This window comes from Malus sylvestris, chromosome 5 (genome assembly GCF_916048215.2).
Source record: "Malus sylvestris chromosome 5, drMalSylv7.2, whole genome shotgun sequence".
NCBI classification, from domain to species: domain Eukaryota; kingdom Viridiplantae; phylum Streptophyta; class Magnoliopsida; order Rosales; family Rosaceae; genus Malus; species Malus sylvestris.
The window spans coordinates 4092178-4162852 of NC_062264.1; the positions used below are offsets into that span (position 1 = coordinate 4092178).

At 39.4% G+C, this 70675-nt stretch overlaps 6 protein-coding genes, 1 long non-coding RNA gene and 1 pseudogene across 13 annotated transcripts; 5 read left to right on the top strand and 3 right to left on the bottom strand.

Annotated features, from left to right (window-relative positions):
* The first annotated feature begins 8663 nt into the window (after positions 1–8663).
* LOC126624706 (fructose-1,6-bisphosphatase, cytosolic) lies at positions 8664–12145 on the top strand. 2 transcript variants are annotated; one of them, XM_050293802.1, is made up of 12 exons: positions 8664–9158; positions 9478–9525; positions 9610–9684; positions 9772–9833; positions 9950–10016; positions 10102–10252; positions 10351–10437; positions 10705–10775; positions 10848–10913; positions 11083–11169; positions 11321–11396; positions 11888–12145. In XM_050293802.1, the coding sequence occupies exons 1-12, from the start codon at positions 9061–9063 to the stop codon at positions 11996–11998; spliced, it is 999 nt and encodes a 332-aa protein (XP_050149759.1). In that variant the 5' UTR covers positions 8664–9060; the 3' UTR covers positions 11999–12145. The 2 variants fall into 2 exon arrangements, with proteins under 2 accessions (XP_050149759.1, XP_050149758.1); XM_050293801.1 differs by having other exon boundaries at positions 8672–9158; positions 10142–10252.
* A 247-nt stretch (positions 12146–12392) lies between these two features.
* Positions 12393–15131, bottom strand: LOC126624710 (sm-like protein LSM3B). The gene is made up of 3 exons (XM_050293809.1): positions 14964–15131; positions 13833–13928; positions 12393–12733 (listed from the first exon to the last, which is right to left on the bottom strand). The coding sequence occupies exons 1-3, from the start codon at positions 15078–15080 to the stop codon at positions 12653–12655; spliced, it is 294 nt and encodes a 97-aa protein (XP_050149766.1). The 5' UTR covers positions 15081–15131; the 3' UTR covers positions 12393–12652.
* A 1719-nt stretch (positions 15132–16850) lies between these two features.
* LOC126621782 (4-hydroxyphenylpyruvate dioxygenase-like) lies at positions 16851–17828 on the top strand (annotated as a pseudogene).
* A 3423-nt stretch (positions 17829–21251) lies between these two features.
* Positions 21252–36734, top strand: LOC126624705 (uncharacterized). Of its 3 annotated transcripts, XM_050293800.1 has the most exons (3): positions 21252–23277; positions 35443–35595; positions 36239–36734. In XM_050293800.1, exon 1 carries the CDS (start codon positions 21794–21796, stop codon positions 23138–23140), a length of 1347 nt encoding a protein of 448 aa, XP_050149757.1. In that variant the 5' UTR covers positions 21252–21793; the 3' UTR covers positions 23141–23277; positions 35443–35595; positions 36239–36734. The 3 variants fall into 3 exon arrangements, with proteins under 3 accessions (XP_050149757.1, XP_050149755.1, XP_050149756.1); XM_050293798.1 differs by lacking the exon at positions 35443–35595; XM_050293799.1 differs by lacking the exon at positions 36239–36734 and having other exon boundaries at positions 35443–35718.
* On the bottom strand, positions 24393–31384 carry LOC126624708 (uncharacterized). Of its 2 annotated transcripts, none has more exons than XM_050293805.1 (2): positions 30307–31384; positions 24393–24971 (listed from the first exon to the last, which is right to left on the bottom strand). In XM_050293805.1, the coding sequence occupies exon 1, from the start codon at positions 31176–31178 to the stop codon at positions 30504–30506; it is 675 nt and encodes a 224-aa protein (XP_050149762.1). In that variant the 5' UTR covers positions 31179–31384; the 3' UTR covers positions 24393–24971; positions 30307–30503. The 2 variants fall into 2 exon arrangements, with proteins under 2 accessions (XP_050149762.1, XP_050149763.1); XM_050293806.1 differs by having other exon boundaries at positions 24395–24544.
* Positions 26418–32397, bottom strand: LOC126624713 (uncharacterized). Of its 2 annotated transcripts, none has more exons than XR_007624199.1 (3): positions 31927–32397; positions 29482–29700; positions 26418–26810 (listed from the first exon to the last, which is right to left on the bottom strand). It is a non-coding gene; the product is annotated as an uncharacterized LOC126624713 (long non-coding RNA). The 2 variants fall into 2 exon arrangements; XR_007624200.1 differs by having other exon boundaries at positions 26762–26852; positions 29524–29700.
* A 1013-nt stretch (positions 36735–37747) lies between the features above and the next one.
* Positions 37748–41658, top strand: LOC126624707 (uncharacterized). The gene is made up of 3 exons (XM_050293804.1): positions 37748–38954; positions 39085–39148; positions 39234–41658. Exon 3 carries the CDS (start codon positions 40891–40893, stop codon positions 41563–41565), a length of 675 nt encoding a protein of 224 aa, XP_050149761.1. The 5' UTR covers positions 37748–38954; positions 39085–39148; positions 39234–40890; the 3' UTR covers positions 41566–41658.
* A 16901-nt stretch (positions 41659–58559) lies between these two features.
* Positions 58560–61930, top strand: LOC126623063 (trihelix transcription factor DF1-like). 2 transcript variants are annotated; one of them, XM_050291845.1, is made up of 3 exons: positions 58560–59090; positions 59785–60743; positions 60780–61930. In XM_050291845.1, exons 1-3 carry the CDS (start codon positions 58798–58800, stop codon positions 61523–61525), a joined length of 1998 nt encoding a protein of 665 aa, XP_050147802.1. In that variant the 5' UTR covers positions 58560–58797; the 3' UTR covers positions 61526–61930. The 2 variants fall into 2 exon arrangements, with proteins under 2 accessions (XP_050147802.1, XP_050147801.1); XM_050291844.1 differs by having other exon boundaries at positions 59785–61930.
* Positions 61931–70675: the final 8745 nt, after the last annotated feature.

A 70675-nucleotide genomic window follows, 5' to 3' on the forward strand; every position in this document is an offset into this window, starting at 1 on the left:
TATTGTAAATAATTTCTTCCTTATTTGTAAATGATTTAGCTTGATAGTAGGAACTTTTTTAGGATGCTTTTGTAACTATAAGTTTGTGGCTTTGCCCCTTGAATAGTAAGAAAACAATTACATATCATTTTCTTACATGGTACTAGAGCATTGATCTGGGCATTAAACAAAACACAACAAAACCCTAGCCGACCTCCATAGCAGAAGACAAACCATCAGGCACGGCTTCGGGAACCAAGTGGGACAATCCCAATCACCAACTATACCTTCATCATTCAGACCAACTCGGTGCTATTCTTGTGCCGCAGCCCTTGGTCGAAGATAATTACAGCACATGGAAACAATCCATGACTATGGCCTTAATGGTCAAGAACAAAATCGGACTCGTAGACGGTTCGATCGAGGAGCCGAGTGGAAAGGATCCAAATGAATGGCAGCAATGGAATCGGTGCAATAATTTGGTCCAGACTTGGCTGCTAGGGTCGATGTCGAAAGACATCGCCAGCAGCGTGATTAATTGCACGAATGCTAGGCAGATGTGGCTGGACCTGCAGGAGAGATTCTCACATGTGAACGTGGTTCAACTGTTCAATATTGAGAACGAGATTCATGATTGTGTGCAGGGAAGTATGACCGTGGGATCTTACTTCACGAAGTTGAAAGGACTATGGGATGCACATGATGCTTTGTGCACCTTTCCGATCTACACCTGCGGATCAATCAAAGAAGTGGCTGCATATTTGGATACGCAGAAGACCATGAAGTTCCTCATGGGTCTCAATGAATCATATGCAAGTGTTCGCAGCAACACTTTGCTGCAAGATCCCCTACACACAGTGAACAAGGCGTACTCCCTAGTACTACGGCATGAGAAGCAATCGGAAGTGACAGCGGGTAAAGCTCAGGCACAACCAGATGCGGCCGTGTTTGCTGTGAAGAATTCGATTCGTGAATCCGAAGGAGAAAATGGTGAGTTGAAATGCACCAAGTGCAACAAAACGAACCATATTGCCAAGAATTGCCGTGCACATCTAAAATGCACATTTTGTGGCTGGAAGGGTCACACAATCGAATATTGTCGCAAGAAGAAGGCAGCAGCTGAGGCCGAGTTTGGTGCGGTGATTTCCAAAGGGAACCAAGCAGCAACGTGTATGACAGAAAGGAAGGAGATGCAATTTCCATTTACCGCGGAAGAGTGTAAACAAATATTGAGTGTGCTGCAAAACAGGTCCTCCTCTGCTAATCATGTTGGTAATTCTACAACCCATGAAGCGCTTTCAGGTAAAGCCTTTTCACTCAACTCTAATGGCAAACAGAGTACTTGGATTTTAGACAGTGGCTGCACGGACCATATGATTTATGATCCCAACCTGTTTTCTACCTCAAGGCCAGTCACTAATCACACAGTGGAATTGCCAAATGGGTTCGTGGCACAAGTCACCCATATTGGCACAGTTGCCTTGTCCCCCAATTTGATCCTTGAGAACGTTTTATGTGTCCCGTATTTCAAATTGAATTTGGTTTCAATTAGCAAGTTAGCCAATTCATCTTGCATCACTATTTTTCTGAACCAATTTTGTATCATACAGGACCTACGTTCGGGGATGATGATTGGGACGGGAATTGAACAGGAGGGCCTCTACTATCTCGATAGAACCAAGAAAGGAACATGCAATCAGGCACGACAGTCCACACCAGTCCTTGGTAGGGGTGGAATTTTTTCCTGAAAATCCCGAACCGTCCCGATCCCGTCCCGAAATTAGCCCGAAAAATTCCCGAACCAAATTTCCCGAAACGTTCGGTACCCGAAACCGATCCCGAACCGAAAGTTTCGGTTTGGGAATTGGCCACAGATTTGAAAGCTTTCGGGAATCCCGAACCGAACCGAATATTATATATATATATTTATTTATTTATTTTTAATTTTTAATTAGCATTTACTTGAACCGTTGGATTTGTTAAAATCAAATCCAACCGTCCATAGTTAGGTCCTTTGTTTGTTAGGTTATTTCAGACTCTCTCAGTCGCTCTCGCTCTCCTCACTGGCGCCGCTCACCTCACTCACTCTCACAGTCCCCCCGCTCCACTCCTCCGTCGAATCCACGCCGCTCCTCATCGTCCACCCCGCTTCTCTCGGATGACGATGAGAATCCACGCCGCTCCTCATCGTCATCCGCTAATCCTCATCGTCGAATCCACGCCGCTCCTCATCGTCATCCGTCCCGAAAAACCGAAAATATGGCAACCGCTCCATCTCCATCGTCATCCGCATCGTCAAAATCGTCAAAGGGATGGATAAACAGCATCTCAGCGATCGCCTCTCGTGTCTACTTCTTCCTCATCATTCTTCAGATCCCGCTTTTCAGGTACTCCAGTTCTCACTCCATTAATCCCTACACTCTCTGTATCCAAATCTGTGTACTTTTTTTTCTAATTTTGATATAATCCCTAGTTGTTCAACTTGTTTGGCTATCTGGGTTTGCTTATTTTTGCTAATTTCCATGTTTTTGTATCTGGGTATTTGGTAATTTTTCGGTTTGTCGAATCTCGGTTGGTTAAAGTTTGAAACCCTCTGTGGGTTTATCTGGAATTTGGATGCACATTTTGAAGCTATTGGGACCGTATTGTTGATTTGGACTTCGATTTTACTGAAGGATTAAGTATCTTATTTGTTTTAGATTGGTCGATTGAAATTTGTGATACACGGAGTTTGGCTTTTGGATCTGCAAAAAGGGATTTAGTTTAGCAGTTGAATTGATACACTTTCGGGAATCCCGAAGTTTCCCGAAAATCCCGAAACACTTTCGGGAATCCCGAATTTCGGGATTCCAATAGTTTTGGTTCGGTTTCGGGATATAAAATCCCATCCCGAAATGTTTTGGTTTGGGAATCGGGTTCGGGGTTTCGGTTCGGGATCCCGACCCGAACCAGCCCTAGTCCTTGGGCACCAATGTCTTGGCCATCCATCCACCAGAATTCTTCCATTATTCTCTTTTTCCAATTTTAAACATGCTTCTTGTGATACCGACAAGTGTGCAATTTGTCCTTTGGCTAAACAAATAAAACTTCATTTTCCTTCAAGTTCAATTACTACTCATTCTAGTTTTGATTTAATTCACATTGACATCTGGGGTGGTTATAAAGTTGCTTCCATTTCAGGTGCCAAATACTTTCTTACCATTGTTGATGATTACACTAGATGCACATGGATTTATCTTATGCAACACAAATCTGATGCTAGGACTCTTCTAGTTAATTTCATCAATATGATTGCCACTCAATTTGATTCCAAAATTAAGATCATACGTAGTGACAATGGCCCTGAATTCAAACTTGGAAGTTTTTATGCCGATAAAGGAATCATGCATCAAACTAGTTGTATCAACACACCACAACAAAATGGGGTTGCTGAACGAAAACATAGACACTTGTTAAATATGGCACGTGCCTTTCTTATTCAGGCCGGGCTTCCAAATCGTTTTTGGAGGGATGCCATTCTCACATCTGCATACCTTATAAATCGCACACCCACTCCTCTTCTTGATGGACAAACTCCGTATGAAAAGTTGTTTCACAAACCCCCCAGTTATTCACATTTACGTGTTTTTGGTTGCTTATGTTTTACTTCTACCCATGCACAACATCGTTCGAAATTTGATCCACGAGCATCCCGGTGTGTTTTTCTGGGATATCCTTATGGTCAGAAAGGATATCGCGTTTTTGATCTCAGTCAACAAAAGGTACTTGTTTCTCGTGATGTGAGTTTCTTTGAAAATGTGTTTCCTTTTCTACTTCCTCCATAATCCGCTGCGTCCTCACATACTCACCATTTACCCAATATTGACCCATTCTTACATTTTGACATGGACTCCCTCTCTGCAGCCCATCTACCTTCCCCTATTGCTGGGCCAACCCCACCCACGGGCCCACCTGACCCCACTTTACTCCACACACCCAATGCCGACCTCACCCTCTCCGAAACCCATCTGACCTCTCCCTCACGTGCAGCTGCTCCTTCCCCGATACCACCTCTTTCTCCACCGACACCCATCCCTTCCCCATCTCCATCGCCCACACCTACTACCCCCGCTCCATCCGGCCGCCTGCATACTTGCAGGACTTTCAACTCGAGACTAGCCTCCCATCACGGACCGTCCCTGCGTCATCCACGAATTTGGTCACCCGTTTAGGTACGGCTCATCCACTTTCTTCGTTCTTGACTTATGATCGACTCTCTCACCCTCACAAAACATATATAGCTCAACTTACTCTTCTTAAAGAACCTACGAGTTTTTCTCAGGCAGTCCAAATCCCAGAATGGCGTGCTGCCATGAAATCTAAGATTGATGCACTACAGGCTAATGGGACTTGGAGCTTGGTGCCGTTGCCACCTCATAAACGGCCGATCGGCTGTAAGTGGGTGTATAAAGTGAAATTGAAGGCTGATGGAACGGTCGAACGCTACAAGGCCCGCTTAGTGGCCAAGGGATACAGTCAAGTTGAAGGAGTTGATTACCGGGAAACCTTTGCCCCCGTTGCCAAAATGGTGATTGTTCGTGTCCTCCTTAGTGTGGCTTCTCTGCGTGGCTGGCATCTCCACCAGCTGGATGTGAACAACGCGTTTTTGAACGGCGACCTTGATGAGGAGGTGTTCATGTTCTTGCCTCCTGGTTTCGGACGAAAGGGGGAGACTCGGGTCTGTCAATTGCACAAGTCATTGTATGGCTTAAAACAGGCATCTAGGCAATGGTTTATCAAGCTGTCTACTGCCCTCAAAGCCGCGGGATTCCAACAGTCACGATCCGACTATTCTCTGTTCGTCCGAAATCGTCAAGGTAACTTTCTAGCATTGCTTGTATATGTTGATGACGTCATACTAGCAGGCAACAATTTAGAGGATATAGAGAACACGAAATTGTTCTTGGCCAATCAATTCAAGCTTAAAGATTTGGGGCAGCTGAAATATTTCCTCGACATCGAAGTTGCCAGGTCACGGCATGGAATCAATTTGTCGCAACGTAAGTATGCCTTGGAAATTTTGGATGATGCTGGATTTTTAGGTGTCAAACCTTCTCGGTTCCCTATGGAACAGAATTTATCACTCACACAGTTTGATGGAAAGTTATTAGATGATGTTTCGGCATACAGACGAATGGTTGGGAGGTTGATATATTTGACCATAACTAGGCCGGACCTGACTTATGCCGTACATGTACTGAGCCAGTTCATGGATAAGCCACGGCAACCACATCTGGAAGCAGCTCATAAAGTGCTTTAGTATATCAAGCAAACGCCGGGTCAAGGTATCCTGCTATCATCTACAGGGTCACTCCAATTGCGGGCATTCTGTGATGCCGATTGGGCACGTTGTAAGGACACAAGGAGATCAATCACGGGATATTGCATTTTGCTTGGGCAATCTCCAGTTTCTTGGAAGACTAAGAAACAAACCACGGTATCTCGTTCACGTGCGGAGGCCGAGTATCGTTCCATGGCTACCACTTGCTGCGAAGTCACATGGTTGAAGAACATTCTGAACGATTTGGGAGTTGATCACAGACAGCCTGTAACCTTGTTTTGTGACAATCAGGCAGCTATACACATAGCATCGAATCCGGTGTTTCATGAGAGAACCAAACACATAGAGATAGATTGCCATCTGGTGCGAGAGAAAATTCAAGAAGGGATGATTCGGGCAGCTCATATTCGAACTGCAAATCAGCCGGCCGATTTGTTCACTAAGCCATTAAGCTCGACACAGTTTGAAGTGCTACTTGGCAAGTTGGGTGTCATAAATATACACTCCAACTTGAGGGGGAGTGTTGAAGGAGATCGAGCTTAGAAAGGAATGTTGACTCTGTCAATATTGTAAATAATTTCTTCCTTATTTGTAAATGATTTAGCTTGATAGTAGGAACCTTTTTAGGATGCTTTTGTAACTATAAGTTTGTGGCTTTGCCCCTTGAATAGTAAGAAAACAATTACATATCATTTTCTTACACCATGGTCCTCAAATATTACGTAATATAACATATTAAAGTTTGGTGACAATCAAACGGTCGGATCGTCGATTACTATTCTAATCAAGTGGCGGACCTTAATAGAACTTCGCTGGATTCAACAGATTTTGCAAATTTCATGGGCAATCTTTAGAGCTCCATATTTCACTTGTTTTTCAACCAAATTCGACTCATAATATACCAAATCGAAGCTAGAGATGTATAGAACAAAATTATACTGCTTGGAGTCCAAATGGTCGCCGGAGATGGCCAAAAAATGGCCTGAAAGACGGCTGTCCGCGGGAAAACAGGGAAAATCGCCAGAATTTCTGGGCAACCTTTCAATGTCCATAACTTTGTCAATACTCAACGAAATCAAGTGATTCAAAAATAAAAATCATAGTTGTCGATGAGACTAAGAGATTGGTACCTTGGACGATGGCTATATCGTCATTATTTGACCGAAAAATGACTCGAAAGTAGCGGAGGTCGCTGGAAACTGGGCAAACTTTAAATCGTTATAACTTTCTCATTTCTTCACCAAATTAAACGATCCAAACATGAAAATTTATCTAATCGACAAGAAGAATCGATTTATACCTGTTTAGAGTTCAAAATATGGCTAGAAATTATCTGAATCACGCCTAGAAGTCTCGGCCCAAAATCTTGTTCTTCGAACTCATGTTTCGGGTTCGTTTTCAATGAAACAAAACTCAAAACTGGGTTTATGGCGGTGAAGACATGCAGATAATGATGGTTTTGATGTTCAACAATCCGAAAGATTTGGTGATGATGGTGGTTTGTTTCACGAGAGAAAGGAAGAGCCGAGAGAGAGTTAAGAGAGTAGAGAGAAGAGCTACGGAAGAAAGAAGAAAAAGAAAGAGAGAGTATTCCAGAAAAGTGGGGATGGTCCCACATGGCACTCATCCAACGGTCCGATTAAATAACACATATTCAATTAATTATCAATTTACCAAAATATCCTTGACGTTTAAAGGTTCATATAATCTTCGTTATAACTCCAAATTACATTATGTTTGCGCCCACGCGTTCGTAGCGACGAGTACTGCGAGAATACACCAAGAAAACAAACCTTACATGACATGACAAGACGGTCCACAAAAGTCAACATCTTTGCCTCGAAGGGCATTTCCGTAAATTCACATTTAAAAACTATAAAAATCATAATTTTTAGGGATGGGTCATTATAGGTTTTTTGTCAAAGGGTTATGTTTTGTCCTATAGCCTTTTGACCCCCTCGGTTGGAGATGATATAAAATATGGTCAGGCACTGTTCATTAAAAAAATAATTTCTTGCAGACCTATAGGGCTAAACATGGTCTTTTGCCCCACCCCCCCTTTCAGTTGGAGATGACCTAATGGTACATGATAAATAAATGGATCATGTTTGTAAAAATGGAAGACTAATATGTGGAGGTGAAGATCGCCATATTTTCTTATATTACTTTTGATAAATTACACAATGTTGTTATAATCTTGATATTTCAACAATATTTTTTTATTAAACATTAATATTTAACAACGTTAATCGAATGGTTAGCGCATCTAGTTTAGTTTACTTTTTTGCATAATTAATTTTTTTAAGTAACATAAAACGTAAACAATTTCGACGATGTTATAAAAATATCCGCCTAGCGCTGCCTAGGTCTCACATAAGCGTTAGGTGGCTGGCCATTGCCCCCATTAACCTTAGGTGTTTGAAAATTAATAAAGGGTGCCTAGACCTGCTTAGGCACCTGTCTCTGCCTATAACCAATTAGGCACTCACTTATGTAGTGACTTTCACTTAGACAGAAAACACATAACTTTCATTTTGCATTTAATTTTTTTTTACTAAAATATGAGAGATTTGTTGAATACTTGGATGAACACTTGTCATATGCTTGTTTCCTACGTTTTCAATAAATTTTAATACTTTATAATCTATATATCATTTTATTTTGTAATTTATGTATTCCGATATAATTATATATATATATATATATATATATTTTTTATTATAACAAGGGACTTATTTATACAATATATTGTAAATTTATTTAAAAATCAGCCTAGTCCGCCTAGGCGCTAGGCCCCAGTCCGCCTCTTGACTAAGGTCTAATGTCTTTTAGAATCTTAATTTAGATCATCGTGCTACTTTTTTTTTTTTTAACAAACGATATTATCTATATTAGAGATCGAAGAATGGATAAAGCCCCATACAAAACTAATTATAATTCTATAGTTTAAATTTACTTTTAACAAGAATTAAACTTAAAACTTCACACTTATTGCATAAAAAGAAAAGAAGAAAAAGAAGGAAGACGTCCGATTTATTGCATAAAAGAATTAGTACCTCCATGCAAAAAGGCAACTTGTTGAGAAAAGTGTGAACAGTTGCTTGAAATGAAGGCAACTTCGTCCCTTTCTTCCATGATGGAGAAAGAAGAGACAAAAACCTGGTAACCGCCGAATCAGAAAGAAAACGACGACAGGCGTTATCTTTAGTGATAACCACATACCTCACTCTCCCATCCCAAGCCCTCCACGTGTCTGCCGAAACTTCCATTAGCGCCGGATTAGCCTCCCTTCCCCAATCCATTAGCCCTCGAATCCAGCACCACCACCACCTTCTAATCCAATCCAAACCAAACCTTTTTTTACTCCTTACATTTTTCCTTCCTTTTTTCTCCTTGTAGTTTTCAGGAGGAGGGATAGGAAAAGCCATGCTATTCACTAGAATCGATTTAAAGCTTCTCAGTTATAAATCAAGTAAAAAAAATACAACTAAACCGTAATATTAAATGATTATTATTATTATTATTATTATATATTTTTAAGATCCTTACATTCCATAATTTCATTAAAAAAACGGAGGGAGAGAGAGTGAGAATAACCAAACTCTATATAATTAGTGGTCAGCTGTTTGGGGGTTTGTTATTGGAGGTTCTAAGTGACAGTGCGTTTGGTGGAGGAATAGTAACGACAGCAGAGAAAAAAATGGATCACGCAGCCGATGCTCACCGGACGGACTTGATGACCCTAACGAGGTTCGTGCTGAATGAGCAGTCCAAGCGCCCTGAGTCTCGCGGTGACTTCACTATCTTGCTCAATCATATTGTTCTTGGCTGCAAGTTTGTCTGCTCTGCAGTCAACAAGGTCTCTCTCTTTGTTATAGTATCATTTTCCTCAAAGATTATATTGAACGCCAAATTTGTTCTTGGAATGAAAGTTTTCGAATCATTGTCATGACGTAGTCAATTTGATTAGAGCAGTGTGGTCGAGTTCTCCACCCAAGTTCGAATCTTGCTGTTGTAGTTTGGATTAAATTGGAATATCGCTCGAATACAATAGAAAATATTTTCCATTCTTAACTTGGTACTGTAGCTTTTGTATGCATGGCTTTTCTCTGTTTTTGGGGAACTGACTGGGACTGTGGAAATGGGGATTTTAATCTGGAATTTTTTGACTTGGGCAGGCTGGTCTGGCCAAACTTATCGGGCTTGCTGGAGAGACCAATGTTCAGGTAAGTATTTGATATCTGTTTATATTGAATATACTCTATTGGGGTCATTCTATAACGTGAAATTGTTTGATTTTTCGGTTATAGGGTGAAGAGCAAAAGAAACTGGATGTTCTTTCAAATGAAGTTTTTGTTAAGGCTCTGGTTAGCAGTGGCAGAACCGTAAGTCATCAAAGTTTTCCTTTTGTAATGTTTGCGTTAGATGAATTTGAAGGACCAATATTGCTAACAATTTGGGTTTTGTGGCAGTCTATTCTTGTTTCAGAAGAAGATGAAGAGGCGATTTTCGTGGAGCCAAAATTGCGTGGAAAGTAATTGTCTATGCTTTATGCCTGCTATTAGAGCTTGTTCAAATGAATGTTTGTTTTTGAGAAATATAACTGAAGGCTGTCTGTCTGAACAATGCTTTGAACTAATACTGGAGCAGGTACTGTGTTGTGTTCGATCCACTGGATGGTTCGTCAAACATTGATTGTGGTGTTTCCATTGGAACGGTACAATCCCTCGTTCTTATTATTTATTTATTATTGCATCAAAAGACTACTGACAAAATCTATGTACTTGAATCATTTGTTCCAGAATAACTCAGTATTATGGTGCGAAACATTTGTCTTATCAGATTTTTGGGATTTATGTGGTAAAAGATGGTGAACCTTCTCTTGACGATGTCTTGCAACCTGGAAAGAATATGGTTGCAGCAGGCTACTGCATGTACGGAAGCTCTTGCACGGTATACAAAACTCCACCTTTCTTGTGGATTTTCGTTGCCTGCAGTCCAGATTTGGACGACACTGCTTTTAACTATTTGGGAATGTAATGGTTTTACAGTTGGTGATAAGCACTGGATCTGGAGCTCATGGGTTCACCCTTGATCCTTCTCTTGGGGAGTTCATACTAACTCACCCAGACATCCAGGTATTTCTCTTGCTGTAACACCCGGAAGGAATTCAACCTCTTTTGTATCTGAATGTTGCTATGATAATTCGTGTGCTACTTGAGAACGTACTACATTCTCATCTATTGTCCCAAAATTTTTGTGTGTGCGCGCGCGCGCATATATGTAGTGAATATGTCGTTTTGATGAGAATGTAGTAAATGAGATGTGTTATCTTTGTAATTAGCATTTTTTTTTTCTTACTTTGGAGTGTCCAACGTTCAGTACATATCTGCTTCTTTCCCCAGATTCCAAAGAAAGGAAAGATTTATTCAGTGAATGAAGGGAATGCCAAAAATTGGGATGGCCCGACGGCCAAGTATGTCAAGCTCAATTAATAGTTCTTATTTTGATGTCCAGCATTGGAAATTTCTGACCTTTTTGGCTTCAGGTATGTGCAAAAATGCAAGTACCCGGAAGATGGTTCATCCCCGAAGTCGCTAAGATACATTGGAAGGTAACGTGGATTCTCATCGTAGAAGTTTAATCTGGTTTTTCTATATGAACCATCTGCCTCTGTTGATTTGAATGTTGATTTTTCATCCCGTTCTTGTGTTCGACATATGATGCTGTTCTGTTTCGTTCAGTAAGTAGTGATAGTTATGATTTATCGTCATGGTTAACAGCATGGTTGCTGATGTTCATCGGACATTGCTGTATGGCGGTATCTTTTTGTACCCTGCTGATAAGAAGAGCCCAAACGGGAAATTGCGGTATGTCAAGCACAATTACAGCTTTCATTTTCATTTGAAACAGTCACGGAAGCTTTGTATCATGTTCTGTAGGCTTTGTATCATGTTCTGTAGCTTCAGGTTTAAGTTTATGGACTTAAGTGACGCATTTGCTTTAACTTGTGTTAACTAGGGTTCTCTACGAAGTCTTCCCAATGTCCTTCTTGTTGGAACAAGCGGGCGGTCAGTCCTTCACTGGCAAGGAACGGGTATCGACTCTCGGACATTTCTTATTCGTTGATATGATGAATGAAAATGGTTAAATAGCTTGCTAGTTTTCTGTGTATAAAGCCGATTCATGCCAGAAGTCAGGGCCGGCCCTGAGGGTAGATGGAATAGGCAGCCGCCGGCAGAAATTATAGAACTCTGCTCCACACTCCGTCATGAAGCTTTGTGCCAACAAAGTATACTTTGTGCAATATAGACAATTTCTCGTAACTGCAGAAAACTTCGAAGAATTATCAAACTGAATTGTTAATCGAGCAATCTATTACTAAAATTGTTAGTCGAATACGTTATGTTGTTAGATTGTCAATTTAAATCACATCTATAAATAATGATTCACCTTGTTAGTTGTTAAGATTGATAGTTAACAAAAGAACATTGAACATTACTTGCAAGCCAAGACAGGATTAATTTCTTTTCATTTGTGAGTCGATTTCGAATTGATTGTTAATTGATTTTAACATCATCTTGACAGGCCCTTGACCTGGTTCCGACCAAGATACACGAGCGCTCTCCGATCTTCCTCGGCAGCTACGACGACGTTGAGGAAATCAAGGCACTCTATGCAGCTGAAGGAAAGGAATGAAACTTAGAATTCTGGTTCTCTCATCGTAAATCACATAACTGTTCATCTATTTGAACTCCTCTATTAGATGAAGTTTGTATGGAGAGCGTACAATAATTTGTTGATGCTTACAACTCTAACAAGGTTATCGTCTTATATTCTGGAGAACTGCTCTACTTTCTTTCCTTATGTTCTCAGATTTCAAACAACTCTACTCAATTAAAGAAATCCATCAAATTAACGGAAAAGAAAAAGAGAAGGGCGGAGGCCAGCCCCCGTTGCAGCATAGACAGGTTCAAGGCTCCGAGCTGCCAAGGGGTGACCGAGAGAAAGATGGCGAAGTGTTGTGTTCGTCACTTTGTTGTCAAGTATAAAATCGGATAACAAAGCTTCGAAAGAAAAAAAAAACACAGGCTTGGACCTCAAGAAAACATTTCATAGATAAGAGTTCCATCTATGAAGATTACATTAAATTGGATCCATCAATTCTGAGGCACCTGAAACTGAGATTCTTATAATTCTACTCTTTCGGTTTCCTCAAATACAGTTAAACTTCTGATCCTAGGTATCTCAGGATTCAAGAAATCTCGTTCATTCAGAAATCTTAAAGCGGAATAACATAAGATAGATTTGGTAAATGTCACAACAGTTGATTTCCCAATACAAGTAACTAACTCAAGCTGTTCTTAGAGGAGGTGAAACAAGGATGACACCGTCTCCTCTGACAAAGAGAAAAGGAACCATCCGCTTTGTAGTCTGCAATGGAAAAAGAAAAAAATGGGTGTCGGCCAAAAAATGTAATACAAGATCAAACCGATGACAGCCAAAGCTAAAGCTAAAAATCATACTAATTCTACAAGAACGCAGTCTCACTGATGATGCCAATGCTAAAAGCAATTTCTTTGGTTATTAATTGAAAAAGGAGAAACCAAACATACCAAATATAAGTTACACTTTGATCATAGGGAAAAAAGGCACGATATTTCACATAACCTATACTAGCTTCAGTTTAGTATCTTTTAACGATGAGATAAATGAATGACAGAAAAAAACACAACACATTCAGAAGCAGACGTGATCATGTTAGCATAAATTTCCGTAGACAGATGTTTTCCAAATTTTAGCATGTCCACAGTGGTAATGCAGAAACATTCATTTCTAACTGAGCATCCCCATAGGTAGTAAACATTGTTACCTCCTGGACCTATCTGAGGGTACAGCCACTACAGCAGCTCTACCCCAAACACTGTTCTAAAAATCCCCGCCTAGGCGCTAGGCGGCTGGTCACCTTCCCAATTAATGCCTAGGAGTTTGAAAATTAATAAAGGACGCCTAAACCTGCTGAGGCGCCTTCCTAGACCGCCTAGGCACCTGCTTAGCCCGTCCATACCCGCCTAGGTTGCGCCTCACTTAAACAGAAAATAGATAACTTTTATTTTGAATTTTATTTTTTTCAATAAATTGTAAGAGACTTGTTGAATACTTAAATGAGCACATTATAGGCTTATTCTCCATGTTTTCATTGTATTCCAATACTTAATAATATATATGTCATTCTATTTTGTAGTTTATGATGAAATTATATATATATTAAGTATAAACAGACACTTATTTCCATGAATAATAGATTTACTTAAATCCGCCTAGTCCGCTTAGACGCCTAGGCACTAGGCCCCAGCCCACTGCCTGACTAGCGTCTAGCGTCTTTTAGAACCTTGACCCCAAAGTTATGCATTCTTTTATTATTTATGCAATTTAGTCCTCTAGGAAAACAACACTCCAAGATAAATTGATTTCCAAAATCTTTTGTTTTATATAAACTAGTGAAAAAGAAAACAGAGTGTGAGCTACATACCCGGACAATCTCTTCATAAGTTTCATCATCAATTTCTACAGATGTAACAACTTCTTCAACATCACCAAGAATCATATTTAAGTGTTGATCATAAGCCTGCAAAAGCCAGAATTTTAACAACAAAATCAGAATCGAACAGGAAGCTTTATAACCACAAATACTATGCTAGCAAATATCACTTCACATACTCATTCTTTGATAGAAGAATACTGTTTGTTTACACGCCTTTCCTTACAACAGAAGCAGCTAACAATTAGTGACTCTATAGAAAGTATTTTCGAGAACCATGGAAACAAAGGTGGAGTGGAAAAGATACATTATTTGGAAAATATCAGTGATTGGCTTAGCATAACCCTTACAAGAATTACAATCCCAGCTTAAGTCCATAGATTACTCAGGATCTACTTATTCATACTAGGATGAGTCGGCTAGACCATATATTTCGAAGCTTAGCATTAAACTAGGTAGAGATATTGTCGTATATTTCATAGGTTCAATAAAGATGAGTTCACTAATAAAAGTGCCAGACTGACACTCACTTCACATACTATAAATTTAAAATTTGACTCGGCACCAAGAGAAAAGAAGATTCATCCTCGAAAAAACCATAAAAATAGCTACAAATTTCTTATAGAGCTACACAATTTTCCTAGCTCCGCTAAACCGGAAGTATAATTTCGCGATAAGAGCAAACTATACAAGTTATAAACTGCAATAGTAACCACCAACTGACCACCATTATCATTGCCATAATCATCATAGTGTCAAAAGCAACATCGAAAGAAAAATATAAAAGAAAAAAAAACATAGAATTGCAAATAAAATGGAAAGACTCGAGTTCCTATCGCAAATGAAAAAATAGACAATTATTGAGCATACATGACAATTTTGTTATTGGTGTTCCGAGACTATAAAGAGGAGAATCAAACCTTGATGCATATGGGATGTAATTTCCATTCAGCTGTTAACACTAAAGTAGCATACTTTAAACCCTAATTTTATTTTCTCATTACTTTTTGTTTTTGCCCAATCTAAAACCCTAATTCGGAAAACCCAGAAAGCAGGAAAAACCTGAGAAAACCTAATATACAGCAGAGCGAGAGACATGTTAGATAGGGCGTGGAAACGTACATGGAGTTTACCGCGGAGCTCTCGGTCGGAGCGAAGCTTGACGTAGATGCGCTCGTCGAGGCTAAGCCTTATCAGATCCAACGGCTCCTTCACGGCGCTCTCTTCCTCACTCGCCATTTTTGTATTTTGCTCTTTCTTCGAATGGGTTTATTATGTTGGGGGCAATTTGTATGGACTGAGCTTATTTATTATATTAAATATTATATTGTAATAAAGACTGGACAATTTGTCTTTGATTACAAGGCCCACTGTAAACAGGCCTAACACCAAATTGTTTTTGGAACAGATGTTCTGTTCAAATTAGGGTGTAACTCCAACAGGTTAGATGGTCAACCTAATTTTAAACTAATATTTGTAATTCAGGTTTAGATTAGGTTTCGCTTCATGCGGGTTTGTTCGAGTTCGGGTTTAAATTGGTTGGGGCTTACTGGGGTTGAGTTTGGGTTTGTCCAACTTTACAAAGTTCAATCTGGTTATATGTTATTTTATGAGGTAAATCTCAAGTAACCATATAACATCAAATTATCTACATATCATCGTCCATACAAAAGATAAACCAAATAGTGTGGAACACATTTGCAAATTTTTAATCATGCAAAGTTGAATTTAAATAATAAGACAAGACCAAAGTTTTTAACTAATAAAAATGTAAAAGCAATACTATCGTTCATTGTTCAAATGAAAACCAAACGACTAACTTAAGTATAGCCCTCCTAGACTTGTACCTAGCTTATATAACATGAAGTGGGACGAGTGATATGTGCATGAACAATTTGGGCTAGAAATCGGGTTTGGGTTGACATGGGTGGGCAAAGCATCAACTCAACCCAATCCAACCCTAAATTATAGGGTTGAGGTCGAGTTAGGCTTGGACGAGTTTTTACTTCATTGTAACTCGCTTGAACGGATTGAATCGAATTGTGCATAAATGGATTCGATTGACTTTACCCAAGTTGCACCTTTAATTCAAACACGAATAGAAAATACAAATGATAACATAAAAGTATCACCAATCCAAACGTGACTATCAAATTTGTGTTATGCGAATAAAAAAACAAATAAAAAAAAGAGAGATAGTACAGGAGAAAACGTTAAATAGGATTTTGATTTTATTTTTAATTAAATGAATAAATTTGTCTTTGTCCATTGTAATCCAAATTTTTTAATTTGCTTCTTATCCACATGGTGCATATTTGACAACAATGTCAACAAAAATATAGGTTTTATATTTGTCGTACCATCATTTAATGGTTAATTTAAAATATCTTTAACTAGTATACGACATTACAACTTGTTTGTACCATACTTAAGGTCTCCGTATTTAGATCTCGTATAAATACTCGGAGGACTCAAATGTAATTATGTAATAAAGGAATGGGCAAATATGTAATAAGTGAGGAGCCCTTATTCTATAAAATGACTCCTCACTCTCCTTATTAGGAGAGGCCAATTCTTAGGCCTAAGTTCCACCTTCAGAAGCCTCACTCTCCTATTTAGAGGCTTTCTCTCCCTCACAAAGAAATACAATATCAGCGTAGACGTAGCTCAAATATTGGGGTGAACCACGATACATCTTGTGTTATTTACATTTCTTGCATATTCACGGTCGGATTTACATTGTTCCAAGACCTCCGATTTTGTGCATCAACATTTGGCGCCGTCTGTGGGAATCGACACGAAAAGCTATGTCGGTTCTTTCTCAATTTTTCACCTCCGCCATGGATCTGCAAAAACCCACACAGAGACACAACCACGGAGATAATAGACGAGAAGAAGCTGCAAAGAGCACCAAATTCCCAAATTTCCCCGCCACTGCCCGCAGAAACCACCATGACCATAGATCTCAACCACACCACCACTATGACAGCCACCGTAACTAGCAGCATCATGGGCCAGGAAAACGACACCTAATTCAACCTCGTTGGCTTCTCCAACTTTGTACGGACCAACCCCCGGTCCGACCGCTTCCACCACGTCGAGTTCTGGTGCACCGACGCCACCAATGCTGCCTTCTGATTCTCCTGGGGACTCGGCATGCCCATGGTAGCTAAGTCGAGCCTATCCACTAGCAATCAAACCCATGCTTCCTACCTCCTCCGCTCTGACGACCTCGATCCCCAGCTTCGACCACTCCGTCTTTCGCGCTTTCTCCGCCACCCACGGCCTTGGCATTCACACCATCTCCATCCAAGTCGAGAACGTCGTCTCCTCCTTCACAACCAGTGTCGCCTACGGCGCCAAACCCTCGGCGGCCCCTATCCTCCTAGATAACTGCGTCACCATCGCCAAAGTCCAACTGTATGATGATGTTGTTTTGTGATACGTCAGCTATACGGACCGCAACCACCTCACAGACCCCGACCCCCACCTTTGGTTCCTCCCTGGATTCAAATCTCTAACGTCGTCGTTCCTAATCGACTTTGGAATCCGCCACCTCGACCACGTCGTCGACAACGTGGAGGATCTCAAATCGGCAGTGTCCTACATCAAAGGTTTCACTGGATTCCACGAGTTCCCCGAGTTCACCGTGAGGACATCGGGACGAGCAAAAGTGAACTCAACTCTGTCGTCTTGGCGAACAACAAGGAGATGGTGCTGTTTTCGATGAACAAGCCGATGTACAGGACGAAGAGGAAGAGCCAAATTCAGACGTACCTGGAGCACAACGAGGGTGCAGGGGTTCAACATTTGGCGTTTGTGAGCGAGGACATATTCAGGACGTTGAGGGAAATGCGGAGCCAGAGCAGCGTCGGCGGGTTTCAATTCATGCAAGCGCCGCCGCTAACGTATTACAGGAATTTGAAGAAGAGGGTGGGGGACGTGCTGACGGATATTACACCCAACTTATATTGCCAATTGGTGTAACCGACACAGCTTTTCTGCTCTGCTCTGCAAATATGGTAACTGTGGCTCTAGGGACAGAGACTGATAGCTATATCTTCTGTCCGTCCAGTTATAACTCGGTAGTAGGCTTCAAGCCAACCGTTGGTCTCACTAGTCGAGCTGGAGTTGTCCCAGTCGGTCCAAGATAGGACACAGTTGGGCCAATCTGTAGGACTGTAGCTGATTATGTTCATGCCATGGATGCTATTGTCGGTATTGATAGCAACGATATTACCACAAATAGACCCTCATAGTACATTCTGGTGGATGGCTATGGACAGTTTCTCAGGGCTAATGGTCTCAAAGGAAAGAGATTGAGGATAGAAACAAGGTGCAGTTTTGGTTGAGAATTTGCAAAATTTGTTGAATTTACACCCTTGTCGATCGAGATGGATCTCGACATCACCACGACGATCTCCTTTTACAAATCCGGGAGGTCCTTGCCGATGACCGTGAAGCCCACCGAGACGCAGATTCCGAGAATCTACTTCACCGTTTCCCGCGAGCTCCTTCGGCCATGGATCGGTTCCTCATAACCTTGGCGATCTCTATGATGTCATCAAGGGAGATGTTGTTGCTGTGCTTGAAGAGGTGGTGATCCGTGTGGGAGGGGCGGTGATTGGTGGCATTGGGATGGAAGGGGAATGAGAGAGCATCAACAGGATCGTCCAAAAGTCTCTCTGTCAATAAAGGCTGTCCAAGCAGCTGTCACTTTAGAGAAAGGAATATTGCCCTTAATCATGTCATCAATCGACATATCCAAAACAGTCGATCATGGAGAAAAGTCGAAAGCAAAAGCAAAAGCAGAAAGAAATGACAGGAATAAAAGAAGAAAGTAAAAGTAATGTTTGATGGTGGGGCAAACACAGAAATGTGTTCTGGATCTCACAGAAGAGGACGCGCCATCAACCACCCATATGCAAAAGCAAAGAATAAACACCCACACTGCAAAAGCAAGGAATAAACACCCCACCAGAATGATGTGATTTACTTTTCTTGTTTTTGAATGATGTGATTTATTTTTTGTATCTTTCGGAGATATCTGTATAAACCCCATAAGAGGGTAATAATAATAAAAAAAAAATAGCAAGCCCAAAATAATGGGCTGGAATACTATGTGGAGGGAGAAGGCCCATATGCCCAAAAGAGCCAGACCCTATATTATCACCAACTAGGTGATCAAAAGTACATCCAATACTACAAAAAATTATTCGGCAGCCAAGCCCTCTATTATCACCAACCAGGTGATCAAAAGTACGTCCAATACTACAAAAAATTATTCGGTAGCTGCCGCTATTACCACAAACCAGGTGATCAAAAGTACGCCCAGTACTCCAAAATTATTTGGCAGCCTGCCTCTATTATCACCAACCAGGTGATCAAAAGTACGCCTAGTACTCCAAAATTATTCGGCAACCTACCCCTATTATCACCCACTAGGTGATCGAAAGTATGTTCAGTACTCCAAAATTATACATGAGTATCACTCATGTCAATCATACATAAACATACATGAGCATCACTCTTGTCAATCATACATAAACATTCATGAGCATCACTCATGACAATCATACATAAACATTCATGAGCATCACTCATGTCAACATATATGAGCATCACTCATGTCAATCGGCTTCGAACGCTTCATTTACAGAGCTCCAGTTTCGAGAGCTCCAGCTTCAAAAGCTTCATTTACAAAAGCTCCAGCTTCAAAGCTTTACTTGCAAAGCTTCACCTGCAAAGCTTCAGTGTAGGGTATACAAATACCGCATCCGAACAACCGCCACTTTGGCCCATACATGGATTCAATTTGAAGTTTCCAGCCAACAGACTTTATTGATCGAAGACTTGGGAGACTATATTATGTACCATATATTAGGCCTCAACTGGGGCTCATGAAAAATACTTGGGGGACTTAGCCCATTATTTATGTATTGATGAGCGAGCCCTTATTTTATAAAAATGACTCCCTCACCATTATTAGAGAGCATCAACTCTAGCCCATCACTTATGTATTGAGGAGCGATCCCTTATTTTATAAAAGGGACTCCCTCACCATCATTAGAGAGCATCGCCACCAGCTGAGCAACCGCCTCGCCGCGAGCATCACTCATAACCCATCACTTATTTATTGAGGAGCGAACCCTTATTTTATAAAAGGGACTCCCTCACCATCATTAGATAGCATCGCCGCCTACTGAGCAACTGCCTCGCCATGAGCATCAACTCTAGCCTATCATTTATGTATTGAGAAGTGAACCCTTGTTCTATAAAAGGGACTCCCTCACCTTCAACACCACAAGCCGAGCCAACCAAGGCAACATAAGCCACAAGCCGAGCAGCCTCACAACATGTGCTACTTCTAGTTAAGCATTATTTCACATTGAGCACCGCCTCATATCAAGTATTCAGTTCTAGACGACATCTAGTTACTTCAGCCCACACATGGACTGAATTGCAAGTCTCCAGCCAAAAGACTCTCTTGACTGAAGATTTGGGGGACTATTGTTTGTACCATACTTAGGGCCTCCATATTTAGATCTCGTATAAATACTCGGGGAACTCAAATGTAATTATGTAATAAAGGAAATGACAAATATGTAATAAGTGAGGAGCCCTTATTCTATAAAATGACTCATCACTCTCCTCATTAGGAGAGGCCAATTCTTAGGCATGGGTCCCACCTTCAGAAGCCTCACTCTCCTATTCAAAGGCTTTCTCTCCCTCACAAAGAAACACAATATCAGTGTGGACGTAGCCCAAACATTGGGGTGAACCACGATACATCTTGTGCTATTTACATTTCTTGCAGATTCACGGTTGGATTTACTTTGTTCAAAGATCTCCGGTTTTGTACATCAACACAACTAATTCAAGAATTTATATATGACATTATAATATTTTAATGATGATTTACGAGTTTGCAATTGTTTCCAAAATTAAAGGTACAGAATGTAATTTGCTTATTTTTTATATTGTTTTTTTGGTTTAGTGACAATGGGTTTTATCAAATTTGTGACTAATGGACCCCCCGAATCACCCCCCGAATCATCCCATACATTGAACCTATCAAAGTCAAATCACTTTGTTGGCTTCTTCCCAACACAAACTACAACAAGGAACTCAACGTAAGAGAATTATTGAAACAAGAAAGGTTAAAATAAATTTTATATATTTTTTATTGAAAAAGGTTAATCTAAATAATTTTAAAAACTTAACAAGAAATAAACAATTTAGTAAGTGAATAATTTTTTTTTAATAGATAATTCTCTAGAAGTATATGAGAAGTAAAAAAGATGTGTAAATATTACCACTCTTCCTACAATTTGGAAAAAATAAAAAAAATAAAATTTGGTATATGTGGTCCTACTATTATTATATAGGGGTATAACGTTACACAGTTCCAAGTTCCAACCCCTTGTATTTATTTATGCCCGTGTGAGCCAGGTAGCAGGTGTTTCTTCGTCATCTTCTGCCCAGGAATCTTGGCTCGATTACTGGAAGCTTCTCAGATTTGTGTGGGCATCTCTCTGCAGATAAGTTGCTTTGCTTCTGTGTTCTTGATCTTTGAAGAATGATGTTTCGTTTTATGGAACTTGTTGCCTTGAATTTGTGCTGATTTGAGTAGTTTTTTGTTGGTGGGTTTTGGATAAATTTGTTATTCAGTTGGTAAAAATCTGTGATTGGTGTTGGATTTTAGGAAATGGGTTTCTGTTTGGTTATGGTGTTTGTGGGAATTGGACATGCATATACTTTGATGGTGTAAGACTGTAAGTAGCTTCAGGTAGTTGAATTGGGGGTTGAAAAAGCTCGAAAAGCTCAAAAATTGATAAGGAAGGTGATTGATTTTTACCTCTGAGTGCTTGAGGCGTGTGAATAGATGTAGAATATGGTTTTAGGATGAAGAAGTTGTTGTTGTGATTGTTGTTAATAGTGAGGATTAAGGAATGGAAGGGAATTTATCACAAGGAGGAGGAGGTTTGGTTCCGGGCGGGGCTTCGTTTGGTGGGCTTGATTTGCAAGGATCAATGAGGGGTCAACACCAAACCCAACACCCACACACCATACACCATCACCTTCCTCATCCTCATCAAGGGTCGTTGGTCCACCCATCAATTCCCGAAGGTTTTCCGCTCAAAATGGGAACCATGCATCACTGTGATCAAACCATTTCCATGGTGGATTACAATAAGGGGGAGAGAGGCAAGAACTCGGCAAGTGATGAGGATGAGCCGAGTTATGCGGAAGATGGTGCTGATGGTCACCCTGAAGCTAGTAAAGGGAAGAAGGGGTCGCCATGGCAGCGTGTGAAGTGGACTGATCAGATGGTGAAGCTTCTGATTACTGCTGTGTCATATATAGGCGAGGATACAAGTTCAGATTGCGGTAGCGGGGGAAGAAGGAAATATTCTGTTGTACAGAAGAAGGGAAAGTGGAAATCTGTTTCCAAGGTCATGGCAGAAAGAAGATATCATGTTTCTCCGCAGCAGTGTGAGGATAAATTCAATGACCTTAACAAAAGGTATAAGAAACTTAACGATATGCTTGGGAGGGGCACTTCTTGCCAGGTTGTTGAGAACCCTGCGCTTTTGGATGTGATAGAGTACCTAACAGAGAAAGAAAAAGACGATGTTAGGAAAATATTAAGCTCGAAGCACTTGTTTTATGAGGAGATGTGTTCGTATCATAATGGAAATCGTTTGCATCTGCCTCACGATCCAGCCTTGCAGAAATCTTTACAAAGGGCACTTAAAAGAGATGATCCTGACAACGATGATCTGAGAAGGCACCACCATGATGATCTTGATGAAGATGATCAAGATATGGAAAATGACGAGCATGACGACTTTGAGGAAAATAATGCTTTACGTGGAGATAACAGGGGAATATACATTTCAGAGGACTCTGTAAAGAGGTTGAGACAAGGCCAGGGCCGTGAAGATTTTAACTTTGGGAGTTCTTTGAATTCCCAAGACAGTAACAAAAGTTCTTATTCTCACCCCCAGATTCTTCCCCAACCTGATATGAATCAAGTTTTACCTGATGGTACAAAAGCTGTTTGGTTACAGAAGCAGTGGGTTGAATCGCGTTCATTTCAGTTAGAAGAACAGAAGCTACAAATTCAAGTTGAGATGTTAGAATTGGAGAAGCAGCGTTTGAAGTGGCAAAGATTTAGCAAGAAAAGGGACCATGAACTGGAAAAGCTGAGGTTGGAAAATGAGAGGATGAAACTTGAGAATGAGCGTATGATATTAGAATTGAAACAGAAGGAAATGGGTGCTGGATTTAGTTAAGTGGCTCTTCTGATCAGTATTTATTGCAATAGTGCGACATCTAGGCCATGTTGATTCTCTCGAATTTGGTAAGCTGCTGTGGGTTCAAGTATCACATATTGGTTGGGGGAGCTTTCTTGGAATGACTCTACCTAGATGTACTCTCTAAAACTTATGATTTTGGCAATATCAATGTCTAGTTTTCAGTATTTTGCATATGGTAAAATGGCAATTTCCTATGGTTGAAACCTTTATTGAAAACTGTATGAACAATGTCTTAATAGCTTATTGTATGCTGGTGCTTTCCGTATTTCATCAGCTTTTTATCTCTTGTATTATTGTTTGGTTTTCTCAAATGAATGTTGGCATTCATTTTCTTGTCTTTTTTACTTTTGATCTTCCATATTTTACTGGCAGCTTACAAATATTGTTATTCAATGTTACAGTTATTGTTCTTGTATTTTTTTCTTTTCAAAAGAATTTGTACTAGTGATTTAAATGATTTTAGGTCTATGTCGAATTTGTACTAGTGATTTACATGATTTTAGGTCTATGTCCCTATGTCCCAAGTAATATTATTTTCTCTATAATAACCAAAAAGAGTAGGTTTGTAATTAGGAAGTCCACAGGAGCAGGTTCTGCAGTCCATCCTGTACCCTCCATAAATATGTATGTCATGTTCAATGCTAGAAACAACTACTACCGCAAGCTTTGTTTTCCTCATGCATGTTCATATTACTGCATGCTATAATACGCTAGCCCATCCTCAGATTTAAGGTCAAGGATTATGAGTTTCTGGCTTAAAGCTGTTGTATCTTTCTTGTCACCTCAAGTTGTAGTCTGTGATACTCGTGCTAATCTAGAACTGTGTTAGTTATTCTGAATCTTGGACGGGAAAGCTTCAATTAGACATTATAATTCGTGTAGGTCTCTTTTATTCTCTTTGTGGAGCAATATTTTGAAAAACTAGTATTGAGACTAGCCTAGGCGGTTTTTTGGGTGGGGATATCAATAAAATGCCTCTGCCCCAGCGGGAGTGGGCTATAGACTAGCCTAGGCGTTTGGGAGGTGCGCCTAGGCGCCTGAGGAGTTGTCGAGGCCCCACCTGGGCGTTTGAATTTTTTTAATTTTTAAAATCGGTTACGGTGGTTTGGACATGTGCAAAGAAGGCCTACTGACGCTCCGATTAGAAGATACGACTATGGGACAGAGGTTCAGGGTAGAAGGGGTAGAGGAAGATCTAGGAAAACTTTGGAAGAGACTCTAAGAAAAGACTTAGAGTACTTGGATCTAACGGAGGACATGACACAGCACCGAGCACAATGGCGTTCTAAGATTCATATAGCCGATCCCACTCAGTGACTTGGATTTTCCAAGTCTCCAACCGAGAAGTTTTCCTCACTCGGGAAATTAAGGGAACACTACCTCAACCTACATGCTCCACTCACAAAGCTTCAACATACAAGCTTCAACAAAAGAAAATTCAAAGAACTTAGCGAAGAAGGCTTTGGTGTATTTAACACAATACGTTGAAATGAAGGAAAGCTTAAAGATGAGAGAAAATCGGTTACGGTGGTTTGGACATGTGCAAAGAAGGCCTACTGACGCTTCGATTAGAAGATGCGACTATGGGACAGAAGTTCAGGGCAGAAGGGGTAGAGGAAGACCTAGGAAAACTTTGGAAGAGACTCTAAGAAAAGACTTAGAGTACTTGGATCTAACGGAGGACATGACACAGGACCGAGCACAATGGCGTACTAAGATTCATATAGCCGATCCCACTCAGTGACTTGGATTTTCCAAGTCTCCAACCGAGAAGTTTTCCTCACTCGGGAAATTAAGGGAACACTACCTCAACCTACATGCTCCACTCACAAAGCTTCAACATACAAGCTTCAACAAAAGAAAATTCAAAGAACTTAGCGAAGAAGGCTTTGGTGTATTTAACACAATACGTTGAAATGAAGGAAAGCTTATTTATTGATATCCCCGATAAGTTACAAATATGTACATATACATGAGTCAAAATAAACAAACAAGAGGGAGCCTTCACAAAGGTTGCTTAGGAGAAGTCTCAGCAGTCGGTAGAGCCCCAGAAAGAGAAGGCACCGGAGGGAGATCATTCGGAGCCTCAGTATTGGATAGAACCCTAGAAGGAGGAGGCATCAGAGGTTGATCATTTGGAGCTTCATTACGCGGTTCAGCCCCAGAAGACGAAGGCAATAAATGCCTTTGGAACAAACCCACAAATCTCTGATGATCAAGTAAAACCTGACCATCAGATTCCTTCATCTGGTCAAGCTTCCTCTTCATGTTTGTAGCATAGTCATGTGCGAGCCGGTGCAACTGTTTATTCTCATGCTTGAGCCCTCTAATCTCCTGTTTGAGACTCATCACTTCAGCCGCCAATGATTCAACTTGGCGGGTTCGAGCAAATAGGCGTTGGGCCATATTAGACACAGAATCTGCACACTGAACACTGAGAGCCAGAGAATCCTTAACAGCCAACTCATCAGACCGTTTGGAAAGTAGTCTGTTATCTTTGGGAGTGAGAAGGTTCCTGGTCACCACCGCAGCGGTCATATCATTCTTCATCACGGAATCCCCAACGGTAAGAGGACCAGTAGGGGAGACGAAGGATGGGCGCCATATGTTGTCTGGAGAAGGCGGGGCTGCCTTTTCAACAAGGTTCAAGTCAAAACGACGGTCGGATGAGCCAGACATTTTCAAAGGTGTTGAAGAGAGAAGAGGTCGGACAAATCAAGATCTTAGAAGTGCAAGAATGGAGCTTCTACTGGTGGAGATTCAAGTGTGCTTTGGAACTTAATGCCAGCCCTTATAAAAATCTGCACTCGACGGAGCTTCAGAAATCGAAGAGGCGCCTGCTCAGAAATTGAAGAGGCGTTTGCTTTCTCAAAAGCTGGGCTGCTCAAAGACCACGATGGTCGATCTCAGAAATCGAAGAGGCGTTTGCTTTCTCAAAAGCTAGGCTGCTCAAAGACCACGAAGGCCGATCTCAGAAATCGAAGAGGCGCTTGCTTTCTCAAAAGCTGGGCTGCTCAGAGACCACGAGGGCCGATCTCAGAAATCGAAGAGGCACCTACTTTTCCAGCCTTGTCAGCACCTGTCACACGCACACTCAACTTTGCGGAAATTATGGGTATTCTGTCGAAGATTTCTGGTGAAGTAGAAAGCACATGAATCATACTGTTCAATCACCCACTTCCCACACGCAACAGTAGCTCATGGGTACCACAGATAACTTTGCCAAAGTTCTCTGACAAAGTTGAGACACGTGAAGCTTGCAGCTCCCACTACATCGCTCTGACCAAGAAGGGTAAAAGAATAGCAAAGAAACAGCACTAACAAAGTTTAGACACATAAATTTTGAAGGTCTACCTACCATATTATTACCCACAAGGGTAAAGGAACAGTACCACTACTGGATAATTGGAAAGTCCCTATGTGTCAACCTCTGTGCTTCGTGGCAAGGTAGACTAGCAAACATGCCCAACCTTTACTCACATTCGAGAAAACACTCCCAACAAGATTGCTTGCTCCAAAATCGAAGAGGCACCGCCCTCCGAATCTCGAGAGCCAGACTCCCAACATGATTACTTTCTTAAAAATCGAAGAGAGGGTAAAGGAACAGTACCACTGCTGGATAATTGGAAAGTCCCTGTGTGTCAACCTCTGTGCTTCGTGGCAAGGTAGACTATCAAACATGCCCAACCTTTACTCACATTCGAGAAAACACTCCTAACAAGATTGCTTGCTCCAAAATCGAAGACGCACCGGCCTCCGAATCTCGAGAGCCAGACTCCAAACATGAATACTTTCTCAAAAATCGAAGAGACACCGCTCTCCGAATCTCGAGAGCCAGACCCCCAGCAAGATTGCTTTCTCAAAAATCGAAGAGACATCGTTCTCCGAATCTCGAGAGCCAGATCCCCTACAGGATTACTTGTTCGAAAACCGAAGAGGCACCACTTTCCCAACTTCAAGAGCCGGATCTCCTTGGATAAAGCTTGTCTGTAATCTTCACACGCAACATCAACTTTCCAGATACCACAGACCACTTTTTCAAAGTGCTCTGACAGAGTTAAAACATGTGAAGCTGGCAGCTCCCACTACCGTGCTATGACCAAGCAGGGTAAAGGAATAACATTATTACTTGTTGTTAGGGAGACTCCTATATATGTCGACCTCCATCCCCAACGGACAGGCAGACCTGCAAAAATGCTCAACCCTTCCTCATATCTGAGAGGGCACTCCCAACGAAGCCTTTCGAAATATTCAGCTTTCTTTCCCCCCGATAATACCTCTGCAAACAAGCTATACTAGAGCAAGAATATCTCATATCATTAGGGTTAAAAGCAAGAGTATCCCATATCATGCTTTTTCCCTGTCTTTTCCTTTGGCCTTGTTCTTACCTGCAAGACAAGGAGAAAGAGAGCAATCAGTCAGCACTTGGAATCAAGCTTCCAGCCAGGAACTGACTGCCTGGAACCCCTTACCTGATTATTGACTTGGCATTGCTCTCGAGTACTCATCTTCAACATCTTATGCTTCCAGGGAAGATACCGCATTTGCCTGAGGAACAAATAGGGCAAGTAAGAAGGATACAAGGAAGCATGTGGAGACAAGCGTAACAGCACACGTGCCGATACATCCACTACTCTGTCAAAAGCAAAAGTATCCCATATCAGCAGGGTCGAACGTACTTTAGATTTGATGGACTTGTTTTGACCCTCAAATTCTTCAGTCGGCCTTATACTCTGGAGGAAACCAGAAAATCCTCCAGCCCAGTTCAAGAATAAACCTGTGGAAAATTACTTCTTCAAAAGCAAAAGTATCCCATATCATCTCTTCTCATTTTTCTTCTCTTTATCCTTCATGCTGCCTGCAAGATAAGGAGAATGTGAACAATCAGCCGGAGCTCTGATTGCTTACCTTGTCTGTCACCTCTTTCAGCAGATCCCCTAGCTCGGCGACTTAGGGGACTCCTACTACATGGTTTGTATCGCGCTTGACCAAGCCTGAAACTACAAGTAAGCTTCAAGTGAAATTGATACATTACCTTGTGCATCTCCACCAGTTAAAGATACCACCCCTGGATGGAGGAAGAGTACTTCCAGAGAAGATGCCACATCTACCTATGAGACAGATAAGGCAAGTCAAGACAATACCACACTCCGGTACTTAGAAGTTTCGTGATTACGAGATCATTCTCCCACAATATTTCCTAATGTCATTTGTACTAAATCATTCACTTGTACTCACTAAAGGAGAGCTTATTCACTTGTACTCACTAAAGGAGAGCTTGAACCTATGTACTAGTGTAAACCCTTCACAATTAATGAGAACTCCTTTATTCTATGGACGTAGCCAATCTGGGTGAACCACGTACTTAGAATTTTATTATGACTTAGTTTCTATTGGTATGGGCGGTGGTGTTGAAATGAAGGAAAGCTTAAAGATGAAGGACGGAATCCCCAACGGTAAGAGGACCAGTAGGGGAGACGAAGGATGGGCGCCATATGTTGTCTGGAGAAGGCGGGGCTGCCTCTTCAACAAGGTTTAAGTCAAAACGACGGTCGGAGGGGCCAGACATTTTCAAAGGTGTTGAAGAGAGAAGAGGTCGGACAAATCAAGATCTTAGAAGTGCAAGAATGAAGCTTCTACTGGTGGAGATTCAAGTGTGCTTTGGAACTTAATGCCAGCCCTTATAAAAATCTGCACTCGACGGAGCTTCAGAAATCGAAGAGGCGCCTGCTCAGAAATCGAAGAGGCGTTTGCTTTCTCAAAAGCTGGGCTGCTTAGAGATCACGAGGGTTGATCTCAGAAATCTAAGAGGTGTTTGCTTTCTCAAAAGTTGGGCTGCTCAAAGACCACGAAGGCTGGTCTCAGAAATTGAAGAGGCGCTCGCTTTCTCAAAAGCTGGGCTCCCCAGAGACCACGAGGGCCGATCTCAGAAATCGAAGAGGCACCTACTTTTCCAGCCTTGTCAGCACCTGTCACACGCACACTCAGCTTTGCGGAAATTATGGGCATTCTGTCGAAGACTTCTGGGGAAGTAGAAAACACATGAATCTTACTGTTCAATCACCCACTTCCCACACGCAACAATAGCTCATGGGTACCACAGAAAACTTTGCCAAAGTTCTCTGCCAAAGTTGAGCACGTGAAGCTTGCAGCTCCCACTACATCGCTCTGACCAAGAAGGGTAAAAGAATAGCAAAGAAACAGCACTAACAAAGTTTAGACCCATAAATTTTGAAGGTCTAGCTACCATATTATTACCCACAAGGGTAAAGGAACAGTACCACTACTGGATAATTGGACAGTCCCTGTGTGTCAACCTCTGTGCTTCGTGGCAAGGTAGACTAGCAAACATGCCCAACCTTTACTCACATTCGAGAAAACACTCCCAATAAGATTGCTTGCTCCAAAATCGAAGAGGCACCGTCCTCCGAATCTCGAGAGCCATGACTCCCAACATGACTACTTTCTTAAAAATCGAAGAGAGGGTAAAGGAACAGTACCATTGCTGGATAATTGGAAAGTCCCTGTGTGTCAACCTCTGTGCTTCGTGGCAAGGTAGACTAGCAAACATGCCCAACCTTTACTCACATTCGAGAAAACACTCCCAACAAGATTGCTTGCTCCAAAATCGAAGAGGCACCGCCCTCCGAATCTCGAGAGCCAGACTCCCAACATGATTACTTTCTCAAAAATCGAAGAGACACTGCTCCCCGAATCTTCGAGAGCCAGACCCCCAGCGTGACTGCTTTCTCAAAAATCGATGAGGCATCGTTCTTCGAATCAAATGAAGGAAGGCTTTGGTGTATTTAACACAATACGTTGAAATGAAGGAAAGCTTAAAGATGAGAGAAAATCGGTTACGGTGGTTTGGACATGTGCAAAGAAGGCCTACTGACGCTCCGATTAGAAGATGCGACGATGGGACAGAGGTTCAGGGCCGAAGGGGTAGAGGAAGACCTAGGAAAACTTTGGAAGAGACTCTAAGAAAAGACTTAGAGTACTTGGATCTAACGAAGGACATGACACAGGATCGAGCACAATGGCGTTCTAAGATTCATATAGCCGATCCCACTCAGTGACTTGGATTTTCCAAGTCTCCAACCGAGAAGTTTTCCTCACTCGGAAAATTAAGGGAACACTACCCCAACCTACATGCTCCACTCAGAAAGCTTCAACATACAAGCTTCAACAAAAGAAAATTAAAAGAACTTAGCGAAGAAGGCTTTGGTGTATTTAACACAATACGTTGAAATGAAGGAAAGCTTATTTATTGATATCCCCGATAAGCTACAAATATGTACATATACATGAGTCAAAATAAACACACAAGAGGGAGCCTTCACAAAGGTTGCTTAGGAGAAGTCTTAGCAGTCGGTAGAGCCCCAGAAAGAGAAGGCACCGGAGGGGGATCATTTGGAGCCTCAGTACTGGACAGAACCCTAGAAGGAGGAGGCATCAGAGGTTGATCATTTGAAGCTTCATTACGCGGTACAGCCCCAGAAGACGAAGGCAATAAATGCCTTTGGAACAAACCTACAAATCTCTGATGATCAAGTAAAACCTGACCATCAGTTTCCTTCATCTGGTCAAGCTTCCTCTTCATGTTTGTAGCATAGTCATGTGCGAGCCGGTGCAACTGTTTATTCTCATGCTTGAGCCCTCTAATCTCCTGTTTGAGACTCATCACTTCAGCCGCCAATGATTCAACTTGGCGGGTTCGAGCAAATAGGCGTTGGGCCATATTAGACACAGAACCTGCACACTGAACACTGAGAGCCAGCGAATCCTTAACAGCTAACTCATCAGACCGTTTGGAAAGTAGTCTGTTATCTTTGGGAGTGAGAAGGTTCCTGGCCACCACCGCAGCGGTCATATCATTCTTCATCACGGAATCCCCAACGGTAAGAGGACCAGTAGGGGAGACGAAGGATGGGCGCCATATGTTGTCTGGAGAAGGCGGGGCTGCCTCTTCAACAAGGTTTAAGTCAAAACGACGGTCGGAGGGGCCAGACATTTTCAAAGGTGTTGAAGAGAGAAGAGGTCGGACAAATCAAGATCTTAGAAGTGCAAGAATGAAGCTTCTACTGGTGGAGATTCAAGTGTGCTTTGGAACTTAATGCCAGCCCTTATAAAAATCTGCACTCGACGGAGCTTCAGAAATCGAAGAGGCGCCTGCTCAGAAATCGAAGAGGCGTTTGCTTTCTCAAAAGCTGGGCTGCTTAGAGATCACGAGGGTTGATCTCAGAAATCTAAGAGGTGTTTGCTTTCTCAAAAGTTGGGCTGCTCAAAGACCACGAAGGCTGGTCTCAGAAATTGAAGAGGCGCTCGCTTTCTCAAAAGCTGGGCTCCCCAGAGACCACGAGGGCCGATCTCAGAAATCGAAGAGGCACCTACTTTTCCAGCCTTGTCAGCACCTGTCACACGCACACTCAGCTTTGCGGAAATTATGGGCATTCTGTCGAAGACTTCTGGGGAAGTAGAAAACACATGAATCTTACTGTTCAATCACCCACTTCCCACACGCAACAATAGCTCATGGGTACCACAGAAAACTTTGCCAAAGTTCTCTGCCAAAGTTGAGCACGTGAAGCTTGCAGCTCCCACTACATCGCTCTGACCAAGAAGGGTAAAAGAATAGCAAAGAAACAGCACTAACAAAGTTTAGACCCATAAATTTTGAAGGTCTAGCTACCATATTATTACCCACAAGGGTAAAGGAACAGTACCACTGCTGGATAATTGGACAGTCCCTGTGTGTCAACCTCTGTGCTTCGTGGCAAGGTAGACTAGCAAACATGCCCAACCTTTACTCACATTCGAGAAAACACTCCCAATAAGATTGCTTGCTCCAAAATCGAAGAGGCACCGTCCTCCGAATCTCGAGAGCCATGACTCCCAACATGACTACTTTCTTAAAAATCGAAGAGAGGGTAAAGGAACAGTACCATTGCTGGATAATTGGAAAGTCCCTGTGTGTCAACCTCTGTGCTTCGTGGCAAGGTAGACTAGCAAACATGCCCAACCTTTACTCACATTCGAGAAAACACTCCCAACAAGATTGCTTGCTCCAAAATCGAAGAGGCACCGCCCTCCGAATCTCGAGAGCCAGACTCCCAACATGATTACTTTCTCAAAAATCGAAGAGACACTGCTCCCCGAATCTTCGAGAGCCAGACCCCCAGCGTGACTGCTTTCTCAAAAATCGATGAGGCATCGTTCTTCGAATCAATCGAAGAGGCGCTCGCTTTCTCAAAAGCTGGGCTGCTCAGAGACCACGAGGGCCGATCTCAGAAATCGAAGAGGCACCTACTTTTCTAGCCTTGTCAGCACCTGTCACACGCACTCAGCTTTGCAGAAATTATGGGCATTCTGTCGAAGACTTCTGGTGAAGTAGAAAGCACATGAATCTTACTGTTCAATCACCCACTTCCCACACGCAACAATAGCTCATGGGTACCACAGATAACTTTGCCAAAGTTCTCTGCCAAAGTTGAGCACGTGAAGCTTGCAGCTCCCACTACATCGCTCTGACCAAGAAAGGTAAAAGAATAGCAAAGAAACAACACTAACAAAGTTTAGACACATAAATTTTGAAGGTCTAGCTACCATATTATTACCCACAAGGGTAAAGGAACAGTACCACTGCTGGATAATTGGAAACTCCCTGTGTGTCAACCTCTGTGCTTCGTGGCAAGGTAGACTAGCAAACATGCCCAACCTTTACTCACATTCGAGAAAACACTCCCAACAAGATTGCTTGCTCCAAAATCGAAGAGGCACCGTCCTCCGAATCTCGAGAGCCAGACTCCCAACATGACTACTTTCTCAAAATCGAAGAGAGGGTAAAGGAACAGTACCATTGCTGGATAATTGGAAAGTCCCTGTGTATCAACCTTTGTGCTTCGTGGCAAGGTAGACTAGCAAACATGCCCAACCTTTACTCACATTCGAGACAACACTCCCAACAAGATTGCTTGCTCCAAAATCGAAGAGGCACCGCCCTCCGAATCTCGAGAGCCAGACTCCCAACATGATTACTTCCTCAAAAATCGAAGAGACACTGCTCTCCGAATCTCGAGAGCCAGACCCCCAGCATGATTGCTTTCTCAAAAATCGAAGAGGCATCGTTCTCCGAATCTCGAGAGCCAGATACCACAGACCACTTTTTCAAAGTGCTCTGACAGAGCTCCCACTACCGTGCTATGACCAAGCAGGGTAAAGGAATAGCATTACTACTTGTTAGGGAGACTCCTATATATGTCAACCTCCATCCCCAACGGACAGGCAGACCTGCAAAAATGCTCAACCCTTCATCATATCTGAGAGGGCACTCCCAACGAAGCCTTTCGAAATATTCAGCTTTCTTTCCCCCCGATAATACCTCTGCAAACAAGCTATACTAGAGCAAGAATATCTCATATCATCAGGGTTAAAAGCAAGAGTATCCCATATCATGCTTTTTCCCTGTCTTTTCCTTTGGCCTTGTTTTTACCTGCAAGACAAGGAGAAAGAGAGCAATCAGTCAGCACTTGGAATCAAGCTTCCAGCCAAGAACTGACTGCCTGGAACCCCTTACCTGATTACTTACCTGGCATTGCTCTCGAGTACTCATCTTCAACATCTTATGTTTCCAGGGAAGATTCCGCATCTGCTTGAGGAACAGATAGGGCAAGTGCGAAGGATACAAGGAAGCATGTGGAGACAAGCGTAACAGCACACGTGCCGATACATCCATTACTCTGTCAAAAGCAAAAGTATCCCATATCAGCAGGGTGGAACGTACTCTAGATTTGATGGACTTGTTTTGACCCTCAAATTCTTCAGTAGGCCTTATACTCTGGAGGAAACCAGAAAACCCTCCAGCTCAGTTCAAGAATAAGCCTGTGGAAAGTTACTTCTTCAAAAGCAAAAGTATCTCATATCATCTCTTCTCATTTTTCTTCTCTTTATCCTTCATGCTGCTGCAAGATGGGGAGAAGGTGAACAATCAGTCGGAGCTCTGATTGCTTACCTTGTCTGTCACCTCTTTCAGCAGACCCCCTAGCTCGGCGACTTGGGGGACTCCTACTACATGGTTTGTATCGCGCTTGACCAAGCCTGAAACTACAAGTAAGCTTCAAGTGAAATTGATACATTACCTTGTGCATCTCCACCAGTTAAAGATACCACCCCTGGATGGAGGAAGAGTACTTCCAGAGAAGATGCCACATCTACCTATGAGACAGATAAGGCAAGTCAAGACGACTCCACACTCCGATACTTAGAAGTTTCGTGATTACGAGATCATTCTCCCACAATATTTCTTAATGTCATTTGTACTAAATCATTCACTTGTACTCACTAAAGGAGAGCTTGAACCTATGTACTTGTGTAAACCCTTCACAATTAATGAGAACTCTTCTATTCCGTGGACGTAGCCAATATGGGTGAACCACGTACATCTTGTGTTTGCTTTCCTATCTCTATCCATTTATATACTTATCCACACTAATGACCGGAGCAATCTAGCGAAGATCACAAAAAGCGACCGTTTTCGCTACCTAGGATCTATCTTGCAAGAGAACGGAGAATTAGATGGAGATCTCAACCATAGAATACGAGCTGGATGGATGAAGTGTTAGAATGCATCCGGCGTGTGTGTGACCGTCGTAGGCCACTGAAGCTCAAGGGAAAATTTTATAGGACGGCAATAAGGCCAGCGATGTTGTATGGCACAGAATGTTGGGCGGTGAAGCATCAACACGTACACAAAATGGGTGTAGCGGAGATGAGGATGCTTCGTGGGATGTGTGGGCACACGAGAAAGGATAAGATTGGGAATGAGGATATCCGAGGTAAAGTAGGAGTAGCCGAAATTGTAGGAAAGATGAGAGAAAATCGGCTCCGGTGATTTGGACATGTGCAAAGAAGGCCGAATGACGCTCCGGTTCGAAGATGTGACTACGGGACAGAGGTTCAGGGCCGAAGGGGTAGAGGAAGACCTAGGAAAACTTTGGAAGAGACTCTAAGAAAAGACTTAGAGTACTTGGATCTAACGGAGGACATGACACAAAACCGAGCGCAATGGCGTTCTAGGATTCATATAGCCGACCCCACTTAGTGGGAAAAGGCTTTGTTGTTGTTGTTGTTGTTGTTGTTATGATGTGAATTAGAGAAATAATAATAATAGTCAAATATTTGATAGCTTGGCATGCTTGCTTGATTGTTTTACAAAGTATTACATTTTACAGGTGTGTGTGTATATATATATATTTATTTATTTATTATAATAATTTTAGGTACCTATCGCCTAGGCAAGGCTATCCATGACAGGCTTTGGCTTCACTTTCGCCTTTTACAACATTGATTGTGGAGTCTACACTGCATGTTTAAGATGTTTGTCCACTCCCTGTCCATACCACTTTATCAGCTTGCAGAACTGGATTCTTACAGTTAGTTTTCTTCCTGTTGATTTACCCAGGAATTATTTTCTTCACCATCGTAATTTTTTGCATCATTTTATTTCAGAATTTTGTAACTTTGACATCATAGTGAATGCAATAAAATTCCTGAAATCCAAGAGCTATAGATGGTTTATCTATGTGGGAATTAGATATACCAGAATGCTTCATATATGTGTGTGAGTTTTTGCAGGCTCTGGCCTCGCACAAGTAATCTTGTTTTTCTTTTGTAGAAATTGAAACTTACCTATATCCCATTTCCAAGAGTTATCATGTCTAAAATGGCATGCAATATTTCATCTTCAAGTTTACGAGTTTATTTTTGAGACTGATATCACATATTACTTGTACAATGATAATCACAAGTAATTTGCATGTATAAACTATTATTCTGATACTAGAATCAGGCAGTGTACTGTATAAACTATAAAGACCAGCTAGAATGTTATGTTTGGTCGTGATCAGAAACCTTCAGAAAATTATTACTAGAGGTTGAAGATTTGCTTATCAATAATATGCTGTTACTTCCGTCTTTACTTATCTTTCTGCATTGATCGTTGTGTTAACAACTTAACCGGAGATACTCAAGACAAAGTTTCTGCTGAACTGAGAACTAAATCTGTGCTGATTACAGAGCAGGCTGCAGCTGTGGGTTTTAGCCCATTATTGTGAGGAAGGATCTCATTCCCGTCAAGATCACCCTGCCATTGTCCTGTCAAATAACTCATTGCTCATGTCAGGTGCGCTCCTCCTCCTGACTTTGTGACTCTCTTTGCTGGGCAGTGGTCATTGCATGATTGGACTTGATGAGAAATGAAGAGATTCCTCACACCATGGAGGGGCGGGTATTGGTGTAGGCAAATTATAAATTGATACACTGTGTGCATAGCAATGGTAGTTTAGCTCAAAACTGTGAAGGAAGAAAATGAGAACCTGAGACTAGCTTGTTTAATGTGAATTTTGAAGTGCTGTTGGTGCATGAAATAACCGAGGGACCTCTAATTGAGTTAATCAGTGATAGATATTGTTCATTTTCTCGCAGACATGTAAACTTCGGGTCTTGTTTTGTAATTTCTATAGCACCCGAGTCAGCATATAACTTTCAATACATGATCCGAGGATTTGGTATATATCCTAATTTCTGTTCCTTCGTTGTATTATATTTTGGTGACAAAGCCATGTTACCTTCCTTTGTGATGTTAGCCTACGGGTAATCGGGTATATTTGGTTGAAGTTACTTTCTGTACTTGCCATTGCAATTGCCTCCATAACCAGTAACAGAGAAGTGAAATCTGTATCTGGCTGAAAAGAAATATTGGAGCTGATTTGTATATGACAAATATACCCTTTTATCCAGTGAGAGGTTGTACAATACCTAATACGTATCAAGCAACCAGTAGTAAGGAATCATGCTACCTTCAATTGAAGTAATAGAATTTTGTTACCTGGATGATATGTGGATAGGCTATGGTCTAAGACTACTAAGCTTGAAATTAGAGAATTAGGTTTACAAGAACTTTGTGATGGCTATATGATACTCGCATACTGTGAATTGGTAACTTTTTAATGCTACAAAAACAGAGTCTTATCCCATTAAGTGGAGTTAGCTGTATGAATCCTAGAACGCTACTACGCTTGGTTTTGCGCCAAGTTGTGCATTAGCGCCAAATATTCCATGTCTTTTCTTAAGGTCTTTGTCCAAGTCTTCCTAGTTTTTCTCTACCCCTTTTGCCCTGAGCCTCTGTCATCCCATTTTCTACTGGAGCATCTGTACGTCTTTATTTAACATGTCCAAACCATCTTAACTGATTTTCTCTCATCTTATCTTCATTTGCTGCCACTCTTACTTTACCTCGAATATCCTCATTCTTAATCTTGTCATTTCTCGTGTGTCCACACATCCAACAAAGCATTCTTATCTTCGCCACACTCATTTTTTGCACGTGTTGATGCTTGACCGCCAAACATTTTGTGCCATAAAATATTGATGGCCTTATTGCCCTCAACAACAACAACAACAAAGCCTTTTCCCACTAAGTGGGGTCGGCTATATGAATCCTAGAACGCCATTGCGCTCGGTTTTGTGTCATGTCCTCCGTTAGAACCAAGTACTCTAAGTCTTTTCTTAGAGTCTCTTCCAAAGTTTTCCTAGGTCTTCCTCTACCCCTTTGGCCCTGAACTTCTGTCCCGTAGTCACATCTTCGAACCGGAGCATCAGTAGGCCTTCTTTGCACATGTCCAAATCACCGGAACCGATTTTCTCTCATCTTTCCTTCAATTTCGGCCACTCCTACTTTACCTCGAATATCCTCATTTCCAATCTTATCATTTCTTGTGTGCCCACACATCCCACGAAGCATCCTCGTCTCCGCCACACCCATTTTGTGTACGTGTTGATGCTTCACCGCCCAACATTCTGTGCCATACAACATCGCTGGCCTTATTGCCGTCCTATAAAATTTTCCCTTGAGCTTCAGTGGCCTACGACGGTTACACAACCCGCCGGATGCACTCTTACACTTCATCTATCCAACTTCTATTCTATGGTTGAGATCTCTCTAATTCTCCGTTCTCTTGCACGATATATCCTAGGTAGCGAAAACGGTCGCTTTTTGTGATCTTCGCTAGATTGCTCCGATCATTAGTGTGGATAAGTATATAAATGGATATAGATAGGAAAGCAAACACAAGATGTACGTGGTTCACCCAGATTGGCTACGTCCACGGAATAGAGGAGTTCTCATTAATTGTGAAGGGTTTACACAAGTACATAGGTTCAAGCTTTCCTTTAGTGAGTACAGGTGAATGATTTAGTACAAATGACATTAGGAAATATTGTGGGAGAATGATCTCGTAATCACGAAACTTCTAAGTATCGGAATGTGGTATCGTCTTGACTTGCCTTATCTGTCTCACAGGTAGATGTGGCATCTTCTCTGGAAGTACTCTTCCTCCATCCAGGGGTGGTATCTTTAACTGGTGGAGATGCACAAGGTAATGTATCAATTTCACTTGAAGCTTACTTGTAGTTTCAGGCTTGGTCAAGCGCGATACAAACCATGTAGTAGGAGTCCCTCAAGTTGCCGAGCTAGGGGATTTGCTGAAAGAGGTGACAGACAAGGTAAGCAATCAGAGCTCCGGCTGATTGTTCACATTCTCCCTATCTTGCAGGCAGCATGAAGGATAAAGAGAAGAAAAATGAGAAGAGATGATATGGGATACTTTTGCTTTTGAAGAAGTAACTTTCCACAGGCTTATTCTTGAACTGAGCTGGAGGGTTTTCTGGTTTCCTCCAGAGTATAAGGCCGACTGAAGAATTTGAGGGTCAAAACAAGTCCATCAAATCTAGAGTACGTTCGACCCTACTGATATGGGATACTTTTGCTTTGACAGAGTAATGGATGTATCGGCACGTGTGCTGTTACGCTTGTCTCCACATGCTTCCTTGTATCCTTCTCACTTGCCCTATCTGTTCCTCAGGCAGATGCGGTATCTTCCCTGGAAGCATAAGATGTTGAAGATGAGTACTCGAGAGCAATGCCAGGTAAGTAAGTTCCAGGCAGTCAGTTCCTGGCTGGAAGCTTGATTCCAAGTGCTGACTGATTGCTCTCTTTCTCCTTGTCTTGCAGGTAAGAACAAGGCCAAAGGAAAAGACAGGGAAAAAGCATGATATGAGATACTCTTGCTTTTAACCCTGATGATATGAGATATTCTTGCTCTAGTATAACTTGTTTGCAGAGGTATTATCGGGGGGAAAGAAAGCTGAATATTTCGAAAGGCTTCGTTGAGAGTGCCCTCTCATATATGAGGAAGGGTTGAGCATTTTTGCAGGTCTGTCTGTCCGTTGGGGATGGAGGTTGATATATATAGGAGTCTCCTTAACAACAAGTAGTAATGCTATTCCTTTACCCTGTCAGAGCACTTTGAAAAAGTGGTCTGTGGTATGTGGAAAGCTGATGTTGCGTGTGAAGATTACAAACAGCTTTATCCAAGGAGATCCGGCTCTTGTAGTTGGGAAAGTGTTGCCTCTTCGGTTTTCGAACAAGCAATCCTATCAGGGATCTGGCTCTCGAGATTCGGAGAACGATGTCTCTTCGATTTTTGAGAAAGCAATCCTGCTGGGGGTCTGGCTCTCGAGATTCGGAGAGCGGTGTCTCTTCGATTTTTGAGAAGGTAATCATGTTGGGAGTCTGGCTCTCGAGATTCGGAGGGCGGTGCCTCTTCGATTTTGGAGCAAGCAATCTTGTTGGGAGTGTTTTCTCGAATGTGAGTAAAGGTTGGGCATGTTTGCTAGTCTACCTTGCCACGAAGCACAGAGGTTGACACACAGGGACTTTCCAATTATCCAGCAATGGTACTGTTCCTTTACCCTCTCTTCGATTTTTGAGAAAGTAGTCATGTTGGGAGTCTGGCTCTCGAGATTCGGAGGACGGTGCCTCTTCGATTTTGGAGCAAGCAATCTTGTTGGGAGTGTTTTCTCGAATGTGAGTAAAGGTTGGGCATGTTTGCTAGTCTACCTTGCCACGAAGCACAGAGGTTGACACACAGGGACTTTCCAATTATCCAGCAGTGATACTGTTCCTTTACCCTTGTGGGTAATAATATGGGGTAGCTAGACCTTCAAAATTTATGTGTCTAAACTTTGTTAGTGCTGTTTCTTTGCTATTCTTTTACCCGTCTTGGTCAGAGCGATGTAGTGGAAGCTGCAAGCTTCACGTGCTCAACTTTGGCAGAGAACTTTGGCAAAGTTATCTGTGATACACATGAGCTACTATTGCGTGTGGGAAGTGGGTGATTGAACAGTAAGACTCATGTGCTTTCTACTTCACCAGAAGTCTTCGACAGAATGCCCATAATTTCCGCAAAGCTGAGTGTGCGTGTGACAGGTGCTGCCAAGGCTGGAAAAGTAGGTGCCTTTTCGATTTCTGAGATCGGCCCTCGTGGTCTCTGAGCAGCCCAACTTTTGAGAAAGCAAGCGCCTCTTCGATTTCTGAGATCGGCCTTCGTGGTCTTTGAGCAGCCCAACTTTTGAGAAAGCAGACGCCTCTTCGATTTCTGAGATCGACCCTCGTGGTCTCTGAGCAGCCCAGCTTTTGAGAAAGCAAACGCCTCTTCGATTTCTGAGCAGGCGCCTCTTCGATTTCTGAAGCTCCGTCGAGTGCAGATTTTTATAGGGGCTGGCATTAAGTTCCAAAGCACACTTGAATCTCCACCAGTAGAAGCTCAATTCTTACACTTCTAAGATCTTGATTTGTTCGACCTCTTCTCTCTTCAACACCTTTGAAAATGTCTGGCCCCTCCGACCGTCGTTTTGACTTGAACCTTGTTGAAGAGGCAGCCCCGCCTTCTCCAGACAACATATGGCGCCCATCCTCCGTCTCCCCTACTGGTCCTCTTACCGTTGGGGATTCCGTTATGAAGAATGATATGACCGCTGCGGTGGTGGCCAGGAACCTTCTCACTCCCAAAGATAACAGACTACTTTCCAAACGATCTGATGAGTTAGCTGTTAAGGATTCTCTGGCTCTCAGTGTTCAGTGTGCAGGTTCTGTGTCTAATATGGCCCAACGCCTATTTGCTCGAACCCGCCAAGTTGAATCATTGGCGGCTGAAGTGATGAGTCTCAAACAGGAGATTAGAGGGCTCAAGCATGAGAATAAACAGTTGCACCGTCTCGCACATGACTATGCTACAAACATGAAGAGGAAGCTGGACCAGATGAAGGAATCTGATGGTCAGGTTTTACTTGATCATCAGAGATTTGTGGGTTTGTTCCAAAGGCATTTATTGCCTTCGTCTTCTGGGGCTGTACCGCGTAATGAAGCTCCAAATGATCAACCTCTGATGCCTCCTCCTTCTAGGGTTCTGTCCAGTACTGAGGCTCCGAATGATCCCCCTCCGGTGCCTTCTCTTTCTGGGGCTCTACCGACTGCTGCGACTTCTCCTAAGCAACCTTTGTGAAGGCTCTCTCTTGTTTGTTTATTTTGACTCATGTATATGTACATATTTGTAGCTTATCGGGGATATCAATAAATAAGCTTTCCTTCATTTCAACGTATTGTGTTAAATACACCAAAGCCTTCTTCTCTAAGTTCTTTGAATTTTCTTTTGTTGGAGCTTTGTGAGTGGAGCATGTAGGTTGAGGTAGTGTTCCCTTAATTTCCTGAGTGAGGAAAACTTCTCGGTTGGAGACTTGGAAAATCCAAGTCACTGAGTGGGATCGGCTACATGAATCTTAGAACGCCATTGTGCTCGGTCCTGTGTCATGTCCTTCGTTAGATCCAAGTACTCTAAGTCTTTTCTTAGAGTCTCTTCCAAAGTTTTCTTAGGTCTTCCTCTACCCCTTCGGCCCTGAACCTCTGTCCCATAGTCGCATCTTCTAATCGGAGCGTCAGTAGGCCTTCTTTGCACATGTCCAAACCACCGTAACCGATTTTCTCTCATCTTTCCTTCAATTTCGGCTACTCCTACTTTACCCCGGATATCCTCATTCCTAATCTTATCCTTTCTCGTGTGCCCACAGATCCAACGAAGCATCCTCATCTCCGCTACACCCATTTTGTGTACGTGTTGATGCTTCACCGCCCAACATTCTGTGCCATACAGCATCGCCGGCCTTATTGCCGTCCTATAAAATTTTCCCTTGAGCTTCAGTGGCATACGGCGGTCACACAACACGCCGGATGCACTCTTCCACTTCATCCATCCAGCTTGTATTCTATGGTTGAGATCTCCATCTAATTCTCCGTTCTTTTGCAAGATAGATCCTAGGTAACGAAAACGATCGCTCTTTGGTATTTCTTGATCACCGATCCTCACCCCTAACTCGTTTTGGCCTCCATTTGCACTGAACTTGCACTCCATATATTCTGTCTTTGATCGGCTTAGGCGAAGACCTTTAGATTCCAACACTTCTTTCCAAAGGTTAAGCTTTGCATTTACCCCTTCCTGAGTTTCATCTATCAACACTATATCGTCTGCGAAAAGCATACACCAAGGAATATCATCTTGAATATGTCCTGTTAACTCATCCATTACCAACGCAAAAAGGTAAGGACTTAAGGATGAGCCTTGATGTAATCCTACAGTTATGGGAAAGCTTTCAGTTTGTCCTTCATGAGTTCTTACGGCAGTCTTTGCTCCTTCATACATATCCTTTATAGCTTGGATATATGCTACTCGTACTCCTTTCTTCTCTAAAATCCTCCAAAGAATGTCTCTTGGGACCCTATCGTACGCTTTCTCCAAATCTATAAAGACCATGTGTAAATCCTTTTTCCCATCTCTATATCTTTCCATCAATCTTCGTAAGAGATAGATTGCCTCCATGGTTGCCCTCCTATAAAAAAAATTCTTTAAGCTTTATTGGCATACTACGGTAGCACAATACACTTGATGTACTCTTCCACTTCATCCATCCAGCTTGTATTCTATGGTTGAGATCTCCATTCAATTCTCTATTCTTTTGCAAGATAGATCCAAGGTGACAGCGTTCACTCTTTGGTACTTCCTGATCTTCAACCCTCACCCTTATCTCATTAGGATCTCCATTTCCACTGAACTTGCGCTCCATATACTCTAGCGACGACCTTTAGATTCCAACACTCTCGCTAAAGGTTAAGTTTCACATTTACTCCCTCCTGCGTTTCATCTATTAGAACTATATCATCTGCGAAAAGCATACACCAATTAGTAACTTTTGATTCTATATGTTTCTTCATGTACTGTAGACGTGGATAACCTTTGGTGCCTTGAAGTTTATATGTCGAAAGTTAACGGTTTTGAGGTTCAGATTAGAATCTTGTTAGAAACCGGTCAAACAATTTCATTTCTTTTTCAGTTTCCAGATTCCATATTAGTATATACTCTGAAAAGAATTTTCAGTTGACCACGCCAAAGTTTAGAAGGGAAACAAGTGCTTAGTTGGGGAAGGATGCACTGTGTGTGCTGGACTCAGATGTATTGATACTTACATAAGTTGCAATTCTTGGCCAGTTAGTCTCACGTTTTAATAATCACTGTGTACAATACTCCAGTTCAGTTATCTATCTTCCGGTATTTTCCATTAATTGTTAATATCAACATGCTTGACCTTCGTTTAGAGAATTAGACTGTCACAGTGTTCAATATTTTTCACACAAGTGTAGGCTCATCTATTTGATATTTACATTGATCCACCTGACTTGTACTTTTATCCTGCTCAGTAGCTCTCTTACCTAATTGTTGATGTCTTATTTTTTCTAGAGAGTGCTAGAATCAATGACTCTGTGTAACTAGTGCATCATAAGTTGACGATTGAAAGCTCAAGAGAGATTGTTAGCTTCATTTAAGCAAAATCAAAATATAAAAGCTGTGTAATGGATGTAGATATATCGGATGCTGCTATGGGATATGTCAATATTTGTAGTAGTAATCGACTATGGAAGATTAATATTTTACTCGGTTCATGAAGCTACAGGAAATAGTGCGAAAGAAAGAATGTCTAACTTCTAAGTGCTAACAGCAGTTGATTGCATCAAGTATTCGTTTTCATTTTTTATATGGTCGAGTTCCTTGTTTTTGGTTTATTTGGCTAGTCTGGCTCAGAGAACAGTAGCTGTAGTTATGAAAGTCCGTTAGTAGCGGTAAATGTGAATTGCGGAAACATTTCACATGAAGTTTTGAGCTAGGCTTCTGTATAGTAGTCCTGAATAGGTTGCTTTCAAGGTGGATTGCTGCTGAATGTGTAAAATGTGCTTAGATTATAAAACGTCAGAACTGAACATGAATTAGTGTCGAATCTTCGCAACAACTTGTGTTGGCAGTGATGGTGCAACCACTACTCCGCCTTATCAGTCGGCCTGTCAACACAAGTGCCAATTCATTGAGAATTTATGTGCTGAGATGTTAGCCTGTAAATTTAGTTCTTGTACGTGCCCTAATATTTATTGACAGACATTGTTGTTACAAATGAGAGAGTAGGTTCTTTACTTTGTTACAGTGGTTTTAACTAACTGGGACTACTTGCTTTCTCGCAGAAGTTGAAATTTAAATTTACTGCAATTTACCCAGTAGACATGCATTAAAGCTTAGCCATGGCCCCTTAGCCAGGTAAATGAAGCACAGACCCGTAATTGGAAAATTCATGGTGCAGGAACCCCTATATTGGCAAATATATGGTAGGAGGAGGAGGAATCATCAAGTCTGTTGTTTATTAAATGACTATAGAATTCATTGATTTTCATTGCACGACCGTCTATTAATTTATGTCATTTCACTCTCTTTAATTCATTTGATCTGATGACCAAAAATTGAGAGAGGTGTGTGGAAGGTAAAAAGAGATGTGTGGATAGCACCGCCCTCCCCGGGTTTAAATTTCAAAATTTGTGTCTCAAATCAATTAAATCAAACTAATCTAATAGTATCCAATGAGATAGTGAGCATCATCCCACTTTAAATGATTGAGAAAAATGCATGTTATCATGTGAGTGTATTAAGTTTTCTCATCCTAGACCCTTATGGGCTAAATTTAAGACCTCTTTTGGTTGTTGCTGTTGGATAATTAAGAGTATCCTTTCCCTATAAAGTTTTGGCTACAAATTCGGTGCCATTGTTATTGCTAAGTTAGATTCATGTCATTTGACCCCCAATAGAAATGAGGAAGAAGAGTAAATTCAGGATGCACTGGGTTGAAGAGTGAGATCATAACCACTAGAGCAATCCACTACATACAGTTCAACTGAAGAAAAACTTAACTGAAACAATGTTTTGGGACTCTCGGGGGCATACAACCGGAATAGCCTAGTTTTTCTCCTAGCAATTCACAACTACACTTTCGAGCAATTGTTCAATGTGAGAATGGTGCTATCAATGAACTCGTGTGATACCATTAAATTATATGAAACATCAACTATGTCGTCCAGACATATTGTATAATCGGAATGTTTATGTTTTTGTTGGTCCATCCTCGTGAGCTAGGGTTGGAAAGATATAATATAACAAAATGCACAGAAGCAACAGTGTTACATTAAAGCGTATTGGGAAAAGCTTATCCTGTTATCCAATTGGGTCTAACTATAACATCAAAGAAATGGACGTGAGTAACAAAGGGCGGAAAAAAGCAAAGAAGTGGACGTGAGAACGTGATTTTTCCTTTGGTACTCTCCCTTTCTTTCCCACTGTTAACTTCTTGTTTGTGGCCGCATGGGGCCCTTCCACTCTTTCTTGCCCAATATGGGCTTTTTGGGTGCTTTCCTTTGGCCCACATGGGGCCCATCCTCAATGAGCTCCTGCATTAGGGTAATACAACCAATTCTATATGGGTAGTAATATCTACTCACCATTTTTACTTTTTACATACTTTTCGATCGTTGGATCAAATGAATTGAAGAAATATCTACACACTCATTTTTACTGCTTGTACATCTCTCTCAATTTTCGGTTGTCGGATCGATGAATTGAAGAAGATCAATGACAAAAAATTAACAAGTGTGGGAGAGGTAAAAATTAGTGCGTGAATAGAACTATTTTCTATATTATGCTACTTCAAATTAATTACTTGGTCTACAAGCCTCTTGCCCACCGAAAATGTAATCCTTTAATTAGGACCTTCCATTGCTAGAATGAATTTAATCATTTGAGTTACAAGTTTTTTTTTTAAATTTTTTTATGAAAATACAAATTTCTTAGAATCCTTCAATTAGGATCTTCCACTGCCATATGGAATAGTTATTTGCATGCACATGCTTTCATGTTCCAAATTAATATAAACGTTTGCAGCATTTGGGTTTGCTTTGCATAATAAAACATGATTAAGTATGCTAATCTTTGGCACATGGTTGCAAACTTGCAATATATGCTGCAATGGCTTTCAATTCACTCCACTAGCTATCATCTTTCAAGTAATAATCTACACTTAATTACATCTAAACTCAAAAGGTCTAATTATTATATGCTTAAACGATTCTCAAGGAATATTATGATATGGGTTGGACAACAAGGAAGGTTCTAATAGAAAGTGTTATATATAGTAAATTATTAATCAAACATTGTTGGTAAAGAACAACGGCGGTCACTATTACAACTAATTAATCATTGTAACACCTATTTGCTTAATGCTTTGTTTCTTTCACCATTAATTTTATACCTTCTTTTCTTTTGAAGAAAAAAGAAGAAAAAAATATATTTAATTACTATTAGAAAAATATGAAATGGTACAACTTGAAGAGGAAAGTGACAAATAATATCTATGACAAATATTTAATAGTTAAAACATTCAGAGTATCAGGAAATTCAAAGTACCAAAAAAAAAAAAAATTCTGCATCAATAAATAATCAAGTGTGATAAAAGTAGGAACCATTCAAAAACATTATTCTAGCTAGCTAGCTAGCTTTGTTGATGGGTCACATTCAAGTAATTACCTCTAGATCCCACATGGAAAATTAATAAGTTGAAAAAAGATAAAAAGAGAAAAAAAAAAATCATTAATTCCATGAGGTTGAGTGACAGGAGTCTTAAATTGTTCTTGGTGGGCTCCTTGAAAATTAATATGTGATGCATAATTTTTTGTTATTAATTTAAGAAAAAGGTAAAAAGAAAGGGGGTAGAAAATAAAAAATACAAATAAGAAAGAGTTGGCCCAAAAAAAAGAAAAAAAAAAAGAGAATCAATTGGGTGTGGGCATGCTTAGCTGGTGACAGATAAAATCCACGGGGTTAAACCACATGGTAGACAGAAGTATGTGTGTACATTCACATCACATGTCCACCCATGTGAAGTAAACCCTTTTGTCCACATGTAAAGTGTAAACTTTATTTTTCCAAATGGGCTGTAATTTATAAAATTCGGCCACCTCTACATACATATTTGTTCATATTATTGTCAGATATTTCACACACGCTTCTTTATCATTCGTTTTGGAGTCAACCATTTCACACACGCGTCTTTATCTTTGGTTATCGAGTCAAAAAATCAAATGAAAAAAAAAACAAAAATGATAAAATAAATATGTGTTTATCATTTCTTATAATACATTTCTACATACATATATTGGTTCAAATATCACTTTTCAAATATTCGAATATGTATACACATATATAAGTTTCACTCTTGCAAAAGAATTAGTCAAATAAAAAAAATCGTCTTTTGATATTGTTGTGGAAATTTTCATTGTTAATATGCAATTTTGTGTTCATTTATTTGCTGTCTTATAGTTAGATGATTAAAATTTTTTTATTTTGCTAATTTTTGTAATAACTGTTAGAGAAAGACCTAGAAGGACTTTGGAAGAGAGTCTAAGAAAAGATTTAGAGTACTTGAATCTAACGGAAGACGTGACTCAAAACCGAGTGCAATAGCGTTCTAGGATTCATATAGCCGACCTTCACTTAGTGAGAAAATCCTTTGTTGTTATTGTATTATTTTGAATTGATTACTGACAAAAAGTTAGATGATCAGACGCATTGTGGAATGAATTGAAATGTATAATTAACGCCGTATTACTTATTAATCGGTTGGTGTTTGAAGGTTTCCCTATATATATTTAAATAATGTTTTTAAGTGCGGCTAATTTTCGCAAGGGTTGCCTTCAAATAATTACCGATAAACAGTTACATCATGAGATGACATTGTGGAGTGCACTCAAACATATAATTAACACTGTATTAACTTATCGATTGGTTAGTCTTTGAAGGCTTCCGTAGATATATTTAAATAATTTCCTACATCTAGTAAGAGGAAAAAGAAAATGATGATAATGCTCCAAAACATTTTCCTAGTTCGAGGCATTTGTTTGTCTTGTAAAAGTGAGGTAATCGATACGATACCAGAAATAATATATATTACAATTACAAAGTAAACGTTGTATTTTAACCCAGCAGCAGGCACAAACTGCAAAGGTTGGATCATATCGAAACGATTCTGTTCCTATTCATTTAAATTTGTTGTATTTTTTTTCGGTTTCTTACATTTTATGCCTAAAGTTCTGCAGCTAGCAGAATATCTGGCTTTCACAAGTCACCAAGATTGGGTTTTCCTACAAGTTGTTGCAGTAAAAGACAACTACGATCGAAAATAGTATTTCATTTTATCAATATTAGCAAGTGACGTATACGCGTCTGTGTATATACGTTAATATTATCTTTACCATACCTAATATATTGTACAAATCCTTATCTTGTAAAACTATGAATCTTGATTATTCAAAAACGGTTGCTTCTTTTTTATAGTATGACCAAGATGGCTGCAGCCTGATATAAACTACTGCATGCATCATGCATTCCTTGGTAAAAATGATAACTCGAGTCTAGAGTTTTATAGTGAATTATACAGTACAAGTACATTATCACTGCATATGTCATTATATTATTACAATAACGATGTGTTTGTACCATGTGAGTTCCTCAGAGAGAGAGAGAGAGAGTTTAAGTTGTAAAAGCTGTAAATACAGAATGGTAGAGAGAGGTACGTAGTAGGTGTAAGGATGTAAAATACAAAGTGGTGGCCATAGTGGAGGAAGGCATCTCGCTCGATCTCCAGCTAGCTAGCTTAGAGAAGTTGCACAAGGCATCTGTTATCTAAGGATACTATCCAACTACAGATTTTACAGATACATATGTTCTGCCAGCTAAGCAGGCCATATATATATATATGTGTGTGTGTGTATGTGTAACCCAGTAAATCTAATGCCTTAATTATAATAGAAGCAATATAATTAACATGTTTACTATTTGTTGATCGACGAGGCCAGATAATGACAGTTAACAATTGGTAATTAATTTGTGTACAACTTGTGCACAATCGATGGCGATTGTGTCTCATCGTTGTTTTCTAGTACAATATAATTATATATATAACTGGATTTGACATACTCATTAGTCGATTATGGCGTACTGTCGACAACCGTCAAGTGTGCTGCTATCAGTATTATCCTATGTCATTATAGTACAACTATTAGAAGACAGGATCTCTTGCAGCAAGTTTTATTTAACTGGTAGTTGTTTTCGCTAGTTGAAGAGGTATCAAATTCGATTCATATACCTTATATGTATTTCTTATGTGTTTGATATTTAAGTGGAGGTTAACCCCCATTATGGTGGCGTATGAATTACTCACTTGCGAGTAACGTCCTTCATGGTATAAATTTCATAATCAAAATTCTTGATCTTTTTATCACCATTTAGAGATATGATTTGTCATTGTTGATTGTTACAAATAAAGTTACACATCACGATACCATAACAATTAGGTATGGATTCGAATTCACCATGAAGAATAGTCATTGTCATTCATGTTAGTCGATAAGAGACCTACTCCAATTAAGTGCGGCCAAAGATCATTAGACCACAAGCCAATTGGTGCGGACATGATCAGTTAATTTAGCTGCACCCAGTCTCTACTTGGTTTGAGAAGATTCAAAGTTTGACTCACGCGGTGAAAACTGTATTTGTAGTGATTTTCAATACAAATGAGTGGTTCATTGTGATTTGGTGTAGGTGAGTTTTACCCCCCTTTATATAAAAAAAAAAAAAATTCATGAATATCCTATCATTTTTTTTATCGATATTGGGCATGAGAGATTGGATAAGCCACAAGCCATGCCTAATTTGATACTAAATTCATATTCAAGAGTAATGAAAGTCAAACTTAAAACTCACACCTAGAATAAGAGAAAGGGGGAACTTTCAATTTAGTTCCTAAATTATCACATCAGTGAAAATTTGGTTCCTAAATTTTTTTTGGGGTAAAATCAGTAACAAAATTCATTAAAAACTGCTAATTTCATTCCTAATATTATATTCAAAGCTATTTTATCCAATTTTCATCAATTTAAGTCACATGACACATTTAGATGATATTTCTGTTATTTTCTAGCCTATGACCTTAATGTTGCATATAGTTGCGAATTTAACATCTAATTTACCCTTCGAAATGAACTCTATACATTATTTCTTCGAAGAAAATAAGTCCTTAAACTATGAAAATTTTCTATCTACCATCTAAAGTGTATCACATGCAAGTCACATGCCTTAATTACTTGACGAAAAAGTGAATAGAATAACTTTGATATAATATTAGAGATGTATTTGGCAGATTTTTATTAGCTTGAGGAATGATTTTACAGAAAAAATAGTTTAGAGACCTAATTTTCACTATATTAATAATTTAAAGACTAAATTGATAGTTCATGTGACAGCCCGTCCCGAAATATTTTATTGATGGTGTGAAATGACTTTTATGCCCTTTAATCGTTGAGCTGTGTTGTGTGGTTTAAGCTTTGGATTTGGACCAATCCTTTTTATTCCTAAGCATTTGGAATTGAAGTCATTTGTTAGTTTTGTTTGGTGACAAAATCTGGACCACACACACACATACCCACACCCGTTGACTTTCTCTCCTTCCCTCTCAGATTTTTTTCCATTTCCGTACAACGGTATGGACAACTCCTACCCTAGCTCTCCATTCATGGATCGGGGTTTTGGAAGTTGTTTTCATGCTCCTTGCAACCTTAGGAGTTGATCCATAGCGTTGGTTGGATGTGGGGACTTCAGAGACTCGAGAATCAGGGAGCTCTGATGGGTGTACAGTTCACTTGTGGTGATCGCGGACTTTTCGTCGAGTTTTAGGGTGCTAGGGAGCTTTAGAACTTCTTCACGATGCTTAGGGAAGAGTTTTGGAATGTTTTGGACGTCGGGAAGCTCGGGTTTGGCAAGTTGCAGAGGTGGCCGGATTATCGAAATTTTTCTAGCAAGTTTCCGTTGCTTTTAGGACCTTTGAAAGGTAAGATCATGTTCTACATGTTGAGGGCTTCATTTTGGTATAAATTTTAGGAATTTTGGTTGAGAATTGAAGAAGATATTAAGGTTTGAAAATTTTCCAAAATCCGACGATCACAGCGGTAACCAGTGTTGGACTCCGGCAAACCAAGGAAGAAGGATGAGAATATTTGTAACATCCCACATCGCCCAGGGGAGTGATCCTTAAATGTATATTCTCATCCCTACCTAGCATGAGGCCTTTTAGGAGCTCACTGGCTTTGGGTTTTGTAGGAACTCTGAAGTTAAGTGAGAAGGAGGCCATAACACTCCCAGGATGGGTGAACCACTGGGAAGTTGCACGTGAGTTCCCAAAAACAAAACTATGAGGGAATGATAAGCCCAAAGAGGATAATATCGTGCTATGGTGGTGGAACGGGCGCGGGATGTAGTGGACCTGGGCCAGGATGTGACAAATTGGTATCAGAGTCAATCCCTGGCCGGAAATGTGCTGATGAGTACGTTGGGCCACCTAAGGGGGGTGGATTGTAACATCCCACATTGCCCAGGGGAGGGATTCTTAAATGTATATTCTTATCCCTACCTAGCACGAGGCCTTTTGGGAGTTCATTGGCTTCGGGTTTCGTAGGAACTCTGAAGTTAAGCGAGAAGGAGGCTAGAGCACTCACACGATGGATGGGTGACCCACTGGGAAGTTGCTCGTGAGTTCCCAAAAACAAAACTGTGAGTGAATGGTAAGCCCAAAGCGGACAATATCATGCTACGGTAGTGGAACGGGCCCAGGATGTGACCAATTTTTTTTTTTTTTTATGTTTAGAAAAACGGGTAACTCGCTGGAATTTCTGGGTAACCTTTCAACGTCCATAACTTTGTCAATACTCAACGAAAATAAGTGATTCAAAAACAAAAATCATAGTTCTCGATGAGACGAAGAAATTGGTACCTTACACGATGGCTATCTCATCGTGATTTGCCCGGAAAACACCTCGAAAGTGACGGAGGTCACCGAAAACTGGGCAAACTTTAAATCATTATAACTTTCTCATTGCTCCACCAAATCACACGATCCAAACATGAAAATTCATCTACACAACATGAGGAATCGATTTATACCTGTGACCAAGGCCAAATAGGCCGGGAAGAGCTTTAATTTTGTTAAAACCCGTCGGTAACCCTATACTTGGGTGAACTTTGATTCTTCTTCCTCAGTGCTCCAACGGGGTCAAGGCTGGTCGTGATTTTTCCTGGGATGATGGGCTATAAAGCCCAAGTGATGGTGTCGGCCATTGCTTTGCCGATTCGCTGGAAAAATGAAAAGGGTGGCCGAAACACCATTGGTTTTCATCGGGTTTTGTGGCCTCAAACCGCCACGTACAGAGGTTAACCAAGGTGGTTCTTGGGTGAGTTTTGTAGAGGGGAATGAGAGCTTCAAGATGGTGGTGGTGACTTCGAAAATATCCGTCGGAGTTGGCCGGAATCAGCCTTGGAAAATGGTTGGTCGTGAGTGGAAAAACCCACGGGAAAGCTCCAGCCTTCCCCCTTAATTTTTCTGATTGGATGGAGGCTCTGTCCTCCTTTGATGTGATTGGTTCCCTTTTCTCTTTGCTTAAAGGCTGATTGGTTAGTCTTCCCACAAGGTGGGAGTTCAAATAATTTAATTACCTTTAAATAACCAACTTCAAACGTCCGTAACTATACCGTTATAATTCGGACTCGCAAACGGCTTTTGCCTATGCGTTCGTAGTGACGAGTACTACGAGGATATGCTAAAAGAATAAGTTATACACCACTCTAACCGATGATCAACGAAAGTCAAAGTCCTTGCCTCTAGGGCATTTTCGTAAATTCACGCTTCTAAAATTAATAAAAACGTAAAATTTGGAACGGGCTGTCACAATATTCCGTCAAAGTTGACGAAATATTCTAATGGCATCAAGTATCTTTAACAGTATAGCTGATTTTTAACATAATATTCCCTAACGCCGTTAGGGAATCTGTTTGGTGTGCCAGGCACGTGCCTACGAGTGACCGTGCCTTGGCTGGCGTGTGGGACGTCGAAAAAATTTTCTAAAAATATGAGGATGTTCCTAAGGTTGAGTAGGACACAGCGGTATATTCATATACCCCTATTGAGCAATGTATGATAAGTTATTACCTAGTTTTGTTTATGTGCTTAAAAATAACATTTAAATAGTTGTTTCACATATAGGTGAGACCTATCTTGAGGACGAGCGTAGTCAAGCAAGGCTCGGGGGTTATGACCCTTCCACATATCAGTGAGTGGGCTTTTGGTTTTCAGTATATATATATATATATATATACTTGGTATTTTTCCCATAAAACTTAATTAAATGGTTTGATACTTTGAAATGCCATGTCAAATGCTATTTATGTTTAATTGGGCATTAGTATGGTTATATATATATTGTTGCTCAACGCTGCGAACGCACATGTAAGCTTCATGTGAGTATGTTGATGGTAGTGATGGTAATGAGTACATTAGTGTTGAGATATATTTCGAGATTATTATCCTGCACCTCAGTGTTAGTGCTCCGCCCGAGGACAAGGCCTAGCCTTCACGTGATCGTTCACCTCCAGCACCACATGCTCACCTTGGATCCAAGGCAGGTGCCAGCTTGTTGTATAGACCACATTAGGTGGTTCTGACTCGTAGGTGACTTGCGAATACTTCGCACAGCCTTCACGTGACCGTAGCACTTAAGCCTATTTATTTACACCTAGCCTGTCGTACAGACCACATTAGGTGGTTTAGACTCGTGTGTAGAATTTGATTAATGAGTTGTGGACCCAGCCGTACAGGTCACTTTAGGTGACTTCGGCTGACATACTATTTCATATTGATTTATTGCAACTGGCTTACTTATTTTTCTTCCTGAGATTTGACATGGTATTTTCAGTGGATTTGTTATTTTGAATATGATTTTGAGATATAATCGTATATGCTATTTTCTGGGAATTATGCAGGTTTTACGGTGAGGGGTTACTACTTTGATAGTGAAATGGTTTTGAAAAGCTTTGTTTTTTCCCACTCACACTTTCTGTTTTGCGCCCCTCCTCTGACAGATTATCACTATTGTAGGACCATCTTTGGTATTGTATAATTAGTATTCGTCCTGCTAGACTGCACTTAGGCTACTTATGCTCTGATTATGTGTAGTCACTTTTAATATCGCACTTTCACCTTATCTCATCTAGTGTTTTAGTCCATTGGTTTTTATTTATTCGCATTTCTTATATCATTATTGCTTCCGCACTGTGCACATGGCTACGTCACCCTCACGTGACGGTCAGCATGCCTCGATTTAGGTCGGGGTGTGTCAATTCATTCTAAAAAAAAAAACTATTAACTAGTTTGTAGTGCTATAGTGGCTATTCATACCCTATTCTTATAATTTGTAAAGATGATGGAAAACTAGTTAGTGCCAGTAAAAGTATATTTTAAAAGTGATTTTTTTTAACAAATGATAACATATGGTGACTGTAACTAATTTTTATCATTATCAGTTACGTAAGGTTTACCCTTGTCCAAAATAAGGATTAAAAATAGACGGTGCTCATCCTTTCACGTTTACCTTACGTGTTACTCCACCTCTTCGTACTCATTTTACCAATATGACCCTCCCCTGATCCTTGCTTATCGCTTTTACCAATCGCTTACGCTATTCGGTTGGCCCAAAAAACGTTACCCTCATCACACAATCTTCACGTTCTTTGGGTTTTTAACTTCCATTTTTATTTACTAGTGAAGGCGAATTTACATTTATTTTGTGTTTTGTTTTTTCTCTGATTTTTTATTTAATTTTATAGATTTCTTCTAATTTTATTATTAATTGATATGTGTTATCACGTTAGAAAATATTTTCACAAATAAAATAAATACAAAAAAATTGAACTCACTAACCATAGTGTGTAAACATAAAAAGTTAATCTTCGATGATTTGTGCATTAAATGGCTTATTCATTCAAGGGGGTCCCACCTCGTTGCATTATATGGTTTGGCAATCCACTTGTTTTTTCAACTCAATAATTGAGTTACGGAATTGATTGCAAATTGTAATGTTTTCAAAAATTTGATTTCCCTTTTCCCTTCTTTCCTTTCCCTACAAGTTGATTTTTTTTTTCATTCTGCCTTTTTATGCCAATATATTTTCCCAAATCCATTGTATATGCTAAATTCGGAAAATTATCACACCGAATATAGGATCGTTGAAAAATTAAAGATTGGTCGATAATATTCGTTGTAATTTATTTTAGATCTTAAAGAAAAACGTTGTATTACGCAACCATGTATGATCTTTTATCATATTCTTGTCTCTAATATACATTTTACTTTAGAGAAATGCTAATGAGACTCTCTTAAAGTGGAACTATTCATGAACTTTCTGTCACCTCACAGTTTAACGTTAAATATTGTGTCGACATTATAAAACATTGTCTAAAAAATATGAGATAGCAAAGAGTTCATAAAAAATAACATTTTTTAGAGTGTCTACTGTGCATTTCTCTTTATTTTAAGAACATCAGTTGATCAAAAAGTCCACCATGTACTTTAAAGAGTATTATGAATTTTCATGGATTTTTATGAGCTCGAAAAAGAAAACTACCCATAATTGCAACCCACTAGGTCAAAACTCATTTCTTGACCTTTTGGCTACGATAATGGCACAAGGATGAAGTTTTATTTGTTTGACACGGTAATTAACTATATTAATAAATAACGTTTTTAATGAAATTAATAGAAGAGATTTCAAACGTATAACTTCTCACGCATGTAACATATCTAGACAAGTTTTTTAGTCACACGTTTTACGATGTTTTTGAAGCTTTTCTAACAGTGTAACATGTGATGTTGTCGTATTTGTAACTACAACTTATGACTATAAGATATTGTACATGTTAGATATTTCGGAAAATTATAATTTTTAATGCATGAATGGTCAAAAATATTAATGTTAAGAAAACCAGTTTGCAAATCATAAAAACCTCATAACAAAAAAACAAAAGTCACATTCCGTTTCTAAGTGGAATTTAAAATACGAAAGAGAAACGTAACCATGGTAATAGTATATACAGTCGTGGCACAAATTGTGTATGTGTGGCTACAATGCTTTGATCATGACACAATTAGAGAACACAAGGAATTAAATCACAAGCTAATGGTCCCAAAAATGTCCAAATTATTTCCGCATCATCGTTGATGATTAGATCACAGCCGTCCAAAATTCCACAAAATTTATTGTGGTAGGTCGATAACCCAACTGAAAAATTGGTCCCCATTTACTCCTTTTCATAAATAGCTTTGGCCTAATAAAATGACCTACATCTAACCAAAGAAAGATTAATTCAACTAATTCCAACAGTGGATCCCACTCCTAAATGTCTCTTTTAAGATAACAAATGGGTAACGATAAGGAGATTTAATTTGCAGATTAAAATTACAAACTAAATTATTTGTCACTATAATAGGCATGAACATGTTTATGAATGCTTAAATAACAATCAAATCATCAGTTCCCATGTTATTTAGTTTACAAAATTTTGTCTATAAATTTAGCATCCCTAGTATTACCCATAAGAAATTATTTTCTTTGCTCAATTTGCAAGAATATACTTTTGTCAAACTTTGATTGTCACAATCACAAGAGGCCCCTTAGGCGACATAGTCTACAGTTATACTTCCACCCAACAAGTTGAAAAATATTAGAGGCATTTTTCTTATTAAAATTTTTAATTTAGAATAATACCACATAATATACTATATTAATAATCTTAGTAATTTTAAATAATATCGTTTGTTAAAAAAAATTTGAGCATTTATAAGTTTTTACCAAAACAAAATGGCAAACAACAAAAAAATTGGTTCAGACAAGTTTGCTAGATTTGTATGCTCCTTCGTATAAAAACCAAGTTTAAATTCCTCTTTGTTATTGTTATTAATTTAGTGTATATTATATCTGGATTCACATAGAATATATATGAGGATGTTTCAACAAAATCGAGGAAATTTACTTGCAAGAGTGGATTCCACATAAATCTCGCTTTATATGTAGTGAAAAAAATATGGTCAACGATAAGTGGTCCAATATCTTAATAGATAGAATGTTGAGTTTCTACCTATACATGCCACATTTGAAACTCCTCTTCTTAAATTACGAGTAATACTACACTTACCATATACTTATACTATATGTCTAATAAAAATAATGTTTACGGATCACATTTCTATTAGAAAAATGATATAAATAATAATACAAATACGTAATAATACTAGCAATTTTGCTAAATCAAAGAATCAAATTCGAATACTCCCTTCTCCTTAAAATATATGGTCAACAATATCATGCCAATAATTTTTCTATTCTTTGAAATTTCTTTTAAAGCAAGGGTGTTCTGGTAAATCCACGATTACCTAATTAAGTGATAAAATAAACAAAACCTAGATCTGCAATAGTACTGATCCAATAAAATATACGTCACCAGATTAGCTTTCAATGATTAAAGGTCAATGGGACTCACGTTGGGAGTAAAATAGTAATTTTAACCCAATTGTACCCAACGGCCACTGAGCCTAAAAAATATGTAAATAAATAGAAATGAAAAATATCCTTAAGAGAAAAAAGCTGACCTAAACGGGACGGCTTTTATTTTACTTATTCTTTTCATCAAATTTTATACAGTTTTATGATTAAATTATTTTAAATTTAATCTTAATTGAATTTTTAAAGACGATCTTACAAAATAATTTATATATGAATAATCTTGATCATAAACAAAAAAATTAAAAAAATCCTTTAAAAACAAAGAAAGAGAAATAAGCTGACCTAGATGGGCCGGCTTTTTAACTAAATTTAGCTGGACACACAAAAACCAACTTATTATCATCATCGTCTCTTTGCGCAGCTGTTAGAAAATGTCTGTTGTAACACTACCACTGAAAAAAGAATAATCTCTTTCTACGTATACATACATACATACATACATCTTTTCCTTCTGAAATAATACATTTTTGAAAAAAAAAAATAAGGAAAATGATCCAATAATGTTTTGTTTCTTTTTACCAACTTACACAGAAAAAAAAAAAAAAAAGATTCCACAGCAAAAAAGAAAAAAAAAAAAAAAAGAAGGAGATATATACGTATATACATAATAAAAAGGGAAAAGAAAAACAAGTTCCTTGAGATCGAGAAGCAGATCCCACCGAAATAAATTAACTTCACCCTTCACCCGTTTTCTTAAAACCCTTCTGTACAGAATTCACCATCTCTCTCTCTCCCTCTCTCTCTCTCTCTCTCTGTCTCTCGTGCGAGTGATATATTTTTATAAACTTCCATCAGCTGCTGTAAGTCGTAATTGTTAGTTTTGTTATAGCTAGAGGGGAGTAATAAGAGAAGAAAAAGGGGAAGTAGACCAGCTGGTCCTATGCTGGGGGAATCTACTAGTGTCTTAGGGAGCTCCATCGGCCGCGATGCTGTGGCCACAGCTGTGGCAGCTCCCGAAGGTGGTGGCGGCAGCGGCAATGGGTCGAATAATAATTCAGGTGAAGAAATGTTCAGAGGTGGTCAAGAGGAATTGTTAGGAGGTGGCGAGAGGAGCTTCGGTGGCAATCGGTGGCCGCGCCAAGAGACTTTAGCTCTCTTGCAAATACGGTCTGACATGGACGTGGCGTTTCGTGATGCAAGTGTTAAGGGTCCTTTATGGGAAGAGGTTTCCAGGTTAAATTTTAATTACCATATCTATAGAAACTAGCTAATTATCTACTGCTAATTTGTTTTTGTTAATTTTTATTTCTTGATTAATTTTAGTGAGAATTTGAGCACTTTTGGTTCCATAGGGGGTTGAGATCTGAGAACTGATAGAAATTTTCATTTCTTTGTACTATATTTTTTATTTTGTTTTGTTTACTTAATTATGATCTATTTCAAGTTCTTCACTTAGTTTAATTACTCTTTTGGGTAATTTTATTTTTGTTTTCATTTTTTTGTATCTTTCATTTGGTTTTAATTTCTACCTCTCCTTAGTCTATCTCAAGAAATTAAGGAATCAACAATGGGAATAATAATAAATTCCACAAAAAAATACAGAGAAATTTAAGACAAATGGAATCAATTCTTTCAATAATTGAGTCATACAATTTCCAGAAGAGGTTACTGTCTTTCATCAATGAATCCCTTCTTGCCTTTCTTATTACATGTATGTATGTATGTGTATATATATATATCTGAAATATTCCTCCCAGCGTTAGCTGGATGTTAATTTCTTATATATTTATTGATCATAATTTTTCAAAATTTTATGTGTAAATGCTTTGTTTTTGTTGCTGAATTCAAGATAAACAGTTAATATGTTTAATTTATTAATTTTTGTGTGTGTTGATTTTTGTGCAACTATTGTTATCATATCATTCAGCAAGCTAGCAGCGCTTGGCTATCATCGAAGCGCCAAGAAATGCAAGGAGAAGTTTGAGAACGTCTACAAGTACCACAGGAGAACCAAAGAAGGCCGCACCGGCAAGTCCGAAGGCAAGACTTATCGGTTTTTCGATCAGTTAAACGCCCTCGAAAATCAACCTCCGACTCCGGGGAGTACTACTACTCATCATCAACCTAAGCCTCATCAGTCTGCAACGGCGGCAGCTGCGGCAACAATGACAACAATGGCAATGGCTAACCCTCCCCCAACCATTTCTCATCCCAATAGTAGTACTACTGTTCCATCGTCAGCTGCCCCGCACCCTACAATTCCTATTGTGTCCTCTCAAGGCATTGCAACACCAACACTTAATAACCTCACACTCCCCAGTTCATTCCCACCAACAAACCCTATAGTTCTTCCACCACCGCCACAACCTCCGCCGCCTCAACCAACAACAACAAACCCTACAAGCAATCTCAGTCATCATCATCAGCAGCAGCACACTGCATTTCCAACGTCTTTCCCAACCATACCCACTGACCTCCTTTCCAATTCCACCTCTTCCTCCACCTCGTCTGACGAGGAGTTGGAAGGGCGGGCGAAGAAGAAGAGGAAATGGAAGGACTTCTTCGAGAGACTAATGAAGGATGTGATCCAGAAGCAAGAGGATCTTCAGAAGAGATTCTTGGAGACCATCGAGAAACGTGAACAAGAAAGAATTGTAAGAGAAGAAGCTTGGAGAATGCAAGAGATGGCAAGAATCAATAGAGAGCGCGAGATTCTAGCTCAAGAACGATCAATCAAGGCAGCCAAAGATGCCGCGGTCATGTCATTCTTGCAAAAGGTATCCGAGCAGCAGCAAAACCAAAATCAAAACCAAAACCAAAGCACACCGAACCAGTCACAGCTACTACCGTTACAACCAGCACCACTTCCTCTTGCACCGCGGCAGCCTGCACCACCACCACCACCACCACCACCACCACAACCACAACCACAACCACAACCACAACCACAACAGAAGGTGACGAACTTTGACATTGTTCCGAAATCAAACAACAACGGGGAGAGCGATAATTTGATGATGCCACCGAGCTCATCAAGATGGCCGAAAGTGGAGGTACAAGCGTTGATCAAGCTGAGAACCAGCCTTGATTCTAAGTACCAAGAGAATGGACCGAAAGGGCCGCTTTGGGAGGAAATCTCGGGAGGAATGAGGAAGCTCGGATACAATCGGAACGCAAAAAGATGCAAGGAGAAGTGGGAGAACATTAACAAGTACTTCAAGAAAGTGAAGGAAAGCAACAAGAGAAGGCCTGAGGATTCGAAGACATGTCCTTACTTTCACCTGCTAGATAGTTTGTATAGAGAGAGGAACAATTTTGATCAGAACAATGTCAATAGTACTAGTACTACTAATTCTTCGAGCCAATTCAAGCCCGAAAATTCGGTACCTCTGATGGTGAGGCCGGAGCAGCAATGGCCACCTCAGCCACCGCCGCCGCAGCAGCAAGATCATCAGGGACTGATGATGGGTACTGATCATCATCAGAACCAAGGGGAGGATTATCATGATCAGCAAGATAAAGAGAACAATATCGGTGATGACGATGATGATGAGGAGGATGAAGAGGAGGAGGATGAGGAGGAGGAGGATGATGATGATGAAGGAGATGGGAACTATGAGATAGTGGCAAACAAACAAGCTCCAGTGGGTGCAGCAACAGCTGAATGACTGAGTCATGACTTGAGAAAAAGGGCAACATAACATGGATTCAAAGAAAGTGGGTCAGATTTTGCAGGGCTTTCGGACGGGTGAGTGGGTCAAATACAATGTGGCGGGTCCTGAATTTTGGGAAGAAATTTAAAAGAGAGGGAAATGGTGAAGGTGAGTGGTGACTAGTAAGAGGAGAGTTACAGTCAGGCATCAAGTTATAATATGTTTATTTATAATTTATTTATTTTTTTCTCTCTAAATAATAAGGTCACGAGGAAGAGATAAAGAGGGTTTATCAACTTCGAGTTCCATAATAAATAATGGGCAGTTTTCAGTTAGTGTTGTAATTTTCATTTTGGTTTTCTTTTTCATGGGGTTGGTGGTGTAAATTGTGAGTAAATGGTTATAAATTAGTCTTTGATCTTTCTGGATGCATTTATATTTTTTGTTTGTTTTCCTTAGCGCATCAACTTTTTTAATTTCTTTCACAGACATTAACAAACAAGAGTATTCATTTGTCTCCGGATCTATGCCTTCAAATCTTGCGGACCAAGTCATCTTGGCCGTTTGATTCATATCATGTGATTAGATTTTAATTATTATTTCCCTTTCTTCTTCCACTTTCTTTACCACACCCTAATATTTGCCTGCTAAAACTCCTTGAACCGGCCCGTATTTCGAGAAAGAAAGAGATAAAGAGAAGGACATTTTCCGGCGACCAAGAGTGCGATGGCCGCCTGCAAGGTGGGGTGGCTGAGGGATTGGATCCTTGAATAGCTGAAGGGGGTGGGAAATGACTTTGCGGAGAGGCATCGGTGGCTGCTGGTTCTAGGTTGTTATCGCCCCACGCGACAAAGAAAAAAGAGAAGCCAAAAATAATTTCTGGCCTCAGGATGTGTGGGGAACAACAATAATGAGTTATTCCGGACGGGATCCGCAAAGAGTGATTCAGAGAGAATCCTGGACCGTCTATTTATATAAATACTAACTTTCATTTCAAACTTTTACTGACAAAATAAAGGGGGTTTTGAACTTTAATCATTAAATAAGTTTGAAATTGAACAAAAACCTAGAGTTAGATTAAATATTGATTATAGTCCTTTTACTATATATTTATTGTGTATTTTTATTCCCAAAATTTATCCTTGTCAATATTTGATTTTATGCTTAACTTCATCCAATTATAAATGAGAAAACATTTCAGAAATGTATTTGTGACACATATAGAAATGCAAATACATAATGAATCCAAATATATTAAAAGCTACTCAGTGCTACGGTATGGTGGTATTCCTCTTCACTTGGAAGTGAGAGGTTTTAGGTTCGAACCTTATGGATGACGAATCCGATACCAAATTAGATTGCCTATTGTGTGGTTAACCGAACTCCCCATCTCCTTAGTGTAAAAATATCAATTTACTCAATATATATATATATATATATATATATTAAAAGATTTACCTAAATGTATGTGCTAAAATATATTATATTGTACTTAAATATCTGTAACAAAATATATATTAATGTATCTAAATGTATTAGCGAAATATTATAATGAATTAAAGTATCTAAATTTTTGTACTGAAATATATAAAATGAAACAATGTACTTAAATAAAGAACACAAAGTGTACAGATTTTTTTAAAAAAAAGTTAGTGTACCTAAATGTCTATATCAAAATACATTATGATGAATCAAAAGAAAAATAAGATTAAATGCAATACAATATGTCAACACATGGTATTACTATTATAGGGGGAAAAACTGTGACAAAATCTCAAAATACAAATAAAATGTGAGGTGAAAAATGCAGTGACGGAGTCAGAATTTTTTAAATATGCCAAAAAAACTTCATTTGATCATTTTGTTGAGCACCTAGTAGGAACTTGTCGATTCTTGTTAACATATGTCAACAATTATTATGATCTGTTGAGGCTTGTCGAGGGTGATAATAGGAAATTTTAGAGTAATGTTGAAAACTGCAAAGGCTTGTCAACTAAGGCAATTCATCGAGCATTTGGTACATACAACAGAGACTCACACAAGAAGAGAGAAATAGAAGACAAAGAAGTAGGAGGAGAAGGTTGTAATTTAGTTTGCCCTGACTATTTAGTCCGCCATTGATTAATTGTATGTTGACTTGAACATTGAGTAAAAGGACTAGAATTAGATTATAATCTTACACAAGGTTCTAATCCAAAAGTAATCTTTTTCAAAGATTAAAATGAAGTATTTCTATAGAATAAATTGATTATGAGAGAGTGAAAAAGTTAGGGAAAGAAAGCATATAGTATGGGTACACCGCTATTGTGTTATTCCGTGCTAGTAATATGGTGTAGACAAATATTTACACATATTTTTTAATTATTAGATGGAACTCTACGGTAGTTTATTACCATGCCATGTAAATACTTCTCCAAAGAAAACTGAAATGTTTCAATTTACTTGTTAAGAAATTTATGGTCACTCACATTCAAATTTGATATATGTTGGAGAATAGGATCTCACATTGAGTATATGACAAAAAAAATCTACAATTAATATATAGGAGATTTCACCCCTAACATCATTGAGACCTTTTTAGATAATACTCAACACCAGCCTATAGGTGGTAAAGTTAAGACAGTGTCGGTGATGTTAGTGGTGGACCATACTGAGCCTGAAAAGTTTATCAATATCAAGGCTAGAGAATGAATGAATGTACTTTTAAATTTAAATATTTTAAACCCAATCATTAAAATGAAATCATTGGAAAGTATTCCACTCCACTATTTAGGAAGTGAGATAAGATAGTGTCCTCATATTGATTGTTTTGCGAACACGTTATTAACAATGTCTACCTACATGTATAGTTAATTCGTGATCATGAACCATTTAGTACTACTATCTATCCCGCTTTATAAACAGTGTAGTGGAATCCATAGAAAGGCTAGTAAATGTATGTATTATGTCAAGGGATTGAGCAAAAAGAGTAATGCTACACTATATTTACACTGTCATTTATATTATCTTTCTAGCAGAGGTATGGCCCATTAATATATATGTATCTCATCTTTATTAGAAAGATGATACAAATGATGGTATAAATATGTGGTAAGGTTGGGATCCACATTTAGTAAGTATAACATAACTCGGAATATATTAATGGTGTTGCAGATAAACAAGAAGATTCGGGAAAGCTCGCTTAGGGCTCGGCTTTGTACAGTGCACAACAGCTTAAAAGGAGGGGACAATTTGCCAGCCGTTTTTACAACAGGAGCCATATGTCCACAATACGTCAACATCCGCATGTATTCATATTTATAGGGATCCCACCAAAAGGAATCTTCATATTTCTTAAGCCTTTATATATTTACACTGGTTTTCTGTAAACGTCGAAGTCGTTTAATTTCCATTCAATTTAATTGATGAATTAATGTCAGTACCACGAAAGGATCAAGGGTCATAGTTTAATGAGCTCCTCTACCTTCTCCTTTATTTAATTACTTATATAGTTATTAATTTAGTTTGCTACTGTTGGGAGCTCCAACTCGATCAATATCTGCTGTAATAAACTGCGGCATGGAAATTGAGCTCAAATTAATTCATGTAAGATGATCTGTTAAAATGATGAACTCATTTTTCTGGTTATAAGAATACCATTAACTTAATTATTTTGCTTGATGTTTGAATCACCGGTTTTATTGCGCACTCTAAAGTGAAGGTGAATTGGGTGAAGCTAAACAATGAATTAGTCACAATTAGGATTGAATTCAAAACAAATATTATGTGTACTTGATCACGTGAGTCGAACTAGAAATTTTTTTACTTACAAGTGAAAACAAATCACTAGTCTAATTTAAATGAGTCAAACTTGTGAGGAGTATATGTTTCACTTCAAGGAGTTTTGAGATCATACATTTTAGCCTAGACAACAATAAAGAGGAGTTGGCAAATGGCGCTTTATCGCAGTGATGGAAAGTAATAATACTTATGCAATATGGTGTGAGTTTGATCCCTACCGATTTTCCTTCCCTTTAATATTTAACAAGTTAACCCACTTACTCTATAGGTATAACATCCAATATGTATGCATACAAGGTTCAGACACTAATCATTTAGAAAGTTAATATGGCGCTATAGCGTGTGTGTGTGTGTGTGTGTGTAAATTCGCCACATGCAAGGGCATATGAGAATGTGAAGGTAAATTAAGAGTCTCATATCGGTGAAATGAGAAACCTTGCAAATGCTTATAAGAGGTTGGGATATGCAAATTGGTTTTATGGTGGAACCTCAACTTTCTTCATGGTATCAGAATAGATTGGCCCACATGTGAAACTCAACGGCTACACGTGGTCCACATCACTCAATTCGTGTTGTCCACGTGTTTGGCTTGAAAATTAGTCATGAGCGGGACATTTGAGAATGTAAAAATAAATTAAATTAAATTCTTTCTATATTACCAATTAATTTTATGATAAAACATCAACTTTTTCTATTACAAACCATATCACTTTGTGCATCATATATAAAAATACTGCAAGTTTCTTGAATATACATGCATGGTGACCATATGCCCCACAAATTGATTTGACTGGCCATATGGATGTGCACGAATAAATATTCTGCTACTCGATGCTACAGTATAAGACATAAAAGCAAATGTTACCATCAATATACAAGCATGTATAGAAGTATTTCCTCCTCCTAAAACTTTAGTGACAGCATCGTATCAAAAATTAAAAAAATAAAAAAAAAGAGAAAAAGTTACGACATCAATAATATCTTTAGTGCGCGTTTTCACTTTACTGCAGATTGAGGTACTTTTATGCAAAAGAGCCTTATAATTTTCACTGGTGGGTTTCGTATGTGAAATAAGTTTTACCTAGCTAGAACTAGAAGTGATACTTCTGGTCTTGAAATCAAACCCTAATGAAGCAAAGTTTTAATATTTACATAACATCAAGATGGTTTTCTTTTCAGTCTAGCATATGTACGTTTGAATTCTTTAGAATACTTCACCGTTAAATTCCGCAAATGTCATACATAACGGTACTTTAGAATTTTCATATAATAAAATTATCAATTTCTTGATGGTGAGAATGTCAAGTTCTTGTTTGAATGTGCTGACCAAATTATTAGAAAGAAATAATTGTAGGTTGTATTTAAATTGCTGGAATTAGTAGATTTACAAGAAATTTTTTCAGTGTGCTAGAAATATGATCTGTATACCAAATATCATAATGAAAATGATTAGATATTTAAAAAAAAATTCAACACTTATATTATAATACTTAATGTACCTATCTATATTCCCGATCCATTGAAAATTTTCTGCCTCGTCACAAGGTTATACATATGATTATATGATAAGTTACTGTAAGTCTGTAATGTGCAAGTAATAAATAATAAAGAAACAGAAGACGCAAAGAACAAGCAAGGCATCTAATTTCTGCTTGTACAGAATACCCTTCCAATTAGGTTCCACCAGTCTGATAAATAAAAAAAACAAAAAAAAACAAAGGGTTCCACCAGTTGAAATTAATAGTAACGAACTAGTGGCCAACTGACACTGTCGTGTCTGACTCCGATGTTTAATGTTTATCTGCGATCATGACAAAGTACAACTATTCGTATTCATTGGGGACAATTATTAATTTGCTAGTTTTTTCAGAAACTAAAACCCTTGACAGATCGTAAGAGTTTAACTCAAGAATTTTGGATCAAACTGAGGTGGAGATTTACAGTTTCAGTTCCTAAATATTTTAAGTGGCAAATTCGATATTAATTTTTTTTAATGTAAATTTATCGTTATATATATGTATATAAGTGATCTGTACCAAAAAAATCATAAGCTAAATTTTGTGTAATAGAAAAAAAAAAATTATATAGATTCCAAGCCTCAACATATACCATCATCAGAATGCATTCCGTGTGCTATATGCATTGCCGTTTTAATATTGCCTTTTCAATTCGATCTTTGTTTTGACCTAATGCGAACTTGGCCCAAGATTTGCGATGATCTATATTGCTTCCTACACTGAAAGTATATATTCATATAATATATATATATATATATATATATATATATATATTATTGTATCCTACGTCATGTTGCTCTAGTGGAGGGTAACGCGAAAGTGCCATGGATCATGTGATATGAGAAAAGGTGCTTAGAATTGCATGGAATTTATTGTTGCGAATTATATATTAGTTAAAATGTAAATAGTAGTTTATTGTCCTACATTAGTGAAATACATATGTAATATCAATTGTAACTTCTATATATACTCCACTTTGGAGATTAATAAATATAAGAAATTCCCAAATATTGTCATATATATTTTTGGTATTTACCATGTTTAGTTTAATATGGCATTAGTGCAGTTCGCTCTTGGTGACCTGTGTGCTTTAATTTTGTGCCCACATTTTTTGTGATTTCCTTCGTGAAAATAAAATAAAATAGAATAGTGTCGCACTACAATACAGTGCGTGAATAGTGGTTTGCTTTGTAAACAGTGGTCCTCTACAGTGCTGTAAACAGTAATTGCTACATTCGTGAATAGTGCTCTGCTACAGTATCGTGAACAGTGTTCTGCTAAATTGTTTTCATTCCGCTGCGTATCTTTTGTGCCTTTATTGTTCGTGATTTTGTTCAATGACTCAATATAATCATAATGTTGTTATGCATCTTGGTGGAACAAATAAATGGATAATTAATATTGAGGCCAATGATCATGTGACTAGTGACCCTAGAGTGTTTGATGAGTTATGTGACTATGTTCGTGATCCGTATATTACTAGTGCAAATGGAGCACATTCCCTTGTGAAGGGTGAAGGCATTATCTCTCTGACTCCAACCTTATCACTGGTCCGTGCTTTACTTGTTCCTGATGTTAAGTACAATCTTTTGTCGGTAGGAAAACTTCTTGATGCCTTATATTGTTCTGCTCACTTCTACCTTACGTATTGTTATTTTCAAGATAATCAAACTCAGAAGTTAATTGATCATGGTAAAAGAATAAGGGGTTTGTATATCTTGACTATGGACGATACTGTTGTTTCTGGTTCAAATAATCATCAAGTTTTAAGTGCTAAAGTGGATGACAGACATCAAATTTGGTTGTGGCATCGACGATTGGGACATCCATCATTCAGATATATGAAACATCTATTTCCTTCTTTGTTTCGCACTTGTCGTGATTCAGAGTTCAAGTGTGAAACATGTGTCATGGCTAAGAGTTATCGTGCTTCCTTTCCCGTAAGTGATTCTAAAGCTACTTTGCCATTTGATTTGATACATTTTGATGTGTGGGGTCTGACGAAAGTTACTTCTAATGGATTCCGTTGGTTTGTTACTTTTATTGATGATTGTACTCGGTTAAGTTGGGTGTTCTTGATGAAGAATAAGAGTGATGTTCTGTTACTTCTTCAAGAATTTTGTACAATGGTGTCTACTCAGTTTCAGACCAAAGTTAAGGTCTTCAGGTCTGACAACGGAGGAGAATATGTGAATCACACGTTGACATGTTTTTTTCGTAATCATGGTATTATTCACTAGACGACTACTCCGTTTACACCCCAACAAAATGGTGTGTCCAAACGGAAGAATCGTCAAATAATGGAGGTTGCTCGCTCTTTGATGTTGGATAAATGTGTTCCTAATCATTTGTGGGGTCATGTTGTTTTGTCTGCTGTGTATTTGATCAATCGTGTTCCAAGTATGGTTCTTGATTTTCAAACACCATTCACTGTGCTACAAAAACATGTTTATCTTGTTTCTGTATCAAAGCTTCCTCCAAAAGTGTTTGGGTGTATTGCATATGTGCATGTCTACTCTCATCAGCGGAGTAAACTTAATGCATGTGCTCTCCGGTTTATTGGGTATGCTAACAATAAAAAAGGTTATAAGTGTTATCATCCTCTGACTCAAAAAACTTATATTACCATGGATGTCACATTCCATGAGGAAGTTTCATGCTTTGTGAAGCCCTCTTCCGACTATCCACTTCAAGAGGAGAGGGGGAGTGAAGTGCAAATTTGAAGAGATGGTATGGATGATGTGTTACATGCAGAGTTGGGAACAGAACCTTATGTTGCGTGATACTGATCAATCGGCTACAAATAGTGATCGGTCACCTGTTATTCCTGGACCTATTTCTACTGACGACAGATCAGATGTGCCTAGCTAGTTGCCTGTTAGTATGTTTGACGAATTACCTTCTGATGATCAATTACCTGCTGCTGATATGTCTAACAAGTTGCCTGATGATGGTTTGTCCAGTGATGATTCTTCTAACAATTTGGTACAAGATGGTGCATACATGAGGTAAATTCTGACAATTCTTCTACTTATCAATTGCCTCTACGAGCTAATCGTGGAAAACCTAAAGTATGATATAAGCCTGATATGCATGCTAAAGCCAAATATCCTATCAACAATTATGTGTTTACTCATCGTTTGTCCAAACCATATGCATCTTACATATGTCAGCTATCTAGTGTATCAATTCCAACAAAATTGCAAGATGCTTTGTCTGACCCTAAGTGGGTTAATGCCATGAAAGTTGAGATGGAAGCTTTGGAAAATAATTCTACTTGGGATTTGGTTCCTTTACCAAACGGGAAGAAAGCCGTTGGATGTAGATGAGTGTTTACTATTAAGCACAAAGCATATGGTTCTATTGACTAGTATAAAGCCAGATTAGTTGCTAAGGGTTATACTCAAACCTATGGGGTGGACTATCAGGAGACCTTTGCTCCTGTTGCCAAACTTAATACTGTGTGTGTTCTTCTGTCCTTAGCAGCAAACCAGGATTGACCTCTGTTGCAGTTTGATGTTAAGAATGCTTTCCTTCATGGTGATCTTCAGGAGGAAGTGTATATGGATCTCCCACTTGGTATTGGAACATCTCCTGGAAAAGGTGTTGTATGCAGGTTACGAAAGGCCTTGTATGGTTTGAAACACTCTCGTAGAGCGTGGTTTGGGAGGTTTACAAGTTCAATGAAGAAGTTTGGGTATATCCAGAGTCATTCAGATCATACTTTGTTTCTAAATCGATAAAATGGTAAGCTAACTGCATTGATTATTTATGTTGATGACATGATAGTGACTGGTGATGATCAGAAGGAGATACAATGCTTTCAAAAGTACCTAGCTACTGAGTTTGAGATGAAAGAATTGGGTGA

What these genes read in the sequence shown, in the direction of transcription:
- LOC126624708 (XM_050293805.1), bottom strand. Translation starts at nt 31,178, where the DNA reads ATGTCTGGCCCCTCCGACCGTCGTTTTGACTTAAACCTTGTTGAAGAG.
- LOC126624710 (XM_050293809.1), bottom strand. Translation starts at nt 15,080, where the DNA reads ATGGCGAGTGAGGAAGAGAGCGCCGTGAAGGAGCCGTTGGATCTGATA. An exon ending in AGCTCCGCGGTAAACTCCAT is followed by an intron (nt 13,929 to 14,963) that starts GTACGTTTCCAC and finishes TGGCTTTTGCAG; the next exon opens with GCTTATGATCAACACTTAAA. An exon ending in CTTATGAAGAGATTGTCCGG is followed by an intron (nt 12,734 to 13,832) that starts GTATGTAGCTCA and finishes TTTCCATTGCAG; the next exon opens with ACTACAAAGCGGATGGTTCC.
- LOC126623063 (XM_050291844.1), top strand. Translation starts at nt 58,798, where the DNA reads ATGCTGGGGGAATCTACTAGTGTCTTAGGGAGCTCCATCGGCCGCGAT. An exon ending in TTATGGGAAGAGGTTTCCAG is followed by an intron (nt 59,091 to 59,784) that starts GTTAAATTTTAA and finishes CATATCATTCAG; the next exon opens with CAAGCTAGCAGCGCTTGGCT.
- LOC126624705 (XM_050293800.1), top strand. Translation starts at nt 21,794, where the DNA reads ATGGAAGGGAATTTATCACAAGGAGGAGGAGGTTTGGTTCCGGGCGGG.
- LOC126624707 (XM_050293804.1), top strand. Translation starts at nt 40,891, where the DNA reads ATGTCTGGCCCCTCCGACCGTCGTTTTGACTTGAACCTTGTTGAAGAG.
- LOC126624706 (XM_050293801.1), top strand. Translation starts at nt 9,000, where the DNA reads ATGGATCACGCAGCCGATGCTCACCGGACGGACTTGATGACCCTAACG. An exon ending in GAGCCAAAATTGCGTGGAAA is followed by an intron (nt 9,834 to 9,949) that starts GTAATTGTCTAT and finishes ATACTGGAGCAG; the next exon opens with GTACTGTGTTGTGTTCGATC. An exon ending in TGGGATGGCCCGACGGCCAA is followed by an intron (nt 10,776 to 10,847) that starts GTATGTCAAGCT and finishes TTTTGGCTTCAG; the next exon opens with GTATGTGCAAAAATGCAAGT.